A 72,089-nucleotide genomic window follows, 5' to 3' on the forward strand; every position below is an offset into this window, starting at 1 on the left:
GCTAATTAGCATAAAAACACAGAGTATATAACCTTAATTAGGCATGATTATAGGCTCAACGTAATGGGATGTCCTGAAACTGCACACTATGCAAATATTAGATTTTTCATTCTTCCCGTCACATCTGAAACCATCAAGCAAAGGATGTTTTGCAGTATGTACCACAGTCAATGCCAGGTGCAAATCTTTCAATAAAAGATTAGTTTTTCTGGGGGGGGTTGTACCAGCTGGGGAGAGGATAATAGAAGGAGGTTTAGAAAAAACCCAAATCTTTTAGAAGTTCAGTTAAACTCAGGATGAGCTTTACACATCCAGAGGAGTATTACAATTAAGTAAGACAACCCAGTTACCCTACTTAACCCATATTGCACGTGGAATTCTGAAGACACTTCACCCTAGGCATCACTGTGAATTATGCAAATCTCGAGAGAGCTTTCAAATCCAGTAACCACTAAGAATACTACAAAACCAGTGTGGGGTTTAGTCACACTAGTAGGATATAGGAAGATGGTGAGGAAATGAAATCACAGTGAATCCCCAAACCCTCATTTTAGCCAATTATTTTTATTTCCTACACCACCAATTTTTTTGAGTGATAAAAGTAAATAACAAAATTGACTTTCCCCTTCCTATTCTGAAATGAAAATATCCAAGGACGTGGTACCTTCAGACATTTGAACATTCAACTACTGAATAATTGCCAGCTCACAATCCAGAAGTCTTAGATTATATTTAGAGTTGTGATTATATTTAGAGTTGTGAGTTTTCAGACTCAATCAGTTAGCAGACAATGAGCTATTTGGTTCCAAATACTGATGGAGACACAGACAGCAACAGAAATTCAATAAATGTGTGAGTGTTGGGAGAATAAGTGTCTGGTTTTAGTCTAATGTACCATCCACTCATTAGAGATGATAATGAAAGAAGGGTTTATATAATAGCTGAAGTTTGAAATCTAGTTTTCTCTGTATTTAATAGAGAAGTTAACATTTCCTGGGCATGTGTTATATTCTAGGCACTGTTTTTCAACACTTCATTGCCGTTGTCTCACTGAATCATTGCAATAACACTATAAGATGGTTACTATAATTAGCCATATTTTACAGATGAGCACGTTAAGGATCAGAGAAGTTCAAAAACCTCGCCAAAGATACATCTAGTTAGCAGTGAAGTCAGGATTTGAACTCATGTCTCTATCTGACTCCAGCCATGCTCTTAACAACTGTGCTGGGCTTATTAGTACCTATCAGTCCTCTAATGGAATCCTTCCTTATTAGCACTTTCCCCAGAGCTGGAAATGAGAAGCAAGAGAAATAAGAAGTGTTGAAAATTAAATCAAAATGCAGAAATTCTCCGTCATCTGCTACATTCACAGAGGAGGTCCTAGTTAGATGCTATGTGTGGGGTGAGGGCGCAAGACAGAAATAGAATTTGAAATGGGGGGACACAGTTGCACATGCCTGGCTGTAATAAATACAGACCTGTATTCTATGACATGTTATTATTTGCGTATGAGATAATAGGAGGGGAAATACTGGAATGGGAATGAGATTGGGATTTAAATCCAGTTTTTGCCACATCCTAGCTGTAGGACTGGGTCATTCGGGGACTCTACAGGAAATAGGTGGTTCAGATAAGAGACTCCATAAAAGGAGCACAGTTGATGCTTGAACAATGTGGGAGTTGGAGAAATTCTGCATATAATTTAGAGTCAGCTCTTGGTATCCAGAGTTCCTCCATATCCGTGGCTCTACTTCAGTGGATTCTACCAACCGAGCATGGTGCGGAACTATAGCATTTACTACTGAAAAACATCCCTATATAAATGGACCCATGCAGTTCAAACCTATATTGTTCAAGGGTCAACTGTATTTTAGAGGTATTAAGGAGGGTAAGCAGTAGAGAATGTTAATGCCCTTGAATGCTAGCAACAGTGGAACCTGATTCCACTCCCAGGACTGGAAGGACTAGGGGAAGAAATAGTGAGAACTGGGATTATAGAAGCGGGGGTGTGGGTTACAAGAGCTATAGTTGTTCAGAGCTACTTACTGCCAGAGACAGGGCCTAAATTTGGGAGAGAGCAGGGGAGAAATACCCTGACCTCCATCCTTGTACCCTTTGATCTTTTGCTGGTGCCTCCCATCAGCCGATCCCTCCCAGAAGTCAACCCACCTGAGAACCTGGCCCTCTATAGGAAGGTGTCCCCCAGGTGGAGAATGGATGTGATGAAGGGGTTTGGAGAATAATCTTGAACAACACTTTCTCAGTTTATTTACCTGTGGTATAGTGCCTATCATATAGTGGTGTTATAATTTGTACTTTCAACTTTCTATTTTGAAAAATTTCAATTTTACAAAGAATTCACAAGACTAATGCCATGAACACATGGATACAGCCTTCACTTAAGTTCTCCAATTGTTAACATTTTGTCACTGTTGTATTCTCCTCTCTCTCTCCTAACATAAACATACACACATTTTTTTTTTTTTTTTTTTTTTACTGAACTATTTGAAAGTAATTTGCCAACATCCTTGAGATTTTTTTTTTTCAGTTTATTTTTTGGGGACTCACCCATGGCATATGGAGCTTCCAAGGCTAGGGGTCAAATCAGAACTGTAGCTGCTGGCCTATGCCACAGCCACAACAATGCTGGATCTGAGTGGTGGTCTGCAATCTACACCACAGCTTGCAGCAAGGCCAGATCCTTAACCACTGAGTGAGGCCAGGGATTAAACCCACATCCTCATGGATACTAGTTGGGTTCGTTATTGCTGAGCTGTAAAGAGAATTCCAACATCCTGAGACTTTACCCCTCAATATGTACTTAAGCAAATATCACCCCAATTAATATTTCCTTATATAACCCCAAGACAATGATAACACTTAGTAAATTTAACATTAATGCAATGCTCTTATCAAATACAGCCTATATTCAAATTTGCCCAAGTGTCTCAATAATGTGCTTTACAGTTTTTTTTCAATCAAGAATCACACATTGGATTTTGTTGTCCTATCTTCTAATCTCTTTTAATCTACAACAGTTTTTCAGTTTTTAAAATTTTTTGAATCTTTTGTTATATTAGCATGTTTAAGGAATCAAAGATCAATTTTGAAAGCCAGTCGTTCTGCAGGATATTCCCAATATGGATTTTTCTAGCTGTTTTTTTTAATAATTAGGTTCAGTTTAAGCAATTTTGGCAATAATTCTACAGAGGCGTTGTGTTCTTCTCGGTGTACAGCATCTGGGTGTGATGTCAGAAAGGCCCATTATGGGTGATTTTCAGTGTGATCCCTTGGTTAGGGCAGTATCTGCTGGATTTGTCCGTTTTCTCTCCCCTTTGTAACTGCCAAATCATCTATGGGATGATATATATGGATGTATCTTTTCACCAACATTCTTTCACCCAGTTGTTTCTACAACTCTTGTTTGGCAGAAATAGTTTCCTAAAAGTATGAAACTGGTAGGACTTCTTTACATGTTTCTTTTATGAACCTCATCTCTTTTTATGTTGAACGGTATTCATTCATTTATCTAGTTGACGGTGTGCTCATCATGTGCCTTGGCCCTGTGAAATTTTTGCCTTTGGCTTCATAGTTGCCTAAGCTAATATCTTTAGCTCAGATCTTTCTCCAGATCCACCTTGGCAACTGCTTTTGAATCTCTCTACCTTACCATTGATAGATGTCTTAAACTCAACCTGCCCAAATGGAACTCACCATCTTCACTTCCTGATCTGCTCTTCTTATAGTTTCTATTCCAGTTACAAAAAGGACTTCTCTTTGCTGAGTAGCCAGCCATTGTAACAGGTCTTTTATATACATTACATGCGCTATCTCATTTAATCCTTGCAATAGCACTGAGGCTATTTTCTGGAGGTCATAAGGCTCTTAGCCTCAGATTAACAGCTAGCAAGTCTTCGTGCCTAGGATTCAAATCCAGCTCTCTTTGACCTCAAATCCTTTGCTTTAGTATAGTAATAACAGTATCATTGGCTTCGAATCTAGGCTCTCCTACCGAATATGTGGGATTGGATAAGTCTCCTTAACTCTCAGTGCTTTGGTTTTCTCCTTTATAAATTTGGAAAAACAGTAATCCCTGCTTTGGATTGTTTTGAGACTTGAATCAGATAAAACTTGACAAACATTTGAATAATTACTAGCAACATCACAGTACCTCCCAAGCCATAAATCTGGTGTCATCCTAAACTTCTCCATCCATGCACTGCTTGTGGATTAGTTCCCTTAGGGACCTTGTCACCAATGCTGTCATTGCCTTAGTTTAGACCAGGGGTTGAGAAACCATGGCCCACAGGCCAAATCCAGCCTCCACCTGTTTTTGTAAATAATATACATTTTTAATTGAGATATGTATGACATTATAGATAAAGTTTTATTGGAACACAGCCCATGTCCATTCATTTATGTATTTTGTGGTTGCTTTCACCCTGTAAGAGTAGAGTTGAGTAGTGGCAACAGAGACCACTCTCTATGGTCTCCAAAGGTCTGACCCTTTACAAAAAAAGTTTGCCAATTCCGGGTTACCAAGGGTATTGCAATAGTCTCCCTCTTGGTTTTCCTGGTTAAATCTTATTCCTCCTTGTACTCATCCTCCCTACCCCTTCTCCTGTGTGAGGGGGGATTTCCCTAAAATGGTTCCAAATCATGCCTCTTTGCTTCCTTTGATGCACTGACCTTCATAGCTAAGAACCTCAGCTTCTAGCTACTGGCAATCCCCATTCTAGGCTTGCTCTCTGGCTGCAATGAATGCTTTATGCCCTTTCCAGCCTTGGCACATGCTGTTCTTTTTGCCTGACTACCAACCTCTTGCCCTTGTCCTTAATAATAAGTTCAGGCTTTACTTCCTCTGAGAAGCCCTTTCTGACTTCCACAGGCTGAACCAATGACTTGTGCTCCTCTATGGCTTGGGCGATACTTCATTTCCAGCATTTATCCACAACATCATGATCCTGAGGTTAGCTGTCTGCCCTGTGACTGCTGTGGGTTACTCTCCAGGGTAGGAGAATACATTTTTCACTTTTGTATCTACAGTGCTCAGACTGGTATCTTCCCCTTAGTAAGTGTCCATTAAGTTGCTGGCATTTCGGCTGGGCTTTGACAGCTTATGTAAGGAGCTTGAGGAGTATAGAAAAGAGGCAGGTCAGGCTTCCTGGAAGAGCTGACACCTCAGCTAACTCCTGGAGGGTGAGAAGGAGGATAAGACAAGATAAGGGGAGGAAGAAGGCAGCAGGAACAGTATTCTTGATGATAGATGATGAAACCTGAAAGAGGTGTGTTGGAGAAATGACAAGCAGAGGAAGGGGAGTCATTGAGGGAATGTTGGAAGATAGGCTAAGAAGAGAGGCATTAGGTCCATATTCTACAGAGCCTCCTCTGCTACTCTGAGGAGGCTGGACGTGGAAAGCATGACAGGTTGCAGTAGGCAAACACCATACTGTCTGTCTTCAGGTCAGTCTTCTAGAAATCCTTGAAGGCATTGGCTGTTTTTGTCTTGTCATTCACTCCTATGTGCACACAATTTCTGGAATATTATAGGCTCTCAATAATTGTTTCTTTCATTATTGAAATACATGAAAACTCCCCACTTTTAAGTAGGGGAGTCCCCAATGCTTAGTATTTTCTTTTAGGATGAATATTTATTCAATCTACAACTTTCATAAATTTAAGAACTTCAGTCATATGTAACCTTGGTTCTTGAGGTTTTTTTGCTTGAAAAGTTTCCATTGGAAAAAAAAGTCTATCCTCTTACAGAAGGTTTGAATCTCTTGGATCATTCTGGTTGACTTTTTCTGGTTTGAGTCCTCCAAATCTATTTTGTCCTTGTTGAATTAAGGCTTTCAAGAAACACCAGCATTCTTTCATAATCTGCAAAACCAGAGGTAGATTAATTTATTTCTTGTGATTTTGGTGTTTTCTCTTAACAAAATGCTAAATGGAGCTAGGAGAATAAACTCTTATTTGCAAAGCATGTGAGGGATGGTGTCTCACATGTGAAATGTAGAGTTTTAATTAATGATATCCAGATTAATTGTGTCTTTAGCCCAAGGACTCAGAGAGCCAGGAGCTTTGGGGGTGTCAATGAAATAAATTGAGTCGTAAAAGCTGTCTAAACAATTGGATAAGACCAGGACTTAGGTGGACTACTGCACTCCAGGAAATTCTCCAAGTCTCCACTTATCCTCAAAGTGAACAAGAAGCTTCAGTTTCAAGTTGAGTGCATTTTCCATCCATGGATTGGCTTGTTTTGTTCAGTTTTACTTTGAGTGTTTGAGGTTATCTTTTCGACGTAACAGCTAAACCCACGGCTTCCTTTCTCGTAAAACCAAAACAAAAAGGCTTTCTATTCAGGTGCCTTCTGTGTGTGCACATGTGTAGTACATACCTGGGATCAAAGCCAGCTATATAAAGTCCTTGATTCTGTGTGGGTTCAAACACATTTCAAAGCTTCAGGATCCTGAAAGTTTTCACTCTGCTTCCTGAAGACCTGAACACCGCTCCCATAAAGCCATGGCTTGCTTTGGATTCCGGAGCCATGGGGCTTGGCTGGAGCTTACTTCTAGGACCTGGCCCTGTACAGCTCTGTTTTCTCTTCTCTTCATCCCTGTCTTCTCCAAAGGTGAGTGAGACTTTTGGAGCATGAAGGTGGAGGAGGTGTTTCTCCCACCCGGGTTTCATTTCTTTTAGCAGTCAAGGGCAGTGATTTATAGCAAAGCCAGAAGCTAAAGTTAAGACTCCAGTCTCCTGACTTGGACAGCTCTGTATTCTGAGGCAGGCACGGGACAGCTGGCAGCAGCAAATCAGTAGAAAGGCAGCTCATAGCATTTTGCCAGGCATGGAGCAGGCGCTTATGCTTAACGAATGCATTTGAATTGGTTTGGGAGACATGAGCATTTTCAGACACTTCTATAAGACAGAAAAGAAAGTCCTGTCAAATTAAGTGATTTAAGAGAGAAAAGATACCCAGGGTCCTGAATACATTTGGGCTTGGAATCAGGGTTAGTTTAAGAGTTAATGTTATAAAGAAAATTGCTTTAAGCAAATTGTGGGAAGTTTCTTTCCTACCCAATTCTAGGTTTTAAGGTCCTCTAATTCACTTTTATAAATGAATTAGCCTGCTTTAAAATTCCTTTCTTTACTCAATTCAAGGTTTTAAGTTGCTTTTAATCACCTCTACAAACTAATTAGCTAATTATTTCAAAAAGTGAAAGCAGTTTAAAATTATAAAACAGAAAAAAAAGGAAGGACGAAAGAAAAAAATAATGAAACAAAGAATCATAGATCAGTTTGGCATAAGATGCTTGATTGCTGCCTCCCCATCTTTGGACTTTAGGTACAGATTTCCCAGTTTTCAGATGAAATAAATCTCTTTAGTGGTTGATGCCAGGTTTGTTACATGGTATAAAATGATGAGCATTTCTACTGAATTTTGATCTTCTCTTTCTTCAGACTTTCTTGGTTAAGAAACCATACAATTTGTATAATGTAGGAGCTCAAAATATGTTTGCTGATTTAATTTTTACTGGATAAGAAATATTCCTATACATTTTCTTATTTTACATGTTTTAATGTGTAAAGTTTAAATAGCCTTAGAAATAATTAAATTTCCCTTTAGAAACTTTATCTCAACATGTAACTGGGATTCTCCCATGGTAAGGTAGATATTGGAAAATTCAGTGTGACCAGATTTAGGGGTGATAATTGGGAACTTGTCTAGGGAGACAGTAGGAAACTTGGTCTTGTTTAGGCTTAGAGTCAACAAATGGGCAGGTTATAATGATTAATGTACAGAAAAGTGTTAATACAGGGAAGAACTTGACTAAGTACTGCAATAGCTTTATAATAGTGCAAAGGATGCCCAGAGGGCACCTCTGATAGACAGAGGTAAAGGTTGGGGAAGAAGACAGTTGTCTAGCCAACAGGGGCTGCTGGATTAAGCTTGGCAATGACAGCTGCCATATTGTCCTCTCTTCTGAGGAAATGGGCTATCCAGCACAGGTACTTGGGGGAAATGACTAGTGTCCTCAGTAGAGAGTGATTTATACATAGGAAGAGGTATCCTGGAAACTCAGGTTGGAGTGTTATGTTGGGATTGGATCATGGAGGATGGTTAATGTTATTTATTTTATTTGTTTTCACAATCAGTGTTATGAAAGGCAAGGAAGAGTATGAAAAGGAAGTGACATTCTATTCATTCAATCCAAGTTTGGGGTGTCATTTATATGGTTGATTGACTAAAGAGGGGCCAAGTTAATTACAGGAAGGTGATTTGCTGTGAAGTCACCATTTTTAAGATGATGGGAGCCAGTTTGTATGGAGAGCTGGCCTCCCTACTCCTGTAGAAGCCAGAGGGAAAAGAACAAAGGAACCCAAGGTATTCAGGTGAAGGAGAGAGGGCGGCGGAAGAGGTGATGGCAGAGGCAGGGGAAGCCCATAGAAGTTAACAGCAGGGTTGCCTCAGCCTAGAAAGGAAACGAGCTGGTGCCCTCTGTTCTGTGGCTTCCTTCATCAAGCAGCATTCTTCACTCTGTTACAATAATGTAGGGAAGGGGGTGGCCAGCACCAAGAGCCAAGGCTAGGATTTTCGCGAGTGATCAATGTAGCCAGAGGTCAGAGGCAAGGTCAATGTCAGCAGAGGATTTTGAGGTGTCCTTTGAGGAAGAAGGCAAAATTCTATACCTCAACTTCCAAAATTCCCCCTGCTACTCTTTATAGCTCTTATAGCTCAATTATAACCTTTGAATACCAGAGTTGAAAGGCATCCCGATGTCATCTGATCTAATCCCCTATTTTGCATGTGAGGGAAAGTGAAGGCTACAGAGTAGGCAGTTTCCCCCAAATCACATATTTCATGGTAGAGCCAGCTCTTCTGTTTGTCACTTCAATGTTTTTCCTGCCACATCCAACTGCCATTAAGAAACTGGCTTCCAATAAGGGAGCGTCATTATGGAGAGTAGTTGGAAGACAGCTGAGAGATGGAGAGGGCTCTGGGGTAGGTGGGGAAGGTAAGGGAGAGGGGAGGGTGATGGGTCTGTTGATGGGGGAAAGAAGGGCTGACAGGTGAAGCCGGAGGGTCCATCAAAGATCAACTTTGCCCAGCCCCAAGATTTGCTTGGATCTGGTCATGGGCAAACGTGACTTCACTGAGTTCCTTTGGTTTTCTCATCTTAGGGATGCACGTGGCCCAGCCTGCAGTGGTGCTGGCCAACAGCCGGGGTGTTGCCAGCTTTGTGTGTGAGTATGGGTCTGCAGGCAAAGCTGCCGAGGTCCGGGTGACAGTGCTGCGGCGGGCCGGCAGCCAGATGACTGAAGTCTGTGCCGCGACATATACTGTGGAGGATGAGTTGACCTTCCTTGATGACTCTACATGCACTGGCACCTCCACCGAAAACAAAGTGAACCTCACCATCCAAGGGCTGAGAGCCGTGGACACTGGGCTCTACATCTGCAAGGTGGAGCTCCTGTACCCACCACCCTACTATGTGGGTATGGGCAACGGGACCCAGATTTATGTCATTGGTGAGCAAAGTCATGTCACTGATTGATACCTTTTGCATTGCTGTCTCTTTGATGCATGAAAACGCTTTTGCTCCTTGATGTCAGGCCGTTCATTGTTAGGATTATGGGTATTCTCTGGTGTACCATGTAGTAGTCCTGCTTTATATGGATGGTGAGCAAACAGCATTCTGACTATAAAATAAAATGAGTCGAGGAAAGTGTTTCTTCTCCCAGAAGATTGGGGCACTCCTTCTGGAGTGATAACTGCCAAATTTGGCCTTGGCCTTGGATCTGACACTCCTGGAGAAGAAGCTCCAAGAGCCAGACTTATCTGGGGACCAGTCACTCTGCTTAGGGGTGGACATCAAGGTATGGAAGCTCAAACTTCTTTTTCTCACCAATGGAGCAAGTAGGGGCCTAGAATTTAGAAAGCATCTCATGCGAGCTCTACTTTGTTTTCTGTTTGTTGCAGATCCAGAACCATGCCCAGATTCTGATTTCCTGCTCTGGATCCTGGCAGCAGTTAGTTCAGGGTTGTTTTTTTACAGCTTCCTCATCACAGCTGTTTCTTTGAGCAAAATGGTGAGTGTGATGATGACAAAACACCATCTTTGGTGGGGAAGCCTTCAATGGTAGCAACTGACCAAATGATGCTGTTGAGTTGAGTTTTCTTGAGATGAAGCAATCATGAAGAAGAGGAAGGACAATGGTAAAGAACACACTAGAACCCTTGGCATTGGCCTTTGAAGTTTCGGGATGACTCATATTTTAGTTAAGTGTGTTTGACATTGAATGTTTGTGTGCTTCTGCTCAGGGTTTCAGTTTGAGTAACCATTTGAACAACACGGGGCAGCTGTTTTGCTCTTTATCTTCATGACAATTGTACTTAAGTTAATCACACCGAAACACAAGGTTAGATTGGGCAAAGTGCTCTGGAGAAGACCACCTGGCTGGATTTTATCCTCTTTATTCTCCCCCTTAATGTCCCGCGACTTAGCCTGGAAGCCATCTCTTCGTGCCATCCTGCTAGTGCCTTCCTTGTGCAAGCTGTAGCTGTCCTGTAACACCTGTCCAGGATTCTGTTACCCAGTCTGCTTGACTGGCATGTCTTACTCTCCTCTCCAGCCCTGTAAATGAGAGCCCAGTTTTCCTTTACTATAGTTGTTATAGAAGAGACAGAGGTATGAAAGTATTTCTTTCTGACAGTCATTTTCAACCTTCTTTGCCTAGAGGCTGGCTTTGCCATCACAAATTTCTCCCTCTCCTTTCCTTCTCTCCTTCTCTCACCACTTCTCTTTCTCTCCCTTTCTCCCCCCTCCCTCCAACACACTCTATTCCAAGTCCTCTACTCAATCAGTTCTGTTGATCTAGTTTCTTTCTACCTCATTTGCTACAAACTACCATACAGATTAGTACATGCACTAATTTACTGAGGTGATAAAAACTGGAACTAATGTGGCCAGAGAAATCAGTAATAAAAAGGGTATGAGGACTAGAGATGAGAAACACAGCTCTCAAAGGGAATAACTGGTTTATTATCTTATCAAGCTCATCCCCTTACGGATAAGATCTAGTCAATTATCACAGGCATTTTGGGTGTTCTTTCTAAAGCTTTATCAAAGGTGCTTTCTCCTATTTCCCAGTCAGGGAAAATGATTTCTATTTTATGTCAACAGCGGAGAGGTGTTTACCTAAAATGAGTTTTAATACTGAACCAAGAAAGTCCCCTGGGGCTTATAATTCTGTATGTTGTGAACATCCATTTTTCAGTAAGGTAGGGACTCAATATTTTTTGAGTCCTGTTAGAATTAGAAGTGGCTTCTATATTCCTCAATACTAATTACTGTTTCTTTTTGTTTGGCAGCTAAAGAAAAGAAGTCCTCTTACTACAGGGGTCTATGTGAAAATGCCCCCGACAGAGCCAGAATGTGAAAAGCAATTTCAGCCTTATTTTATTCCCATCAATTGAGAGACCATTATGAAGAAGAAAGACTATTTTCCAATTTGTAAGAGCTGAGGCAATTCTCACTTTTTGCTATCCAGCTATTTTTGTTTGTTTGTGTATTTTGGGGGATTCATCTCTCTTTAATATAAAGCTGGATGCAGAACCCAAATTAAGCGTACTACAATTTAAAGCAAAGGAGCAGGAAAACAGAACTGGGATGGTTCTGTCACATCTGATCCAATTTTAGTAAAAGCATCACTTGGGAGCAATATGGGGATGCAGCATTATGATGTGGGGTCAAGGACATTAGTTAGGGAATGGTACAGTGCAAAGAAAGCAAAGGAAGAAGGAAGACAGAGGATGATACTGTACACATCTTGTATTTGTGAAAAGTATATAGCTGAAATGATGTTTTCAAGTTAAATTTTTATGCTGTGTTATTTTTCTTAGCATGTATATAATTACATGAAGACTTTAAAAATACTCACATGGCTAAATTTTAGCCAGTGATTCCAAAGGTTGTATTGTACCAATATGTATTTTTTTATTTGATCACACTGTGCATGGGGACCACACATGCTTTTGTGTTTTGAATATAAACACTATATGGCAGTGTCTTCCCACCATGGGTTCAGGGGAAGTTTTGTGGAGGGACTCAGGACACTAACATACCAAGTAGAGTACAAGGTCACTTGCTAACTGGGTTGGAAACTGGATAAGGTCATAGCCAATTACTGAAGACATGTTGGGCTGAATTGGTATTGACATGTGTTTTGGGCTTTTACAAGAGCTCCTTTCACTGGTTTGCAAGGAAGCCAAAGGTGGTGGTATCTGAATTAAATAGATAGAACCCTGTTGTCAAGTAAATGGTTTGTTTCAGGAGTCTTGTAGGTATGAACCTCCAGTTCATGGGGCTCCAATTCCTTACATATGGTTAATGCCACAGACAGAAAAAAAGCAGCAGGTGGCAGAACAGGGTGTGAGGATCTTTGCAAAAGAACACTGTTGGTGTTTTTTAACTCAACATTTTCCATGAAAATGCAAAAACATGTATAATATTTTTAATTAAATAAAAATCTATGGCAGTCATTTCCCAGAGTTGTTTTTATCATCCTTATATGTGAGTACTGTGGTTGAGTTTATTTTTGATAGATTTATTCAGCAGTTGGTTGAATCTCCAATATTAGAAATACTGGGAAAAATTAAAAATAAAAAACCCAAAGAGCAAATAATGCTTCATGATTCAGCTGTCTACCAGCCCTTTACCTGCAAGCCATTCTTGGAAGGAATTCATTCTCTGTACTTCGGATTTCATCACTGTTTGGGATCTGAAGCGGGGTACTACAGCTATGGCAACGCTGATAAATCACACAGTATTCTCTTTAGCACAGGTTCATTACATCCCCTTTCTTACTCGGAGCTTTCTCAGCTCAGCTGGAGCACAGATTACAGTTGCCATGGTAACTCCAGTGTTGTCAGCTGTGGCCCTTGCAGCCATTTTAATATGCTTCTGTGGTAAATAGAGCTTTCCCTTGCAGCTTCCAGATGGACCCTTTCACAAGTGTGAGGACAACACCCCCTCTGTAATTCTTGGTTAACCAGTGTAGCCTCAGCCTGCTTGGTTTCCACTCCAGATTTCTGCTTCTTGACCTTCACATCCTGTGATTATTTGTGCAATGATTCTCAGTGTGGCCAGGGACCACTTGTAATTGAATCAACTGGGTCACTTACTAAGAATGCTGATTTAGGTGCTTAACCTCAGATGCACTGAATCAGAACCTTTGGATGATGGGGCCAGGAGTTTGCCCTCCCAGAAGGCTCCCTGGTGCTTCTTAGACCCATCAAATTTTGAGAATCATTGCTCAGACAGCTCTCTCTCTCTTGCATGTCTTTTTTTCCACCAAGCAAGGGCTAACAAATGAGACAACACATAGTGAGCATTCCAGAAAAATATTTTCAATGAAAAGGAATAGGTCTTCGAAATATGGCAATAATATTTATCTAGAACAAGCTCCTCTATGTAGAAGACTGCACCTCCTGCTTTCTTGGCCTTTGGTTGGAAGCCATGAAGAAACACACAGTTTAGGAACCCCAGTGATAATATGATACCATTCCTGCTCCCCCAAATGTCTTAAGAGAGATCATTCTTCCCCTAGTTGATGGAAGATCTAAATGACAGGGAGGGCCCTAGACAAGGGATCTCTTGGGCATCGGGCTTCTCTCAGACACCATTAAAAGTGCACTACTTTACATAACTTTAACATATCCTCTACTGTTATCTGAAATTCTACCATCAGCTATTCATTGAGTTGAGTATTTCTCTCTTCACTCAATCTCAGTATTGAAAAACTAAAATACTCTTTTTTTTTTCTTTTGTAATCATTTTTATTTTTTCCATTATAGCTGGTTTACAGTGTTCTGCCAGTTTTCTACTGCACAGCAAGGTGAGCCAGTCACACACTTTAGCTTAAAGTTTTTTTCTATGGTAGTAGAATTGGGCAAGAAAGACTGTGACTTGGGGCTCCAATGAAAGGGGGAAAAGAAAATATGGGGTAGGGGTATCTGAGGATCAGAAGAAAGCCTTTTCTAACCCCTAATTTGTTTTTGAGGGTAGATTCTTTGCCTGCAATATTCAGAAGAGATGCATTACCCTCAAATCAGAGGACCAACTGCTTATGGCCTTCCAACCTTCATCACTATCTCCATTTCTCTTTGGTAGAGGTCCTTGGGAACCCCAAAGACTCCACGCATCCAAATGAGGCTTGGTCCACCATTGAGGGGAGCCTGGGCACTGCATCTCTCCTCCTGAAACCACTGGTCTCAGGTAGGAATGTGCAGATGAGGAGAGCAGGAGAGAGCTATCAGCAGTTGCCTGGGGAGCCTCACCTCTTCCTGGTTCCCAGCACATGCCTCTGCTCATCTACTTTCTTCCAACATGGTACTCTCATTTCTGCTCCTTCTGTTTCCCTATTTCTTATCCCAAATATCTCTATTCCTCATTTTTTCTTCCATCAAGACTCATCTCAAATTCTGCCTCCTCTGTCAGATTAGCTGACACTCCCAGCCTACATGGATTTTCCCCCTTCTGTTTCACAGCTGTACTTGGTTTCATCTCTAATAATTTCCAATGCCCATGAATTTTCTCCCTAGTGTGAGTGGGAACTTCCCCCAAATTAGCATCATTACAGCTTTAGGCACACAGTAGATGCTCTAATAAATGTACTAGAGCATTGTGGAGCTGGGACATCTGGAATGATGGGGGAGAAATCTGTCTTCTATCTGTGCAGAGCCTGACTCTGTTTCTTAGGCGGCTTCAGCCTTATCTCTTTTCCCTCTGACCAATAGAATCCTGTGTAGGTCAATCTATTTCTTGGATTAAAACTTTAAGATTCTGGAATGTCAGCCTTTGCTGGCTCCTCTACCCCACACATTCTACTTTTATCTCAATCTAATCTTCCAATCTTTTGAGGTGGGAAAGGGAGAAGAATTTTCATTTTTTCTTTCTCTATTTTTTGAACTGTGGGTTGCTGCTAAAACTGATTATATTTTTATACTAAGTCTGAACCTTCTCCTATATCCACAGTTGATATGAATTTAATTTCTTTGGGACCAAAACTTGCAAACTAGTGATGTCACTGTGTAGTTAACTGGGGCAAAGCCAGTTAGTATGGTGAAGAATTTATACATTTAGGTAATTGTTTGGGGATGTTTCAAAAAAAGAGGATCTGGCTTTTCATGTAGACTATTCCTAATGCTTCTCTTATACACCCAGTTAGAACCAAGACTTGGGCACCTTTAAAGGCATTGTTTTGTTTTATACATTTTTCCCCTCACCTCAGGCCAATTTTCTTTATTTAGACCAGAAAGATGACACATCCTGTTGGTGGAGAGGGAGGAAATGTTCTTTCCTTCCTCTTTTATGTGTCCTTGTCTATAGACTGGGGTAGGAGTTAGTAGGTAAGTTTGCCAGATTCAGCCAAAAGTAAAAGAAACAAATAAAAAACCCCAAACCCCAAAACAGGATGCCCTGTGTTTGATCTGACAACCCCATCAGCAGGAAAGTTGGTACCTTAATGGGGTGTGAATAAAAAGTGTTCTAGAGACCCCTCCCCAAGAGTTTCTGGGCAAGAACAGCTCAAGACTGTGGCTGCTGTTTCAGTATTAACATGATCTTCTGTCCCCACTCCCAGGTGTATGTGGGGTTGATGCTCAGTTAGGGGTAATGGGTTCTGCAAAGGGGGCAGTTATTTCTCTTCAAAACTTTTTTTCTTAGCAGTCAACTCACTTTGGTCTGTAGGGCAGAGTCTGACATTTGGACCCTTCTTGGAAGTCTTCACTTCTTGGGTGGACTCTATTACAGCTGTTCTTAGATTACTTGCACACAAAAATTATCCAGAAGATTTGGAAAAAACTGTAGGTGGAGGTGCTTCCAATCCAGAGCTGCTCACTTATAAGATCTGAGGCAGGGCCTGGGGGAATCTTCAGTGAGTCTTTGGGATCTTACTTTCAGAAAACCTGGTCTAACTCAGGATCCTGCCATCACAGACGATCAGGACTGGAGAAGGGACCTTGGAAATATGAGGCTCAGAGACATTAGGAAACTTGTCCAAGGCCACAGAGTCTAAGAAGCCAGCTCTGTAGATTTTCACATCAGGGCTCTGCTGTGGGTGACACTTTAAGCCTTTCTGCCCAGGGACAATCCTTTTGAGCCTGCTTCTTGAATGTCACTGCCACCACTCCAGGCTACCTCCAGAAAATCTGCTTGTCCTCTCACCATCACCCCAGCATCAGTGTGAGCATTACCATCATTTTCTGCCTGATATTGGCTCCATCTTTTCTATTTCTCACTTAATTTTCCAGGGCCCTAGCAAGAGGTGACCCAGCAATCCCACAGAAGACTGCCACAGAGAAGAAGACAAAACAACCCTTTCCAACAGTCTGTCAGCAAAGCCTGTGATGCCCTGAGAAAGCCTCTCAATTCTGCTGGAAGACATGTAACAACCCAGTGAAACGACACATGCTCCTTTTTTTTTTTTAATCACACGCCAACAGTTTACCATAGCAACCGTGTTTTAAAAACATGATATTAGTCACCTAAAGTGACATTACCTATGTGAACAAAAAGAGGAGGCTCTCTCTTGGAGAAATTGTAGGAAATATGTTTCAGGAAGTGATTTCAAATTTTAGAAAGCACTGCAAATGATGGCCCATAAAACACACTTTTCTGAGGACATTGCTACATTGCCTTTTTCCTCTAGCTTCTCTTTGAAGCATTTTAGTCCATGCTATAGTTATCCCACTATTAGGTTATCTTCTTCAACTGGCTGAAAAAAATGAGCCTTGCTTTCCTTCCATGTAGTTAATTTGCAAGTCAGGCACAGGCTTTAGTCTCCTGTGAGCATCTTTTTGGCCCTGGCACATCAAGGTTTTCTTTTGCCATGACTTTAAGGACAAGAAGCTTGGATTTGTGAATGAAGACTAGCCATCTCTAGTGTTGCTTTCCTGTTGAGAAAGCCGCCATACTGGATACTGTTTGTGAGCTCCTTATTTTGAATGCAGAGGGAAAGGAAACCAACTTGAGAATCAGTTTGTTAAGTAATTTTCACAAAACCCCTGCAGAAGAGATAATAACATCATTCTAATTTTCAAGATGAGGAAACTGAGGTTTGAGGGGGTTTGATGGTTTTCCCAGTGCCACCCAGTTAGTAAGTGGCAGAGTCAGGGTTAGAAGTGAGGTTGCATTCCAAGCCCATGACCTTTTCAAACAACCATATCTGAATTCTGTGGAGGATGGGTACTTGCAAAAGGAAAAGGGCAAAATAGAAAGTGAATGGGGGATTGAAGTGCTAGAGAAGTAAAGTGTGTCTTGTGGGGGTTACATATGGGTTATGAAATAAGCAAATATTCTTATTTTGAATAACTTTCAAAACAAATGTTTTCAAAGCCTTTTTGAAGGTATTTGTCACGAGATTAGCTCCTGCAGACATGTCACCAGGGAGAGGAAAACAGGAAGTTTAAGACATTTGAAAGTGGACCATGGTTGCAATCCACAGTTTTAGCAGTAGCTTCTTTCCCAGTCACTAGTGCTGAAGTAAGGGCAACAATACTGCTGGCTAGCCTTGGGTATTATAGCTTCTCATTCAGAGATGGGGAAGACAGCAACAATTAATACAGCCAGAGGGAAGATCTGATTCTCATATACATTTAGCATGCTCCCTGCAAGTGGGGTCATTCCTCATTCAAAACACGCTGCATGGAAAAGAAAGTAGTGACCAGTGGAGGTCAGCAGGGGTAACCTTGCATATATACCTGTGATCCCTGGACTAGGATGAGGTTTTTTTGGTCTTTTTAGGGCTGCACCCACAGCATATGGAGGTTCCCAAGCTAGGGGTCAGATCAGAGCAGCAGCTGCTGGCCTATGCCATAGCCACAGCAAGGAAGGATCTGAGCCACATCTGTGACCCACACCACAGATCATGGCATCACCGGATCCTTAACCCCTTGAGAGAGGACGGGGATCAAACCTGCATCCTCATGGATACTGGTTGAGTTCATTACCACTGAGCCATGCAGGGAACTCCATAGTTTGTAAAAGGATAATAATCAGCTTAGAATAGGAGGTGGGGGTAAAAAGGAGAATCTCTGAGTTGGAGTTGAGAGATGCTGGAAAATAACAATGATTCCCTCTGAGGGAAAAAAGAGAACAAAGCAAAAGATGGAAACCTGAAATTTCCTGCCAAATGGCAAATGAAGTGGACTGGTATTCCATGAACAGAAGGCTACGTAGAAGACTGAGAGAATCCCAGGTCAGAACCAGGGGACCATCTCAGCTGAGATTGCGATGGAGGGAGCCATGCAGAAGAAATTTCTATCATAAGTCAAAGTGTGGGAGCAACTGGGGGCCAAATCAGAAAAATAAAATCCTTGCCCTGCCAAGAATGGACATAAGCTGAGGAAGACTACATCCTCCTGGAAACCTTGCCAGGAGATACTATCAGAGACTGGCTCTGGGATTAACCACAAGGCCACAGATCCCAGACACAACCTCAAAATTCTCATGACATAGGTCTCTAGGAATCAGAGATAGTTTTCACTGATAGCATTCAAGCTGTCATTGATGACCATGGAATGTAATAACTTTCTTACTTTTCTAACATCCAGCTCAAACGTCCCTTCCTCTGTCAACCCTTCCTAAACTCTGACACATGGTTACTCTTACTGCCCTTGGTCCTTTCTCTTTTAGCTCTCACCCCTCTGCTGGATCAATGTTCCTTGATGGCCAAGTATTTTCTCCAGATGGAGCTCACTGTGAACAACAGGAAAGTCCTTCTCATATGTGCCTCCCTGACCTTGGAAAAATATTATTTCTACTTTTGTTAAAGAGCTTGCCCAGGGTCTCATCATGGTAAGTGGAAGTGATAGATTTGGAGTCGAAAGAGTCTGATTTCAAGCCCTGGCTCCTTCCTTCAACTCTGCATTCGGTGACATGGCCTCCAGCAGGTTGGCCAGGCATAGGTAGGAGGATAATAAGGCTGAATTTGTGAGCACTGTTGGATGTGTAAGGAATTTCATGGCTGTTTTGGAAATGGAATCTCCAACTCCACCCTCAAGAACTTCCCTCTTCTATGGTGTGGTGTATTATACATACTGGGATCAAACTAGTCTGAACGAACCCGATTGTTGACAACCATCCTAACTCTACTGCCTTCCTTCAGTCGCAGCTGAACTATTTTTGTCTAACTTGGCTGCCTAACTTACAATTTTTTTTTTTTTCAAATCAGATGTCTCCATGCCTATTGAAACTGAGAGAATTATTTTATAATCATGCTCTCTGGAAACAAAATCGTCAATGGAAATTTTTAATTAAAAAAGAATGTGGTAGAAACACAAATTTAAATCACGAATTGAAAACACTCGGCAAAATCTTTATCCACTAGACTGTAAAATATTCTGCGACCATCTGTGGAAATTTATAGGTATTAAATTAGACACAGGTTGGTTTTTCTGTTTTCTGATTGGAAAATCACACATCACACAGCAACAATATAAAACCAATTGTGATGTCTAGTCCCGTCAAGGTCAAAACACATGTGCAAATGAGAAGAAAATTATATGTTTTGTCCTTGAACAAAAAGACCTCTACTAATGTTCTTATTAAATATTAAATTTCATGTTTAAAAGGCATGAAAAGACATGTTTCTAAAAGATAAGAAAGCAAATATAACATCCACTCAAGGGTCTGAATTATATTCAAAAGTGATGATGATAGAGACACATGTGTGATGTATGAGGTTAGTCTTGCTTTGTTTATATTCCATTGCTTTCCTGTGAATATATTTTTCAGTCTGTGTTCAGCTCCTTAAAAATACTAGTCACTGGCTATTCCACAGAATCAAGAAAATGAATGCAGGAGAATCATTCCATTTGACCATTTGACAAAAGAGCATATCAATATTTCCTGGCCTGAGGGTAGGAGGCCGGTCAAGGTGACCCCCTGAGGTTCTGCAGGATGAAGAAACCTTGCTTTGGAACCCTGTCCCCAAGAGAACTTTTATAGATCCTTGAAAAGTGAATTGTCAAGGGCAAGGGGACAAGTAGTCCTTGTTCAGAGCTAGGAGACCTGGTTCTGCTCTTGGTGCGACCCCACTGGGTTTGCAGTTGTCTAAGGTCATTTTTGGCAGAGGCACTGTTTAAGAGCCACACCTGATGGCTCCAACCCCAGCTGAACTCCAATCCTTGGATTCATTCCAACCCTGTCTTTTACTGATGTAATTTGTTATCATTTAACTCTCATTGTTAAGTTCCTATGCATTAATATTACTGTCTTCCAAAATACATAATGAATTCCCTAGGAGACTGTGACTTCATGGAGGCACTATGGGGTAATAGCTACAGTGTGACCTGTGCTGCCAGGCTGAGCCTGCTCCATCTCCACCCAACTGGGCTATGCCTCCATTTCCACCTCTGCAGGATGCGGTTGTGATTGAACGAGTTCATGTATATAAAGTGCTTAGCATGGGCCCGGCATGGGCTGAACACTGTATTACATAGTAATGTGTATAGTAAGTATATTACTATAGAACACATGTATTATTTCTTCCTGACCTTGTTATGGTATTTGGCATACTGCCTGGCGCAGCCCAGTTTAGCATTTTTCTTGATTGTCTTCTTTCCTTTCATCCTTCCTTCATTTCCTGTTCAGCAAATATTTGTTAGGCAAATAGAGCCTTTGAAATACGACTGATAGTGATTAAAATGGAGAGGTGCATTAAGGCTGGGTGATTGAATTCACTGTTTCCACTAGTTATCCTCCTCCAAATCTATTCTCTCTGCTCTCCTGCTCTGCCCTGAGTGGGGAAAGCTGGCCTAAATGGACCACAACACCTGTCTTCCTTGCCCTGGCAATCAATGATGGATGGGAAGCACCAGCAGCAGATGGGAGTGAGGAGACCATGCCTGGGGATTTCTTCCAGCCAGCCTTCCATTGATACAGCCTCCAGGGGAGTAGTTGGGTCCTTCCCCGACTTGGGTGGCTTCTTTTCCTCATCTCCTGCCCTCACTGAGCTCTGATCACTATTTTTTTCCCCTTCTCCTTAAGCTCTAGGAAAAGTAAAGAATTTCTACTGTTCTTGGTTGCTGGAAATCTCAGCATTCACCATTTACCCTTAACCCTGTCCACACCTTTGTAAGTAGTCCCTTTACTCAAGTTTCTTCAGTGGAACCATCTGAGATGAACTCTGTTTTGTGCTGAGGTTTTAACTGATAAATCACACATCCTTGCAAAGGTCCTGTGTGCCTCTGGATCCTCACCTGCTTCTCTGTAGCATAAGGCGGATGGTCAGACTTGCTTTCTCCAAGATCCCTTCTAAGTCTGAAAGCCTACAGAGCTATTGTTAGAATTCAGAGTGACCTCAATAAGCTACAAAGCTTTTCAGATTTAGAAATAAAAGCAAAAATAAACCAATGGTACCTAATCAAACTGTCAAGCTTTTGCACAGCAAGGGAAACCATAAAAAACAAAACAAAACAACAACAACACCAAAAAGACAACCTACGGAATGGGAGAAAACAGTTTCAAATGATGCAACTGACAAGGGCTTAATCTCTAAAATTACAAACAACTTATACAACTCAACAGCAAAAAATCCAACAACCCAATTGAAAAATGGGCAAAAGACCTAAATAGACATTTCTCCAAAGAAGATATATAGATGGCTAACAAGCACATGAAAAAATGCTCAACATCAGTGATTATTAGAAAAATGCAAATCAAAACTGTTATGAGGTACCAGCTCATGCCAGTCAGAATGGCCATCATTAACAAGTCAACAAATAACAAATGCTAGAGAAGGCGTGAAGAAAAGAGAACTCTCCTACACTGTTGGTGGGAATGTAAATTGATACAACCACTGTGGAAAACAGTATGCAGGAACCTCAGAAAACTAAATATAGAACTACCATATGACTCAGCAATCCAACTCTTGGGCATATATCCAGACAAAAATTCCTTGAAAAAGACACATACACCTGCATGTTCATTGCAGCACTTTTCACAATAGCCAAGACATGGAAACAACCTAAATGTCCATTGACAGATGACTGGATTAAGAAGATGTGGCATATAGACACAGTGGAATACTACTTGGCCATAAAAAAGAACAAAATAATGCCATTTGCAGCAACATGGATGGAACTAGAGACTGTCATACTAAGTGAAGTAAGTTGGAAAGAGAAAGACAAATACCATATGATATCACTTGCAGCACAAATGAACCTTTCTACAGAAAAGAAAATCATAGACTTGGAGAACAGACTTGTGGTTGCCAAGGGGGAGGGGAAGGGAGTGGGATGAACTGGGAGTTTGGAGTTAATAGATGCAAACTATTGCCTTTGGAATGGATAAGCAATGAGATTCTGCTGTATGGTATAGGGAACTATATATCTAGGTACTTGTGATGGAACGTGATGGAGGATAATGTGAGAAAAACATACATATGAGAGACTTGGTCACTTTGCTGTATAGTAGAAATTGACAGAACACTGTAAATCAACTCTAATGGAAAAAATAAAAGTCATGTAAACAGATAAACAAGATGATTTTCAGTTAAGAACAAGTGTAGTGAGGTGTGCTTGGGGAAGAAAAACCAAAGTTATAGAAATGTCAGGTGAAAAATGCCTGGATGTGTACAAGTGCATCAGCAAGAAATAACTCAGAGGAGCAAGCAGTGCATGATGTTGCTCAGACTGAATAAATCTGGGGGATAGATAGAGAGTGTGAACCGTAGGAAGGACAAGGCTGTCCTCTGTAGTTGCCTGTCATCGCGCACACCAGGTCCAGGTGAGAGGATTTGATTTGGCTCAATAACTTAGAAGAGGGGAAACCCAGCATTAGATCGAAAATGGAAAATGACTTCTACAAAGATCAATTTCTTCTTTCCTTCCTTCCTTTGTTTAAGAGCCTGCAGGTAGAACTGAGGACATCTCAAGCCCCTGTGTCCTGGAAATGGACTATGGTTAAGTACGTTGCGTCTTGGCCAATTATAAGTGAGATTCTGAACATGAATTACAGTAGACAGGGATTTGTTTTTTTAACTTTTTATTTTTTTAGTGGCTGCCTCTGAGGTCATATGGAGGTTCCCGGGATAGGGGTCGAGTTGGAACTGTAGCTGCAGGCCTATATCACAGCCACAACAACACTGGATCTGAGCCGCATCTGCAAACTACGCCTCAGCTTGTGGCCATGCTGGATCTGTAACCTGATGATCGAGGCCTGGGATTGAACCTGCATCTTTATAGAGAAAATGTCTGTTTTTTAACCTGCTGAACCACAACTCCGGGGACTTGTATGTTGTTAATGGGTTTGTCATTGGTGGTGTTAGTGTCTTGAAAATGTATTCTTTTTACTCTGCCCATTTTTCCACTTTAATGGCTTGGACACTGAGCAGTGACTGGCAGAGTAGGTTTTCAGTGAAAATCTATAATAGAAGGAGAGCCTGGTTGAATATAAAAATGGGGCTATGATCACCACTGAATGAAATTAAGAGCAACATAAGGAGAAACCTCAGAGCATTTCAGGGCCTTTACTTAATAGGTATAGACCTGCAACTTTCTTCCCAGGAAATGGTAGAAGAATAAGCTGTAATTGTGAATTCTGCACATTTAAGACCAGCTCTCAAGCACCAGATTCTATGAGTGGAGTCCCTCCAGTGGCTGGAAACAGACTGGCTTGTGGTCAATAGTGGAGGAGGGCAGGAAAGCAGGCAGAAATTCATACGCCTCCTTGGTGAATGGTTTGGGAAGGAGGGTATCACGTACAGAAGGACAAATTAGGACGGTGTCTATGTGTGTTCCAAACATTTGTTTCAAAGCAGAATATTTAGTTATTTTAATTAGAGGAGAAAAGTATGTTCCACATTTTCTTTTTTCTTTTTGGTCTTTTTAGGGCCACACCTGCAGCATATGGAAGTTCCCAGGCTAGGGGTTGAATTGGAACTACAGCTGCCGGCCTATGCCACAGTCACAGCAACTCGGGATCCAAGCCACACCTGTGACCTATGCCAAAGCTCATAGCAATGCTGGGTCCTTAAGCCACTGCATGAGGCCAGGGATGGAACACACATCCTCATGGATACTAGCTGGGTTCATTACCGCTGAGCTACAACACGAACTCCTATTCCACATTTTGATGTTAAGCTCTTTTAGTTCTTTTTGGGTGGGAAGGGCCTGAGTGTGGTGTTTATTTTTAAAGCATGTCTTTCCAAATTTCTATCTTGGTTTCACAATTGCTTCACAAGGTGAAATTGGAAAGATGACAGAGTCTACTGAGGAAATACTGCTGGATCACAAGCAGAGGTGGCTAGCTCTCAGTCTTAGACTCATCTCAAATTCACTGGCCAGTTTCACATAAGCCATTTAATGTTTCTGGGCTTGAATTTTCTCAATACCTTCCATTTGAGAAACATAGTTCTGTTTTTAAAACTTATATGTGAAATCTAAAATATGGCACAAATGAACCTCTCCCCAGAACAGAAATGGACTCACAGACACAGAGGACAGACTTGTGTCGCTAAGGGGGAGAGGGGAGGGAGTGGGATGGATGAGGAGTTTGGGGCTAATAGATGCAAACTATTACATTTAGAATGAATAAGCAATGAGGTCCTAGTGTACAGCACAGGGAACTATAGCCAATCTCTTGGGATAGAACATGATGTAAGATAATATGGCTGGGTTGCTATGCTGTACAGCAGAAACTGACAGACAGAACACTGTAAATCAACTATACTTTAATTTAAAAAAGAAAAAATAATACTTTCTACAAAACCTTCATTATTTTTAACAGTAACTATTGTCTTGTTCTTTATACAAACTCATTTACTGTTAAAGTGACAGATTACACGTGAAAAAAAGAAACAAAAGCATTTTTATGTACTTTGTTGAAATGCAAGTAATCAAAGGAAAGGGTAGTTCCTTTGATCAAAATCACTGTCCTCAGAAGTAGGTAGTTACAAGCGGTCATGACTTAAAAACAGAGAAGGTCAAGGTTTAGGGATGTTAATTAATTTAGTTAAGGATCCGGTTCACATTAGTCCAGATCTTCTTATAGGATGTATTTACTTGTGAATCATTTTCAGCTTCATTTTATTGTGGTACTGCTTCTGTGACATATTTGATAAGGAACTTAAATGTTAATATAGCTAGTATCCTGTAAGTTTTAAAATAAGCAAGTAAAATTTATTCAACACGGGCTGTGTTCCTAGTTGCTTCTTGCTAGAACATTAATTTTTTTTTTATTATTGAATTAAAAGAAAGTCAAATGATTTTTGAATAGACGCCCTTCTCTGCTCCTTCCCCCACCAAACCTCAGAACTTTGCACTCTGGAAAGAACTCTGTACATAATCTCCACAACAACTTAGACTCAAGACCGCACACTTGGAACAGTCAGAATTAGTTTGGTGAGAGGTGCTCATCAAGAAAGGAAAGGAGCACAATTCATTTCTGAATTGGTTATCAAATTCTTCTTGTAAGTGACACGACTGAAACTGCCAATTGGCTTTGCAACCTGCTGAGTCCATATTTCTACATCTGTGAAAGCTCAGCAAATGAGCCCTTCTAAGCAAAGCAAGAGGGTTTTGCCGGCAAGAAATGTGATGAGGTGTTGCACCCTGTGGCCAACCATTTCTCAAGAGACCTCTTTCTGTTTCACCTATTGAATTCCTTTATGATTGACAGGCAGCTTCACTCATTACTCAGATCTTCCTTCAAGTTATCTCCTTCACCAATCTGGTAGCCGCAATTCTTTTCAAAAACAGTCACGTTATTATTATGGAATCATTTAACACTAGAGCTTAGAGGGACTCAAGAAGTCATTTAGCTAAATAGTCTCTTCTCCCAAGAGTGATGATTCAGTTTTCATATGTTGACTCCTTATTAGGTGAACGCTGCAATCCTTCTCTTCATCTCTGTTGACATAGTCCATCTGGATGTTCTCGCCAATTTCTTCCCATACTGCCACTCAAAAGCTGAGGCTCCCTGCACTACAAAATGGTGCCTTGATGATATATTTTACTAAAAATTGTAACAGAGATATCCATCTTTTTTGATTGAGAGGATTTGTTTTGCCATTTCTAGCATTACGAGATGAGTGGAAGCATTATTCTGTCTTCTATGAAGGTGGAGGCATCCTGTGAAGGTCCACCAATGTTTCAGCAATACGGAATAAAGCTCATCCACTTAGATCCAGTCTTGGGATAGATAGTCTTCTACTCATTCGGTAACCACATCTTTCCTAAAGACATTCTGAGGAGTATGATGTATTTAACATTGGTGGAGGGGGCAAAGAGTGTTAAGGAGAAAAAATGATGCATGCTTCATTGTTTTCTTCTGGGTGTTCTTCTTCCTTCCAGACATTATAAGTCTGTTTCAAAGACACACTTCTAATAACAGAACAGCTACAGCTACATGAATAAACACATTGTCCATCTGAGAGAATGCCTTTCAGACCACTAAAAGCTGAGCCAAGTAAAACAATAGGTGCATAGAACCAGGAGAGTGGCCTTTTGCCACTTAATGAATTACAAGAAACAGATGTGAATTTTTTAAAAAAGGATGCATAGCCTGAACTTGGCTGAATTATCAAGAATTAGCAAAAGAACTTCAGATTCATGATGTAGAGAAAAGCCACTAACTCATTTGAGTATACATAGGCATTTGATGATCCCATCATATGATCTGATGGCTTTTCTCATTCAAAGACCCACTAATTATTGGACTACTTAATGCTTTTGCTGGGCTGGAGTTGGGAATTTATTTAACATCCATTTACTGTCACTGTATTACTCCACAATATAATTTTCTACACACGTATTACTCCATAATACATTTTCCACACATAGAATTTGCTAACCACTTTCTTAGAACACAGTAGAGTAGGAAGTGCTGTCCTTTAGAGGTGATGAATAATTATAAGCTTCCTGAGGTCAAGCCTATGCCTCACATGTCTGCTGTATCTCCTGTAGTACTTAGTGCAGTGCCACTAGAGCAAGTACACATCAAGCTTAATAAGAATATGTTGCATAAACATATTCTTGGCAGCATCTCTCCCTTAAAAAGCTTGCACAGGAGTTCCCATTGTGGCTCAGCTGTTGACGAATCTGACTAGCATCCACGAGGATGCAGTTTCAATCCCTTGCCTCCCTCAGTGGGTTAAGGATCCGGTGTCGCTCTGAGCTGTGGTGTAGGTCACAGACCCACACCAGATCCTGTGTTGTTGTGACTGTGGTGTAGGCCGACAGCTGTAGCTCTGATTTGACCCCTAGCCTGGGAACCTCTGTATGCCATGGGTGCACCCCTAAAAAGTGAGGAAAAAAAAAAAGAAGAAGCTTGCACAGAATATGATCACTTACCTTAACACAATCATTAAGTTAAGACTGGTTTGGGACTGGGAAGGATGGAAAAAGAGCAAAGGCATGAGATTTTGTGAGATGGAAGAGAAGGACTGAGATATGGGCTGGTAGGCTAAGCAATGTTGAAGAGAGTAAGCAAAAGATCACTTGGTAATTTGTGGCTGCTTAAGAAGTCAGAATTAAGTAAATGTGTACAACCTCAAACTACTGTATCTAGTCCAAATCCAGAGCTATAAGGTGGACTACTGTGACTTTAGGATCAGGAAAGGCTGAGAGATAGGTCACAGAAAAAGAATACCATGGAGTGTTTATCAGAAATGAATTGGGCTGCCTGTTGGCTGAATCCTTGGAAGACTGTGACAAGCTGGACTGGAAACCTAGGGGGTATCCATTGAATGTCTTAGCAGCCATTTTTGAGTAGGAACAAGCTTGATCTTCTAGTCACTCCAGAGCTGTGATATCTGCCCCAACTTTACACATTTTCTGTTTGTCCTAACAACTATTTTCGATTGGGAATTATAGCTCTTTTTGCTATAGAAAGCTACGGCTGAAGCCCTGGTGGTCTGTTTGGCCTCAAGTCCCAATATAACATAAGAGGGCAAGGGCAGAGAGGGAGGACAGGGGATGAGCACTGGTCAGTGCTGATGAGATTTAGCCATGCTCTGAGGTTCCCCAGGGTAGTTCTACCAGAAGAGCTCCTCCTGAAAAATCTTACTCAGCCACCGCTTATTGATTATATATCTAGTTGAAGACCCCCCGTGCTGCCTCTGTCCCTCTGTAGAATAACATTCCCTCTTGTGGCTGGTAGGTTGGCAGAAAGGACTTTCTCAGACTGACAAGGGAGGGATGGCTTCTGGGTCAACGGGGCCAAGCATGGATTCCGTTGTGATGCCTACGGGTGTCTTATTGACTGTGTGACAAAGAAACTATGAGTGAGATGCTACTGGACAGAAAACAAAGGCTGTTCTGTCCAAGGAACTTCAGAAAAAAATGATGGCATCCTTAGCACACTAAGAAAGGACCCTGACAAAGAATATGTAATTTAATCTACAGGGCCTAGAATAATCATGATCTATCTGTTGACAATGGCATCTCTGTAACATTGACAGGTGATAATTTTGTGTTTGTGTGTGTTTAGGAAACACACTTCAGTGACTTCAGGGTAATAATTACAAATATTTAGTGCTGGCCATACACCCAAACTGTTTTAAACCCTTAAAATTGATTGAGTTATCTATCTTCCTAAGATGAGGTGGGAACTATTATTACCTTCTTCTGTAAGATTTGAATTGGGGAGCAGGCCTCACACAGACTGTGTGACTATGTGGGTGTTCAGGGAAAGGGGAGTGTTTCAAGTGACCTAACTAAGCTTATAAAAGTGTATCTAGACTGGTAGTTCTGAGAACATTTCTATCCTTTCCTATAACCTAGCTTCAAGTTTCTGACTTGTTAGAGAATATCAAATCTGTGGCTTTTTCTTTTATAGTTGCTATATTGGAAAACCTAGAGTCAAGAGAGTCTTGTCAGTTATTTAATGTCTGCAGAAACCTTTGCATTCATCTAGGTGTGGATAGTAAAAACTGATTTTTCTCCTTCATTCTTTTTGCTTCGGGTTTAATGTGTCCAATACTTACTAAAGTCTGGGAAGTGAGTTAAATATAGCTATAAGTGAAAATTTCAGTAAGGAATGCATTCTTATTGGGCACAGGATTCACATGAAATAAGACCCAGATCACAACCCTACCTGTTATTTAGTATTAAAATCATATATCCTCCCTGTTTTCTTGCCTAAATGTTTCAATTTCCAAGCCCCATTAATTCTTTTTTTTTTTTTTTAAATAGAGAAAGCAAGCAACAAAATAGGATTCGTGGGTGGTAAGTACTTTTAAGCAGTGACTGTTAAAGCGAAATGTGAAATCATGTCACTTTCAGATGAAAAGAGATGCAGAAGCCGTCTTTTGAAGTGTGTCTTACCCGGCAGGAGAGAGGCCCCTGCAGAGACAGACAGAATCCAATATGGCCGCCCCTCAGAGGGAGCCTGATGGCTTCCTTGGGCTTATCCTGAACTTCCAGTAGGGAGTAGCGGTTTTTTACCTAATTCTTAATATACTACCTCCCCTTCCAAATTATCAAATGGGAGAGGTTTAGGAATTTTTTTTTTAGCAACATGAACTATAATGTTAAAAAGAGTGAAGACCTAGGGCTGTGGAGAGTCTATTTTCAATTTCAGTTAACACCCAGGCAAGTCTGGTTATAGCACAGCTGCCGAGGATGAACTTTGCACTTCGAAATATGGCATCTCAGACTTCACAGTGGTCCTGGAACTTCAAAACCCTTAACGCCTTTACAGTCCTTGTAAAACCATGTATAGCAGCTGTCTGCCTTCCAGGGTCAGCTCTCTGGTGAAAAGGAATGACTTCTTGTAGTCTGGATATTTGGAGTACTCTGCAGAAATGGATCTGGTAAAGGCTATTATTAAGGGCCCACTCTTAGCTCACATTTTACTGATCCAAATAGTCTTCTGTCTTTCTGTATTCAAACTGGCACAATAAAAGAAAGGAAGGGAGTTGATTCCGTGTTTTATTAAATATGCTGGTCATTCAGGCAACCAGCCAGCCAGCAAGCAATATTCATAGAAGCTGCTGTATGTCATGCATGGCTCTAGGTACTTCAAGGATGCTTAGCACTCAAGGAACAGTTAATGAACAGTATCTTAGATTCTCCACTATTTTTAAGTGTTGATTCCTACTGGAGTTGATCATGCAAAACTATGCGCTACAACTCCATGTGGATGGAGCAGATATGAATTTTAGGGAGGGATAATGTATTTCAGTTCATTTTCTTTGTTTTAGTACTTCAATTTCAGATTTTGATTTCTGACTGCAAGCTGCATTCTGCTAGGTTAGTGGAAAGAAAATTTAACCTCAATCCCTTCTGGGGTTTCCCCATCTCTACCCAGGATTGTGTCACATTTCTGGATCTTGTGCAATGTTAAGTTGCTGGGGTAAGCTGTCATTAGGTCTTCCCACACCTGTCCCATTCCAGTTTTTTGGGTCTTCTTCACCCTCCAGGAATAGTGGGTCTCAGGCCCATACATGTTCAGCTTGGGCAGAGGTGTCTTGAATGAAGCTGGCTCTGGTCCCATTGGCTGGTATGTACCCTACAGCCATTCCCTTCCCTCTCTGTGGTCTGGCTATCTTCCAGGTGATGTTACCAGGAATGAGACATAGGTACCCTCTGCTCCCTGACCTCTCTCTTCCTGACCCTTGGGGGAATCTCTTTAGGGGCTGAAGGAAATCCTCAGTTCAGGCTTCTTTGAGAACCTCCCTTATGTGGAGGTCTCCTGTTAAACAAAAGGGAGAAAACCCATGGGAGTAGTTCTGCCTTTTCCTCTGGCACATTCTTTCCCTGCGGCAAAGAAGAGCAAAGGCAAGTTATGAGACCATGGGGGTGCAGAGATTAGAAAGAAGTGAAGGGAATACATCATTATTATTTAAAAATATGATTATTTAAAATTCTTATGATTGTAAATGTACACACTCATCAGAATGGCAGGGAATGTAAGAGAGCAAATAGAGGGAGGAAAGAAGAATCCAATTCAAATGGGATTGAGAGGGTCTCTGTGTTAAGACAGAGCTGCATATGTTCAATGGTTTCTTTTAAAATTGTATTTACATACAAATGGGTAATTCTTAAAAAATGACTGTTTAATATGGGGTGGCTCCACAATATAGCAAGCTATGATCAAATGGCTTGTGGGGCAATCAGAATGTAAGATAGTTTTTTGGGGGGTAAATGGGTAAATAGAGGGAAGAGAGATGAAATTTCTTTAAGATCATTTCTCCTACTAATTTGTGAAGATACAACCCCTGTCTCAAAGAGTATTAGTGCTAAGAAAGATTGTTGAAGAGCCTATAGTTTTATCATTTACTTTTCTAAAGGATAGAAAGCTAATAATATGTGCTCCAAGTTGTCTAGTCCACAGCAGAAATGGAACTAAACCTAAGCCTTTGGGTCCTGGTTCTTTGTGATCACCAGGGCATTCTTACATATTGCCAAGGGAAAGGTATTTAATAATTAGGCTACTTTAAGGGTAAGAATAGACTGAAAAAGAGCATCTTCATCAATGCCAATATAACATTATTTTAATGGATTTCAAGCCATAACCCTTTGTCAATAACTGTTCCTCGGAGTTTATTTCCAGGAACTAAAGATGTCATCTAAGGACTTGGATTGCAGCACTGAATCGCCATTGTGTTCTCAGACTCAGAAACCCAGGCCAGCTGCATGGCCAGATGGCCCTCTGGTCCCAGTGGGCCTATCCTGCTGGCCTGAGAACTGGAAGCAGAGCAGCAGCAGCAGAGAAAGAGATGGGGGGAAGGGAAATTTTAGCCAGTGGCTGCTGCAACTCCAGCTGTTGATCCGATTCCCAGACATGAGCGCAATGATGATTTGGCTGCCAAAAGAATAACATGTATTCTAGAGACAACGGCCAAGGAGCTGAAGGATTTTCTTCAATAAATGTGTGTTGTCTCCTGAGCATCCAGGAGAGGAGTGAAGCTCAGTTTAATTTTTTTTTCCTTCAGTATGATTTGAAGGGACATATGCTGTGATTTTGTTATGACTTTGCTCCTCAAAGTGTGGTTCCTAGTTGCATCGGTGTCAGTGGGAGCAGATTCAAAATGCAGACTCTTAGTCCCCACCCCAAACCTAGTGACTCAGATTCTACATTTGTAACAAGATCCCCAGGTGATTTGAGGCACCTTGGGATTGAGAAGCACTTCAGAAGGCAAAGGAAGTCGGGTGGTATTCTGGGTCAATAGGATTGGGGAGCACACTCAGCTGTGGGCAGCATTGGTGGTGCAAAGAAGATGAGACCTGATTCTAGACTTGATCCTGCCATTTTCCCTTGGTGTGAGCCTAGAGAAATGACTCCCTCCCTTCAAGGCAATGAGCTCCTCCTTTTTAAAAGGAGAGAATAAGAGTTCCCATTGTGGCTCAGTGGTAATGAACCTGACTAGTATCCATGAGGATGTGGGTTTGATCTTTGGCCTTGCTCAGTGGGTTAAGGATCCGGCCTTGCCATGAGCTATGGTGTATTTCGAAGATTCAGCTCGGATCCCACATTGCTGTGGCTGTGGTGTAGACCACCTGCTGTAGCTCCGATTCCATCCCTGGCGTGGGAACTTCCATATGCTGTGGGATGGGTCCTAAAAAGACCAAATAGATAAATACATAAATAAATAAATTTTATAAAGGGGGAGAATAACATCTGACTTGTTTATCTGAGGACTATGCTGAGGATGGAATGAGATTCTGTAAGAAAAAAGGACCTGTAACGTAAAATGCACTTTTCACATGCAAGAGCATAGAGATCGTGAAGTTGTTCAGATCTACTTAAAAGTAGAATTTAGGCTTTCTTTGACTTTTGAAATGAGTCAGAGCACGTCTTAGTCAATTATGAAGAAAATGTACGTGACAGGCAAGAGCAGCTCATGAATCAAGGAAACATCTCCTCTGAGCCACCCTCCTCTGAGTTGAACAAAGAACTTGGACTCATAGAAATGGATCCAGTCCAGCAGTGTTTGTGAAGTTAGCATTGGTTCTTAGTCATAGCTGTTCATCACAACCATCATCTGGGGGAAATCTAAAAACTATTGTTGCCTGGGTTCCAACTCAGACCAATTGAATCAGTACCACTGGGGCTGGGACACTGGCACTACTATTTAAGAGTTCCTCAGGTGATCTCAATGTGTACTGGGGTTGACCCCCACAGATAAAGGGAATTGTCAGAACAGGTTGCTATGTACATTTTTGAACATTTCTTGTTGCGGCCAATCAAGAAATAAAACTAGGACAGGGAAATACTTGTGTGTTTTTTCATGTTTCCAAAATCCCTCTCGGAGGAATTCATTTTCAAACGTGAAGTTGGAAAACCAGGAAAGAAGGTAATCTCATTTTACCGCACCGGAAACTCTGAACACGAGGGAGTCTTTAGGTGGTTTATCGGGATGTGATGGCGTCAGATCGGGGCACCACAGTTTTGATTTATTAGGCTTTGTAAATGGGACCATTCAAAGGAAGGATGCCGATAATTAAGGACTGGATACTTGAACTCGGAGGAAACCCCAGTCCCAAAGAAAACGTGTTGGTCAGAGAAAGGTTGATAACTGTGACAAGAAGACTCCGGAGCTTGAAGATCACTCCGCAAGAATCGGGCACAGTAGGTCATTTTGGAGACAGGCGGACCTTCTGAGGCCCTTTGTGCTGGGTCACTGAGGATGTGGCCTCTCCTACTGGCTGGGTCCTTGTTCCTCTACTTCAGGGACCACTTTTTTCACAGCCAAGACTCCAGCTTAGCTGAGGATGTGACTGACCGTTTTCACACCATTTCCAAGGAATGTGGTCAGAACGCCTCCATCTTTCTGGTATAAGCAAGTCCCTTCAAATGAGAGTGGTCTTCAAGAGGAGGAATAAAGGGTACAGTGATTACACTGTCTCTACCACCTAGAATGCTTTGAGTTCTGAAATGTGAGACATGAGGACGTTGGCTGTGGGAAGTGCGTCCATGTCTCAGGTGGACAGAGGGATTTAGTGCGTTCAATTTCTTTTCCCAAAGAGCCTTTGCCTATCCCTCTAAATACCCAATGACCCCAAGATCCTCTTGGCCACTTTTGTTAATTAGCATAAGTTTGTCTTTCTGGAAGAGGACCCCACCCCCTCGTGTATCATCTGAACCTTGCTGGTCAAGAATCACATACCTTCTCTTGTCTCTTTCAGAACTGGTGCCGACTCAGGAACCAAACAGACTGGACTAGACTGTCCAAAGCAGAAGCAATGTGGAACTCCTTTCCTGGGAGGGGTTATAGACTCAGCCTCTTCTACATATTTTTTTCATCGGACTATCTTTCACTGGTTACCATGGCAACCCATGGGATTGGGGCCAACACTTTTTTCCCAAGTCCTCTTTAATAGAACACATTTATTAGTACAGCAAAAGAGAGCTTTATTTTCTCTGTACCTTTTCTGGAAGAGAGAAAAAAAGAAAACTTGATATATCAGCAACTATTTTAGGGGTTGTTAAAAAAATGTAGGATATCATTAGCACAAGATTGCTTACAAATGTGCATATTATCTATTATTATTTGCAGAATGTCTGGCACTTTCCTAGTGTCCAGGAGACTTAAAAACTTGTAGGAAAAAAAAAAGACATAAGTATATTTTAAAGTTTCCTATATAATTTTTTTTCTCCCTCTACTGTCCCTTTTCTCAATTCTGCAGAAATGGTAACTGGAAGAGACAAATTCTCTGGTGTCAGAAGGGCAGCCATACCTCCCAGCCAGTCCTCTAAATGCCTCTTGACAGTTTGATTCATCTCTTTGGATCCCACTTTCCTTTTCAGAGTTTTCAGCGTTTGGTCTTGTCAGTTGTTTTAAGTATTTTAAGCAGTCCAAATACAAGAGAATTTTTTCCCTCATATATAGTTTATACAATCATTTCTCCAAACCCCACAGCATTTAATTCTTGTTAAACAACAACAACAACAACAACAACAACAAATTAAGTTAAACCCTTCCCCTCTGAGATTAAAAATACATATAGTACATCTATTCTAATAGAATAATCTGGCTTGGGAAACCATCAGCTAAAATTTCTAATCCCCCCTTACCATTCTCTTCCCCTTAGTTAGGGCCTGTGTTTCACTCCTGTCAGTCCCAGGAGGTGTGTGCCCGTTATGACGGTGGCGAGATTGCTCCAGAGGAAAGATTCTTGAGAAGGGAACTCTGCTGAGCTGATAATAACTCAGTTCCTTGACAGTGGCCTGGACAGTAAAGCAGATACTGGGCATTTTGACTTCTCTTTCATTTAATTTACAGCCTGGTTCCAAATATATAGCTTCTGATCTTTGACCCCTTGCCATAGTTCTGGAGGAGGTCAGGCAAACCAGGGGCCATTTTTAGGGCCTGGAAAATCAGATACTCTTTCTCCCCCCCACCTCCACTTTTTTTTTTAATGTGGCTGAAGGTGAAGAGTTGAATTTTAGGATAGGATGAGGGGGTCACATACACCTTTTTGGGGAAGTTTTCGGGTGCATTATTTGGTAGGAAGAAGATTGTCAGCCTCAAAGGGTGTAACCAGATTTGATCTCCAAAGTATGGTGCTTAAGCAACCTCTCTTTAATTTTTTTAAAAACAGGATATTGCTGCTCAGGTGTGTGACACTTGTGGTCTTATTGGGTGTTCTCCCTAGCATGTGCCGGCCTGAGCCGTAGAATCACATCCTCAAACAAAGGCTGAGCCTCCTTCCTGCCTCCTAATGGACTCTCTAGGCCGTGTAATCTGTTTGAAGGCTCCTAAATTCACTAAATATTGGAGCCCAGGCAATGAAATTTCAAAATGTAATTTACCTAAAGTTAACTCATGTTCATCACTCAAAAAGTTTGAAGGAAATTTTATTGAAGGCCGTGAATAGACTCTTCATTTCCATGGGGCCTCTCTAGATTTCTTTAAATAGTAAGTTCCTCCTCTGTCTTTCACTTCCCATTAGAAAGTGCTGACATTGCTTCTGATTTTTTGTAAACTGATTACTCTATGTGGCTTCTATAGAGCTCCTTCTTATTTTTTCTTCCTGTTATTTGACTTTTGAGCATTTACAGGGTGTTAGGTGTCAGTGCTAATTAAGCTGAACCATAGGCCTTTCATCTTTTCATGTGGGACCCTAAGATCTTTATAACTATAAGCAGGGAGGTCTGTAGTTGGCCAAAATTCCAATCAGTAAAGAAGAGCCCCTTCTTCTACTCTGTTTTCTATTTTGGCTTTTCTGCCTCCCTGCTCCACTGTACTCATGAGCACAAGATTTTGGAGGAATAATAAAGGGCTCCTTGTTATCAAAACTTGGGGGCCCTTGCTTTCTAGAAAAACTGCAGAGACATGGTACTGTTCTCATCTGTCTCTCCGCCTTTCCCAAATCCCGTGATTAGAGTAAATTTCTCTAAGCCGTATCATGCATTTTTATTCCTTTTTTCCATTTCATTCTTACATCTCAGGATTGATATTTCAAATTCTACTGTGAATGGGGTTATCTTATCAGTAGTTTATCTACCTTCTTCCCCAAATCCTAAAGACCAGGTTCAGAAAGGAGGTCTTGATACCTTCTTTTCCTGGCACCACAATCCTCCATAGCATCTAAGCCAGGGACAGTGGCCAACAATAGATGTGTTGGGGGTTATATGAGCACCTCTGCCTTGCTTTTACCCAGACTCAGAAATCCAGTGATGACAGATTGTGATGGTTAATTTTGTGTCAACTTGACTGGGCCATGATATTTGGTCAAACATTACTCTGTGTGTGTGTGAGGGTGTTTCTGGATGTAACTAACATTTAAATTGGTAGGCTGAGTAGAGTAGATTCCCCTCTCTAATGTGGGTGGGCCTCACCCAATCAATAGAAGACCTGAATAGAACAAAAAGGCTGACCTTCCTGTGTGGAAGAAGTGACTCCTCCTGCCTGATTGCCTTTGAACTGACAAAGGAAATTTGAACTCCCCCCCGCTTCAGACTCAAAATGAAATATCAGTTTTTTTGGGACCTCAAGCCTGCCTGCATTTGGACTGGAATTAAAAAAAATAGTTCTTCCGGTTTCCAGCTTGCTGATGGCAGATCTAGGGGCTTGTCAGCCTCTACCACGGCATGAGCCAATTTCTTATAATGTCTCTCTCTCTCTCATCCTATTGGTTGTATTTCTCTGGAGAGCACTGACTAATACACAGATGTAGTGCTTATGTCTGGATGTAACGCAATCTCTTGATGTTCAAAGAGAAATCTTGATTTCTAGGTTTTCATGAACCTAGAAATTTATATTCTGAGACTATCATAGTGTAGACTTTAGATCACCTGTTTTGGTATATTGACTTGGATTTAAGACCCAGTTTCTAATCCCATCTCTGCCACCAAGTAGCTGTATAGTTAGGGACGAATTACTTCTCATCCACTGTATGAAGCAATTGTGGCAGGTTGTCCCCAATGTCTCTTTTCCGCTAAAATCCTATGGCTTTAAAAACTAAAATAATTAATACTCATTCAGACGTCTTCATAAGCTGAAGCATTAGCAGTGATTTGTCAAATATAAGCTCAGAAGATACCATTTCTGAGAATCTAGGTTCCCAGAAATCTGAGAGGGAGCTGAGGGGAATCCAGGGAAGGACAGGGTATTTACGGATCTGAGGAAACATCTTCTGCCGTCTTCTCTTTCCAGGTATTCTCATTTTCCTCCTTTCATCTGTCCTGAACTCATTACCATCTGGATCAATTAGAATTTTGGCTTTGGGCTATAGGTAACTGAAGTATTGATTCAGATTTGCTTGGATGGTGACAAAAGTTATTACTCCACATAGCAATAAGTTCAGAGGCAGGCTGAGCTCCAGGCAGGGTGCAATTAAGGGGTCTGGTTCCACTTCCCTGTGGCCCCCTAACTCTGCCTCCTCTTTGTGTTGGTTCATATGGTGGTATAGCTATAGCAGTTTCTTGGGGGCAGGAGAGATGAGGAGAGTTTGTGCAGGAGCCTTCAACAGCTTTTCCCCTTATATCTCATTGACTGAAATGTGATCATATGCCCTGTTCTAAAGCAGTGACTGACAAGGGGAATGAAGCTATTTTTCTGGGCTAGACAAGGAATTGGCAAACAATACCCTATGAGTCACATCCAGCCTGTGGCCTATGTTTGAATGACGCATGACCTAAAAAGTTTTTTACATTTGTAAAGTGTTATAAAAAACAAAACCAAAAAGCAAAGACTCTGTGACAAGGACCGATATAGCTGAAACCCTAAAATATTTACTATCTGGCTCTTATAATACAAGCTTGCAAGTCCCTAGCTTAGATGAGTCATGATCTATCTCTAGAGCTGAGAATGGGGTCAACTTTCTGAGTTACATGGAGGGCAGGGTTGGACATCTGAACAAAAACTAAATTCTATTAGAAAGAAGCAGGTAAATGAATGGTGGTTGTGTAGGGGAGCCAACTGGGCCCATAGCACTACCCTTTCTTAGCTTCTCCACTTCTCTCAGGTGTGGGAGGTAGGTCATCCTGCCAAGCTGAAGCATTAGCAGTGATTTGTCAAATATAAGCTCAGAAGATACCATTTCTGAGAATCTAGGTTCCCAGATGGAAAGTATTTTCTCTCCTGAGTGTTCTGCTTTCTCTGTTTAAAAGCATATTTTCAGGTAAGGGACCAGCTTTTCTTTTTCCTCCAGAGATCTGCACAGAGTATTTTCAGACCACAGACACAGACACACTGTCTTAAACACATGCACACATAGAAAGACATACAGAGAAGCATCCACACTGAGCAGCTCACTCAGAGAACTTACAATAAACATCAAAGAAATTAAATGTGTGCATACTATTATGATGGTTTTTAAAGGGAAAACTAATTGCAGTTCCTGGTTCAGTTTTAGGTAAACAGGTTGTATCAGAACTGAGCCTGCATTTAACTGATAATATTTCTAATTAGACACATGTGCTCTTTTCTGAGTGCCCAAGAATCCCACTGAGGGTCATGGTTGTTAAATATATGCAGAAGCCAAGAAGACCCTGTAGACGCCCTTTGAAAGTGCTGGTTTTTGAGCATTGTTTACGACACTAGAAGAATTTGTGTTGGGATTTAGCCTTCACAGACACGAGGAGCTGAATGCTAATAAGCTCTCATTTTCTTTAAGCCTATTATTGATTTTGTCATATCAGCCCATGTTCTGCAGTGCTATAAATTCTTAAAACTAACTGAGGACATTATCATCACAGCCTCTGCCTTGCTGTCCAAGAACAGTGAGGGTGAAACAGCCTGGCTGTGCCACCAGAAATTCATAGTTTAAATGTCTACATGTATTTTGCGTATGCTCGGCATGCTGACCAAAGGTATGGCTTTCTTAGCCCTCTACTAAGACTTTCAAGGGGAAAGTAAATATTCAATGCTTTAAAGAGATTGTTGATAAAGCAAAGCAGCTTCTAGTTGTTTATTTATTCATTCAGCAAATATGTGGAGTTCTCATTGTGGCTCAGTGGATTAAGAACCTGGCTAGTATCCATGAGGATGTGTGTTTGATCCCTGGCCTTTCTCATTGGGTTAAGGATCAGGCATTGCTGCAAGCTGTGGTGTAGGTTGCAGATGCAGCTCAGATCCAGTGTGGCTGTGGCTATGGCTGTGGCTGTGGCTGTGCCTATGCCTGTGCCTGTGCCTGTGCCTGGCAGCTGCAGTTCCAATTCAGTCTTTAGTCTGGGAACTAACATATGCTGCAGGTACCAACAAAAAAAAAAAAGTATTTGCTGCACTGATATATAGCAGATCCAATTCTAGGCTCTGAAAATGTACCAGGAAAGAAGCAGACAAGGATTCCTGCCCTCATAGGGCTTGTCCTCTAGCAAGCTGGAGATAGAATTTAGGAGTTGCACTGTCTGTATGTTAAATCTATGAGACTGGATAAGATCACCAAGGAAGTGAATATAGATAGAAAAGAGATTTCCAAGGACTGAGGAACAATCCAATAATACATGTTAGGAGGGATGAGGACGAGACTGACACAGAGCAGCTCATGAGGATGGAGGATATCCAGAAGAGTGGGATGGTCTGTAAACTAAGTGTTCCGAAGAGGGCAATATTTATACAAGTGCATCGGATGTTGAGAACTAACCACAGCATTTCGTTACATTGGAGGTCCTTGTTCATCCCAATAAAAGCGATTTTGGCAGAAGGATAGGAGAAAGGACTTGCCTGAATTGTATTCAAGAGTGAGTGAAAAGAGAAAAACAAATGACTTGGGGGAAAAAAAAGCCCTATAATGATACTATTTTGAAAAGGATATTACTTATTTGGTCTTTCTGTTCACTCATTTTGCAATATCAAAAGTGTAACTAAAATTGAAAGCTGCAGCCTGTTAGATAAAAATATGTCTTTAACAATATCTTGAGGTTTTGCGTTTTTTTTAAAACCTGGAATTTTAGACAAAGATTGTATTATGATATGAATGTGGCTGCTTTAACCATGGACAAAATAGCAGTGGGTTGAGATGGAAATTTATTTCTCTCTTCCTTAATGATTGGACTGCAAGGATTCTAGAAGATCGGTGATGATGGAGAGCTGCAGTCCTAGCTCTGCCATTCTCAAAACATGGCTTCCACATTATGATCTATAAAAGCTGCTCTAATTTCTGCCATGACTTCTCCATTCCAGCAAATAGGAATGAGGAAGAGGATATTCCTATAATTTTAAGAGTATGACTTAAAAATTGCACATCACCTCTCACTTCCTATTGGCTAGAACCTGGTCACATGACCACACCTAGGTGTAAGAAGTAGGCTTTGGTTGCATAGTGATGTGTCCAGTTACATTTTCCTATTACAAAAAAGGAAAAGGGGCAAGACAATGGAGGACAGTTAGCAATCTCTGCCACAAAAATTGATTGAAAACAACTGAATTGTGACTATGCAATGAGAACTTTATAAAAACTTTTCCTGTGCAGTTAACTCAAGCAAAATTATGTTCAACAAATAATTTAATATTAAACTTAAGTTTTCTTCCCATTAGGAGTTAGCTATCAGGTTACACTGGTCATTTTCTGTGTCACAGTGGTTATTTCCGTGTGTCTAGCTTGTGTCTTGTATCTACCAGTTGTGTAAGAGTCTTTCTGAAAACACATTTGTTTATATTTTAAGTCTATGAAATTGCCTGCTATTTGTTTAATAAGGCACAGATTCTCTTTATTTTCCTTTTGAGCTCGTTTTGTTGCTTTCTTTCCTTTCTTTTCTTTTCTTTTTTTTTTCTTGTCTTTTTAGGGCTGCACCTTGGCATTTGGAAGTTCCCAGGCTAGCGGTCAAATCAGAGCTGCAGCTGCTGGCCTACACCACAGCCACAGTGATGCCAGATCCTTAACCCACTGAGCGAGGCCAGGGATTGAACCTGTGTCCTCATGGATACTAATTGTGTTCATTACTTCTGAGCCACAATGGGAACTCCTCATTTTGTTGCTTCTGTCCATTATTTCTTGCTCCAGTATCTCCCCAAAGAAGACTTCCTTGCTCATTTTATGAGGTCAGCATTACCCTAACACTAAGGGTAAAAGATAAAGACATCACAAAGAAAAGAAATATACAGACTGATATTACTTATAAATATAAATGCAGACATTCTCAACAAAATAGTAGCAAACTGAATCCACTAGCATACATGAAGGGTTATATACTGGGACCAAATGGAATTAATCCCAGGGATGCAAATTTGGTTCAACATACAAAAACCAATCAGTGTGATGCGCCATATTAATGAAATAAGAGATCATTTCAAAAGATGCAGAAAAAGCATGTGACAAAATCTAGTATTCTTTCATGATAGAAATATTCAAAAAATAGGCATAGGCGGAAGCCTCCTCAACCTGGTAAAGAGTCTTTAAAAAAAATCCTAGCTAACATCACACTTAACAGTTAAAAACTGAAAGCTTTCCCCTTAGAACAGGAACAAGCATCTGCTAATCAATGCTAGAGATTTTAGCTATGGAAATTAAGCAGGGAGTTCCCGTCATGGCGTAGCGGAAACAAATCTGGCTAGGAACCATGAGGTTGCAGGTTCGATCCCTGGCCTCACTTAGTGAGTTAAGGATCTGGTGTTGCTGTGGGGTGTGGTGTAGGTCACAGACATGGCTTGGATCTGATATTGCTGTGGCTATGGTGTAGGCTGGCAGCTGCAATTCCGATTTAACCCCTAGCCTGGGAACTTCCATATGCTGTGGGTTCAGCCCTAAAAGCAAAAAAAAAAAAAAAAAAAAAAAAAAAGTAAGAAAAAGAATTATAAGCACCTAGATTGAAAAGGGAGATATTAATCTCTCACTTACAACACATGAAATGATCATATACATAGAAAAACATGAAGAGTCCACAAAAAAACTATTAGTACTAAAACAAAGGCCAGCAATGTTGCAGGATACAAGATCAACATAGGAAAATCAGTTATATCTAAATTATGCTGAAGGTTAGTCTTTTGCTTCTTTTGGAAAATACAATCATTTTCTGAAGGAGGTTTAAACTAGGAAGGCTTTTCAGAGTTACACATTCCAGATGTTTCCTATGTATGCAGCACTATGCAACCACCCCCTGCTTGCTGCCTCTTGGGCTCTTCTGTTTAATTTCATGCTCACAGTGGAGGAGTCTGGTGGTTTTGAAATGCCAGGCCTAGGAGGAAAAGTGTTTTCTTTGATAAAGTTTCACTTGTCTGTACTAAGATGAGAAAAATGGGATTGATATGGTATAACTTTAATTCCTTTCTCTTAAGACCATATCCTTCCTGGAGTTCCCGTCATGGCTCAGTGGTTAACGAATCCGACTAGGAACCCTGAAGTTGAGGGTTCGATCCCTGGCCTTGCTCAGTGGGTTAAGGCTCTGGCATTGCCATGAGCTGTGGTGTAGGTTGCAGACGCGGCATGGATCTGGTGTTGCTGTGGCTGTGGTGTAGGCTGGCAGCTACAGCTCCGATTAGACCCCTAGCCTGGTTACCTCCATGTGCCAGGGGAGTGGCCCTAGAAAAGGCAAAAAGACCAAAAAAAAAAAAAAAAAGAAAAAAAATGCTTCCTAACTTTTTTTTTTTTTTACTGTTAGATGTATCCTTTCTATGAATTGGTCATGGTGGTTAACACTGGGATCTTTGCTGGTTTTTAAATCTTATTTACTCTATGCCATTACTTGGTAAGGTGAAACGCTAACAAGGTTTTAAATTTATTTTAAATTTATTTTTGAAAGTTTACTTTGTGAAATTTGAGAATCTGGGAATCTCAGTTGGAAGTTACATTGGCTTGTTAGCTGTGTTTACTGTTTTTAGGGTTCTCTCTGGCTTCACCTTAATTGTATCTCTATTCTTTTCTAGTCTCACCTTCCATTTTCTCTTCATCTTTTTAGTTGGTCTAACAGGCTTGTCTCCTTAACTCTTTTGTCTAGAAAAAATGCTGAGGTGGAGAAGAACTAGATAAAGCTTGAAGCATGTGAGATTACTTACCTCCAAGTCTTAATATCATCATTCCTCAGAAATAGAGAAGTTGTAATGTGAAGGGCATGGGCCTTAAATACTTTTAGTGGTTAAAATGGGAAAAACTGGGTTAAATTTGCTGAGCATCTGGTTGAACAACAAGAAGGAAATCACAAAATGGAGCAGTTATTAGCCTTGGAACAGCCTACTGAAATCCCGCTTGGAGTTTTCATCAGGCTCAGTTCACATCTGCCTATTTCAGAGACTGAGGCTGAGCCCAGTAGCCTCTAGAGAACCACTTGAGCTATCTGATTACAAAACATTTTGATGACTTACCCCAGATTCCAGAATGTTTCTTACTGCACTGTGTGTGCTCTTGAACTATCCAAGTTCTTTAAGTAAGGTCTATAAATAGACATTGACCCATGGGCTTAAAAAATGTACTTTGACCAATAAAGAGGCAAAAATGAAGAGTACTCGTAGTTTGAATGTCAATTTTAAAGTTCTATTGATTTCAATTATTTTATGATCATCTTGTTCACGATGATAAAAGCTGGTCAACCTTTTACGAGCAAACCACCAAAAGTTTTGCAGAGACTGAAGTGTTCTTTTTCCTTGTCACCATAGTGAAATAAATATTACTATCTAAAAAGTTATGTATTTTCACAACATTGGACTTTGAATCACAGCAATGGTTTTCTTGTTCTGAATGGCACTCTATTTTGTTTGAGCTAAAAGTGTTCTCCAGCTCTCTATTTATGGTAGGAGTAAAGTCCCACAGAAGTCAATCATCTTGCTTAAGGCGATGTAATTAGGATTAGAAGACAAATTTCCTGATTCCTAGCCTATTGTTCTTTCCACAACATTAGACTGTCTTCCTCAGGATTTCTGCTCTGAAACACTAAACTCTGAAGAGAAAGATTCAAGCACAGTGAGAAAAATCTCTGAAAGCCTTTTTGTTTTTGATGAAGGATGCTATTATTGAGTTTATGAAGTGGAGCTCTGGTGCAGTACAGTTTAGCAAGTGTTCACTGTCAAACTCACTGATCAAACCGCGACACTTGTGGAGTGTTGGCATTGTCCAAAATCTAGGAGCTTCCAAATTATCCAAAGCTGCACTACTCTTTCTTCAAATGAAACCTTCCATAGAAACTCACTCTAAGGAACAGTTCCAAGGGAAGCTTCTCTCATTGAGGTGGGAGCAGAGCTAGGATCTGTCCCACCCCATCTGTCATCCTTCACCCCCCAGGGACCCTGGCATCTCTGTCTGAGCCCTGGGCTCTGTGATGAATAGACTCAAAACCAAAGACATGCGGGAGTTCCCTTTGTGGCACAGTGAAGGAGAATCCAACTAGTACTCATGGGGATGCAGATTCGATCCCTGGCCTAGCTCAATGGGTCAGGGATCTGGTGTTGCCATGAGCTGTGGTATAGGAGACAAGCTCGGATGGTAGGTGCTCAGTAGGCTGGAAGCTATAGCTCTGATTTGACCTCTTGCCTGGGACCTTCCATATGCCTTGGGTGCAGCCCTAAAAAGCAAAAAAACCCAACCCCTCCCCCCCAAAAAAAAGAACCCCAAGCAAGCAGGCAAGCAACCAAACCAAAGAAACAAACAAAGACATGGTTTTTGGCCCTCATTTACCTCTGAAGAAACTAAGGACATGTCTTTGTTTTCTTGAGTTACATCCTCTAGAACATTTTTAAGAAACGATGTGTGGAAGGCAAAAATTTTGTTCCTTGCAAGTCTGAAAAAGTTTTTATATTGCCTCCACATTTGATTAAGGATGTAAGCTGAAGACAGTTTTCTTTCAGAACTTTGAAGGAGTATCTTCATTTGAAGGTGTATCTAGAAGTCCGATGCCATCTAATTTGCTTATTTTATTCCTTTTGCAAAGAATATTTTTTTCTTCTCTCTAGAGCACTAGAATCTAATTTTAACTTTTAAATATCCTTTTGCTACATGTTTGGCCTTTAATATCTGTAATTATTTGTGTTATGTATAAAAGACACACACGCATGTGTGTAGTTGCATGGATATGTATGTTCCTTACCACCATTACCATGTTAATGTTCCATGCAGTCCTTACTTTTTTGGATCTTATTCCACCTATCATATTTCTGCAGAGAAATGATTTGCTTCCACAGCAGTCAGTGTTCTCAACACTTCCCCCCTTTCTAGAGATGAGAGCTCCCTGCTGTTGCTGTTGTTGTTCTAGAACTCACCTTAAAAACCACCTGGAGCTTAGAGAAACATAACAGCCCCAAGACTTGGAGGGGTAGGAACTACCAGGTGATAGGTGGTAAAGGAGTTAAAATGGCACCAACGTTAATTTTTGCCAATTTAAAAGTGGTGTCTAGTGGAGTTCTTGTCGTGGCTCAGTGGTAATGAACCTGACTAGCATCCATGAGGATGTGGGTTTGATCCTTGGCCTCACTCAGTGGGTTAAGGATCTGGTATTGCCGCGAGCTGTGGTGTAGGTCACAGAGGCAGCTTGGATTCCATGTTTCTGTGGCTGTGATGGCTCCGATTGGCCCCTAGCTCTGATTCAACCCCCATATAGGAATTTCAATATGCCCTGCGTGCAGCCCTAAGAAGCAAAATTAAATAAATAAATAATAATGGTATCTAGGATTGGTTCTATGTTGTGTGAAGGCATTTTTGTATTGACAAAAATATGTGTATTTTTTCTTTTATAACAGAATTACTTGCACATGTAATTTTGTGTCTTCCTTTCTAAAGATTTCACCTTCTTAATTCTTTTTTTTTTTGTCCTTATTGCATGAACTAGAACTTCCAGAACAATGTTGAATAATAGAGAATAATAGTTGGATTCCTAGTCTTGTTTCTGACTCTAACTCGAATACACTCAGAGTTTTAAACTTAAATATCATGCTTACTTTTGATTTCTGTTAATAATCCAGGATGAGAAAGACAGATCCATAAAGTGTTTGTTCTAAGAGCTTTAACCAAAAATGGCTACCGACTTTTATCAAATATCTATTAACTTATTTAATTATTTTTATTTGTCATAATTTTTATTTAAATTGTATAACTTTATGTACCTATCCTCACACAGATGCATAGTTTTCACCTATGGAAAAAAATACGTGTTGTATATACTTTTTACATCCTTACCACACCTTCTCCTATAACCTAGATTAACAACCTAAGATGTTTGTTTCTATTTTTTTTCCGTGTTGATGTAATTCTTTATATAAATGCAATGTGTGTGCTTTTTGGGATTTGGCTTTTCTTATTCAACAATACTTCATGAAAATCCTTCCAAGTTAAACAGATGTTACATTTTAGTCTTACTTCTGCTATTTATTAATTGCATATCCTTGGGTAGGTTAAGTAACCTTTCTGGCACAAGTATCCCCATCTAAACATGGAGATACTATTCCTTTCTCCAAGGACTACTGTGAGAACCAAATGATATCATAAATATAAAGCACGAAAAGAGGAACCCAGCAAATACGCTCCAAGCAAGCGTTACTTAATCTAATGGTGTGTACAGGGAGAGAAACCCTTTCCCTTTAGGCAGTCATGGCCTTTGGTCTGAGGATTTGTAACTCAGCCAACATCTGAGTGCCTGCTGAGGGGCCCTGGGTGGCGGTTTGTTTCACAACAACAGTTCTGGAACTTCATGGCCTGGTTTGGAATTCATGGAAGTCACCTTGCAGCTATTTTACATCTTAGCCTCTCTGAGCTTTGGTTGCCTCACCTTTAAAATGTCAATAACAGCATCAGTACCTCTTTGTTAGACCTACTGTGGTTGTAAATGAAATGATGCGTGACGTACTTGGAAGAGTATCTGGTACACGGAAAGCATGCACTAGGTATAGGAGTGGGTTAAGTCAAAGGGCACAGGCTTTGAGTTCATCTGGCTTATCTCTGACTTTGCTGGTTATAGGACTTTGAGGGAGTTTTTATGTCTGATCCCAGTCATCTACAAAATGAGATAATAATACTCACCTTAAACTTGCCTTGAGAGTAAAATAGGGTAAGATATGGGGTGGTGGTATAGGATAAGTGCTCAGTGCAGGCTGCTCCCCTCTCCTCCTGATAAAATCTGCCCTACAGATTGCATAGAATTTGATTGGCAGCCTGAAGACTCTAATCATCTTTCACACTTCTCTCAATTCCAAACATGGGTCTGACAATGAACTTCAGAACGTATGTTCACAGTGAGTTGGGGCAAACCTGCCTCCTGACTGTCTATTCTCTTCAGGTGGTTCAGGTCATATCCCAGCAGGTGCTGGGGTCATGCTCTGTTCTCAGCCTGAGCCTGACAAGATGCATATCAATATCAGCTGGTTTTCTTGCCCTCACTGGGATACTGCAGTCCTCCAAGGAGATCTCAGTTTCCTTCTCAAATCTCTGTGTGGAAGCGTTTTCACTACCCCCCAAAGCAAAGCATGACAAAAAGTGCACAGCTTTTCAGGCAATCATCTCCTTCAATGCAAATACAAAATTCTTCTAAGAGAACAATTCAAGCAAAGGTATCACTACATCAATTTGTCTATCACTTCTTACCGAGATTTACTTGAATCTGTTGGCAGTACAGGAATTCATTGCTTTTGCTGCTTGATGGGCCTGTACTGTGCATTGTTTAAAAAAAAAAAAAAATCCTGCCCCTTTTTATACTGAATTGCACTCATGCGTATGGAAATTTCTTTTTTTTTTCTTTTTCTTTTTTGTTTTGATTGCAGAAACAGGACAAAAGCATTTATTTATTCAGCTGCTGATTTTGTGATTTAAGTATGATTTGGCAGCACCCTCTAGTGGCTATATTTGGGAATTGTGGAAATCTCTAGTACTTGGGACATTAAAAAAGGACGCAGACATATTTTTAATACTTAAAAATATTTATCAGCCACCCCCACAGCTTATATAAGTATGTTTAACTACACAGGACTCTTTTTAATCACCTCATTACCTTTAAAATAAAGGGCAACCCGACTGAACAAACAGAACACCTGCTTTGGGCTCAGGAGTCCTTGGAATATTCCATTTGGGTCACACTCTGCCTGTCTCCACTGGAGCAGCACAGACCCAGGAAGTGGTGCCTAGTTCTACTCTTTTATTAAAGAAGATTCTGTCATTCAGCCACCGGAGTGGGTATTGATGAATCCAATGGATTCTGTATTTGATCACAGGCAGCTCCATTTTGAACATCAGGGTCATTGTCAATTATCATAAAACCCGATGATGGATAGAATCCTTAGAGAACCAACTTGTCAAAATTATTAAAATATTAAAAAGCTGATGAAATGAAGCACTTACACAGCTGAGCCAACTAGAGCATGTGTGAGTATAATGGGAAGATAGTTAAATATGTGACACCCAGCCTCTGCCAGATGCTATTTTCTTGAGCCTCAATTTTCTTATCTGTATAATAGAACTATTGTGAGCATTTAATGAGATAATGCATGTTAAAATCTTAGCACATTGTATGGAAACTTAAACAAATGTCAATTCTCCCACTCTATGTTGTGTAAAAAAAAGTTAAAACTGAGTTTATACTTGGTAAATCTTGAGTGGTGGAATCTGAATGAACTGATGCCATGACTTTTAGAAAGTGTAGTGGTTATAAGTTCAGGCTCTGGAATTCTCCCTGAGTTCAAATTCTGGATCTGAACAAGGAAAGACTGAGGAACCATCATAGAATGAAGGAGACTAAGGGAATATGATAATTAAATTTGTTGTTGTACCTTGGATTGGATCCAGGAACAACAACAAAAAAGGACCTCAGTGGGAAAAAGCTTTGAAATTTGCAGTTTAGTTCATGGTATTCTAGCAACATTAATCTCTTGGTTTTGAAATTGCTTTATGGTTATAAGGAAGCTAGGTGAAGAGCATTTGGGAACCCTATAATTGTGCAAATTTTCTGTAAGTCTAAAACTGGTTCAAAATAAAGTAATTTAAAAATTAAAAAGAAACAAGTGAATTTAATATTAGCAACATATTTTGTTTAACCCAATATATCAAAAATATTATCATTTCAATATCTACTCATTGTTCATTATTTTAATGTTTCTTTTTTGTCACTGTTTTAAAAAAATTTACTGTGTATTTTACACTGACAGTGCATCTCCATTTGGCCTAACAAATTCTCAAGTACTCAGTAGTCACGTGTGTCTGAAGGCTGCCATATTGGTTAGTTCAGGGGAAGATGCAGTGACAGGATATCATCCAGTGGCCCAGAGACTACTTCACAGTATTTCTCTGGGGTGGTGCTTCTCCCAGCTCTGAACTAGACTTCTCTGTAAACTCTAAGAACTCCCAGAGGTGATTAACTCCTAGAAGGGGACTCAGGTCGACTTCAGTCTGATGATACTGGTGGCTATTCTAAGGAAAAAATGTATTAACTTATAAAGAGCAAGGTCTTTTTTAGAAAACAAAATGCTCTCACCCTCAGTGGTTTCCAAAGTGTGGGATGAATACCACTAGTTTTAGGGGGTATAAGAAATAAATGAGTTCAGATTGTAGTTGGACATGGCATGAAATAACATTGTCTCAAAAGTGAGACTAGTTTTTCCCATTTCAACTCTCATTCTCTTTGATTACATTGAAGAACAAGTCTCCTTCAGTGCTGTTATATCTTTACCTCTTTAACATTTGCTAATCTCAAACACACTCTCTCTCTGGCTAGAATTTAATGCATTGTTTCTATTTTATTTATGTCATCTCCTTTTACATATGGCAGGTAATACTGGCTTTCCATTTAATTACTGCTACAAAATTTCTTTAATTTTTGCATACAAATATAAATAAAAGGTCAAATGTAGTAAAAGTAGACATATTAAGGTAATCATAGCCCCAGCAGCACTGGGACATAACAAAAACAGAAGCAAAACCCAGAAACAAAAACAAAACCCCAAGTCATTGGGTGACTAACAAGGAGGTTTGAAATTTGAGGAGCTTGTAGATCAGTTCTCAGTTTCAGAGGTGCCCTCTTATAGAAGACTTTAAAAAAACCAAGTAAGCCTGGGAGGTGGAGTAGGATGTTTTCAACAAATAAGTTCCCGTGCTAAATCTTAGAAAACTGCTTTCCTTCTCACAGTTCTCTCTCTCCTTTCACTTCATCCCTCAATGGTCCTTTCTCTGCTCCCTCTCAGGTTCTCCTGCCACTCTGCTGTCTTACCTCTGGCTTTCCTCACCTGCCAATCACTGCCCGCCTCTGATGGGGCGTGTACCGACATCTGACCAATTAGGATGTTGCTTCAGGCACCATGCTTTTGACTTAAGGCCGGCATACACACAGGGATTTCCGTGGATATTTTGAATCCTTTATGGTTACTTTAACAATTTCTGGGTTCCAGTTCTGGGCAATTGGAGTAGCATTGCCCGTGGGGCTTTCACACTAGATCTCCATGAACTAGACAGGTAGGTTTTGTCTAGTTTGTGCACAGTTGGGACATCAAAAAGAAACTTCTAGAATCCGTCTTGGGTAATTTATGTCCTTGAGGAACTGATAATACTCCCTTAAATTCTGGCGGTATTTAGGGAAACATTGCCACTGTGAAACAAAGTGTATCCAACAGGCCAGTCAACTTGGAAACTATTTGGGGAAAGTGACTGCTCTTTTTTTCTCTTCCTCTATTGCTATGGATGGTGCTTGACAAGAAGGAAAGCTTCAAGGGACTTTTTCCCACCGAGACAATATGAGAAAACTTTCCACCTCAGACATGAAAATAATGTCAAGTTTTGCATTTAGTTTTCTCACAGCTCTCTTCTCTCACATTTCAGGTTAGTTGTCTTGTTTCTATATTCAGCTCGGAGCTCACGTAAAAAGGAATAGCTGTAATTTTTTTGGTAACTCTTATAGCTGGAGCAAGAGAAAGTTTGAAATGATTTTTCTTTTAAAGGTAATTAAACAACATCTGCATCTTCAAAACAAAACCCACCAAGAAAGCTTGTGCCACAAAACCTCACCACCACCACCACCACCACAGGCCTAGCTGGGGAGCCTTAAAAGACAGCTGGAGGTGTCGACCAGCTAACCGCGGGTCACCCTCTGATTCACACAAGCACCCTCGGTCCTTCCGCTGGCTGTTTGGCATAAGAGGCCAATGTGAGCCGTGCAGAGAAGAGGCAAGAAGTCACGTATCTATTTCTCTGTGATCTTAACACCAGCAGCAGCTAATACTTACTAAGCAAATAAAACATATTATCTGCAAATACTTGTGTTAACTTACTTAATTTACATAACAAACTAACAAAGCAGGTATTGTCATTATTTTTTTCATATTACAGGTGAGAAAATTGAACTCAGAAGTTCAGGCACTTGCCCATGAGCCTGCAGCCATTAGGATGGGAAGTTTGGGTTCAAGCCCAGAAGGCCTGGTTCCAGAGCCAAGTTCAATCTTTGCACCAGGCCTTGGTCCCTCTGGTTGAACCTCTGTTGCTCTAACAGACTTTGGGGCCAACAAGAGACTATGAAGGAAACCTTGTTTTTCTGTTGAAATCAAGTTGTATTCCACTGGAAAAATTCCTGGGTTCTGGAGTGTAATAAACATCACATTTAAGAATGGGCAAAATTTCTAATTTTATACATTTGGAGGAAAAAAAATCACTCCTGTAAATCATTGTTAACAGCATGAAGCCTCACTAAATGAAATAAAAATGAACAGCTCTGGAGCTTGAAACTGGCATTAAACAGTATAAAACAAATGACTCCATTATTCAGGCTTCTGTCATGTATGGCATTCCATTTTTGAGGTTGGGCTCTCTAAAACATTAGCAATTTGGTTTTGATTTTCTTTGAGTTTATTTTTTAATTGGTGCCACACCTACCTGATGCTTTTACATTCATTTCTAAGGCAGTAGGTTCCCAAGCACAGATTTCAAAAGAGAATTCTGTTACTTCTTAATAATTGCAATAGAAGCAGGGGGTATCCAGCGCATATTTATTACTATAGAGAGAAAAAAAAAATAAATATGATTGCCTGGGGCTTTTTCTTTGCTTTGCTATTCCTTGCTGTTTAGACTTTTTCCTGTTCATAGAGAGCAATGGCCAAAAGGAAACTAAATAGACTATGAATCCTTAGCAAGCAAATCCTGCAAAGTAATGGGGTTGGGTTAGGTCAGGGTATGGCCTCAAGGAGACCCAGCAGTCTCAGATAAGTCTTTATAAATACCCTTTGTTGGAGTAGCAATACCTAGAGATTGGGTAGAAACTGACCTCTACAATCTGGGGATCTTATTTTATTATTTGATTTCTCACCCTTCATATTAGGTGAATTCCCACTCCTCTTTATCTAGTAATCCTGGTATAGTAACCTTGTGTAAGAAGAGATAACATATTAAGTATTAAAATGCCAAGACCTTGCTTAGAAATGGAGATTTAGGAGTTCCCATTGTGGCTCAGCAGTAATGAACCCAAGTAGCATCCATGAGGATTCGGGTTCTATCCCTGGTTCTGCTCTGGATTAGGAATCTGGCATTGCTGTGGCTGTGGTGTAGGCTGGCAGCTGTAGTTCTGGTTAGATCTCTAGCCTGGGAACTTCCATATACTGCCAGTGCAGCCCTAAAAAGACAAAAAAAAAAAAAAAAAAAAAAAGAAAAGAAAGAAAAAAAGAAATGGGGGTTTATCCCAATATTTGGTAGGCTGGGCGGTAGTCCAACCATAGGCCAATTCCCGCAAATGGCTGGCAAACAAAAACACTGATAATTTTGGTGCTGAAAATGATGGATCTAATGGCCAGATAGGTAACAAAATGGCTAACTGGCCTTAGGGTTTACTTTCATACAGAAGTTGCAGCTTTATCATGCTAAATCAATGGATCAATGTGGTTTTCTCGGTCTGGCAGAGATTTTTTTCCCTCAAGAAGTGAAGTCTTTACTTTAGGAGACTTGGGGGTGGGAATTTTTTTTTTTTTTTTGTCTTTTTTTTGTTGTTGTCGTTGTTGTTGTTGTTGTTGTTGTTGTTGCTATTTCTTGGGCCGCTCCCGCGGCATAAGGAGGTTCCCAGGCTAGGGGTCGAATTGGATCTGTAGCCACCGGCCTACGCCAGAGCCACAGCAACGCGGGATCCGAGCAGCGTCTGCAACCTACACCACAGCTCACGGCAACGCCGGATCGTTAACCCACTGAGCAAGGGCAGGGACCGAACCCGCAACCTCATGGTTCCTAGTCAGATTTGTTAACCACTGCGCCACGACGGGAACTCCTGGGGGTGTGAATATTAATTTGTGAGGGCTGCCATAACAAAAGGGCCGCAGATTGACTGGCTTAAACAATAAGAAATTCCTCACAATTCTGGAGGCTAGAAATCCAAGAGTCAGGTTTTGGCAGGATTGTTCTCTTCTGAGGGAAGAAAGTTCTGTTCCAGGTTTTCCTCTTTGGCTTATAGATGGCTGTTGACTCCCCTATGTTTTTTTTTTTTTTTTTTTTGTTGTTGTTGTTGTTGTTGTTGTTGTTGCTATTTCTTGGGCCGCTCCCGCGGCATATGGAGGTTCCCAGGCTAGGGGTTGAATCGGAGCTGTAGCCACCGGCCTAACGCCAGAGCCACAGCAACGTGGGATCCGAGCCGCGTCTGCAACCTACACCACAGCTCACGGCAACGCGGGATCGTTAACCCACTGAGCAAGGGCAGGGACAGAACCCGCAACCTCATGGTTCCTAGTCGGATTCGTTAACCACTGCGCCACAACGGGAACTCCTCCCCTATGTTTTTACAGGCTCTTTCCTCTGTGCCTGCTGCTGTCCTAATCACCTCTCGTGTAAGGACACTTGTCATGCTGAATTAAGTCTCACCCATCTGACCTGGGTTTACCTGAATTAACTCCTTGGTCCTATCTCCAAACACAGTCATGTTCTGAGGTATTGGGGGTAGTCATTCAACATATGACTTAGGAGGGTGACACTATCAGCCCCTAACTGTGGATGATTTCAGTTATTCTAGGCTGATAGAGAAGAGATGTTTAACTTGAGAGCTAGCCTTCAAAATTACAAGTCGGAAAATTCTATCATTGGTCCACACAGTCTCACCCCCCACCCGCTCTCCATTGTATTGTCACCATCTTCTTTATCTGTATCAGACTCTGCCTTCCTGTTCTATCTCCTTCTGCCATCAACGCTGCGTTATCTCCCAAGAAAGAATCTCATATCGACCTTTTAAATAGTGGAAGGATTTTAACTCAGGGCAATTTTCACATTATGTTCTGCTCCAGAAGAGTGTAATGAAAGGTTTTGTCTCCACTTAAAGGAAATTCACCCATCAGTGAGTACATCACTAGGTGATGGTGGGGGTGGGGGAGGGTGGGGGAGATGAAGGTCTTTTCCCTGCCTTGCCCCTGAAATAACAACAGGTAGCTAGACACCTACTAAATTCCTCTCTTCACAAAGTTGGTTCTTGGATCAATGGGGGCATCACCCCAATTCCCTCAACATACACACAAAGGAAATAGGCAATAAACTCAAGCAGGGGTAACTAGGGAAATTTTAATAAAGGGACCATTTGCAAAGGTGTAAGTAGGGTTAAAGAAAACCTGGAGATGGAAAAACATCCCAGGGCATGCAACAGCAGGAAGCCATTACCACCTCTAGATCTGAAGGTCAAGGGGAAGGAGTGCTTACCAGAACCCAGAAGGAGCTAGGGCTAGCTATAGGTGTGAGTGGGCTCCCACACAGAAGCAATGGTTTTGAAGGGTGGTAGTTTAGGGAACTCAGCTTCACTTTCCCTCCTGCCCTATAATCTCTCTCAGCTGGAAGCAGATGGAAGCCAGAGGATGAGAAGCTGATGTGGTCTGTAGAGTCAGCCTCCCAAAGCACAGAGCAGGGTGGAAAAAGTCCTTCTCACTTCATGTGTTTCATTTCTTGCTGCATACGAGGTAACTATTCAAGGCCTTGGAACAGTCAGACAATGAGTGCTAATTCAAGGCTCCCATCTTCTCCTTCTCTAAAGACGAAAGGAAGAAAAAACTTCTATTAATCACTTTCAGTCATTTAGTCTAAACGTTTTACTACACATCCTACCACAATGAGTTTTCATATCTTGCCTTGGACGTTTATTTTATCCCCAGCATCAAGATGCAGGAAGCAGACTTTGGCTGTTTTTGGCTGACCAACATTGCTTTTCATCTTAACTGATAACAAACAGTACCTCGATTTTCCTTTAGGGGCCACTTTTCCCCAAGTCCCAATTCACATGGTTGGGGAGGGGCTGACCCTACCCCTGGGCTCCAGGGATAGGCACACAACCAGGCCTCACCAATCAGAGGTCTGCAACTCCTTTGTCAGAGGGATTATTTAAGGAACACTCATGTGGAGTTTTTGTTGTGGCTCAGTGGTATTGAACTTGACTCGTATCCATGAGGACGAGGGTTCAATCTCTGGCCCTGCGTTGCTGTGAGCTGTGGTGTAGGTCAAAGACATGGTTCCATAGCTCAGATCTGGTATTGCTGTGGCTGCGGTGTAGGCTGTCTGCTGGAGCTCAGATTCAACCCCTAGCCTAGGAACTTCCCTATGCTGTGGGTGTGGCTTTAAAAAGGAAAAAAAAAAAAAAAAAAGAAATATTCACGTGCCCCATATCAGCCTAGCCCATCAACTGCAGAGCTTCTATTAGTGCTCTATACCCTTTGTAAGCTGTCAGGTTTGCAAAGCTGGGAGAATGTAAGCTCAGACTTCCTTGGAATAACCTGCTTCAGCATGAAGCTGACATAGAAAACAGCAAAAAGGAGATAAAAAATAAAGATTCTTAGATCTAGCTGTACCTAAAGTTCTCTTGAACTTGCTTCCAGTTTCATTATGGCTTCTAATTCTTATATAAGCCATAACTCTTTTTCTTTTCTTAAGCCAATTTGGGTTTCTGTCACTTATAATGGAAATTCCTGGCTAATATATTGCTTTATGTTGTGTTCTACACATCTTGTTTGTCATCACATGGTATGGGTTCAATTCTGTGTGAGTTGCCCTGCAGGGATAGGTAGATTAACATTGTTGAAAATACATTGTTAGCAGAAAAATAAAATACTTTACAGGCTGTCAGCTGGCACTTTTTTCTTGAGAATAGAAGCCACCTATCAATTATAAAGAATACCATTTGTTTTACAAAATAATGCAAAATGAAGACATGAACCATGCAGAGGAATACATAGCAATAATTTTTATTTTTATTCTACTTTTAGATAAAAGCTACAATGCTACCGAAGCGATGAAAGTTACAGCACACTTAGAAATTGCTCTTGTTTCTTATAAATCTTTAAGTTAACGATAGTCCAAGGCCTCTTTCTTTCAGTTTGGGAAGGATATGCAGAATAGTTCCTATTACATTTTCTGTTTGTTTTGCTATTATTCTCTTTCAGGCCATAAATATGTTTCCCAGGCTATTACTTCCAGGGCAACTTTTCTAAGCTAGAATAGGTATGTATTCTGCCGTATTACCCTTCATCCTTTTTCCATTTAACACTAAATAATTAAAAGAATACATTTCATTCAATCATCTGGAAGATTCTAAATGGCTCCGAAAATATAATTTAATTTATAATGTGAATGTATTATCTGTGTATGGGTTTGGGGTCTATTGGAGCTTCAGCGGGGGCCCTGACCTGTTGGGAAATATCTGATAAAATGAAAGGAGGCCTCCTGGGAAGGTGCTGGTTGATCATAGGACGGTGGAATGTACTTAAAAACTTCAGATTTTTATTATCAAGTTGCCCCTCAGAAGGTAGTATCAATGTTCACTCCCTCCAGCTGTGGATAAAGGTAATCCTTTACTCATTTCCTTGTGAAAACTGAACATTAAATTTTATTTAATATCTTTAGATACAATTTAATATCTTTTAAATATTTAACTATCTCTGCAAACTTGGTAGGGCAAAAAAGTATGTCATGCTTTCATGTATCTCATTTCCCTTTGCTTACTAGTCAACTTGAACTTCTTTTTTTCTTAATGTGGAATTTGGACTTTGGCCTTTCTTCTTTTGTGATTTGCCCACTTAAAGCTTTTATCTCCTTTTTTAAAGTTAGAGTGTTCATCTTATTAAGATAACTTGTAAGGCATCATATATACATATTATGTAAGACATTATATATATATAATCACAATGGCTTTATTTTTGCTGTCATCTAAGTTGCAAATATTTTTTCTGCTTTCACCATTTGACTTTTATTTCAGATTTCTGATGTATGAAAATTTGTGAGTTCTTTTTTTTTTTTGTCTTTTTGCTTTTTCTGGGGCCGCTCCCACAGCATATGGAGGTTTCCAGGCTAGGGGTCTAATCAGAGCTGTCGCTGCTGGCCTACGCAGAGCTACAGCAATGCCAGATCTGACCTGCGTCCGCGACCTACACCACAGCTCATGGTAACGCCAGATCCTTAACGCACTGAGCAAGGCCAGGGATCGAACCCGCAACCTCATGGTTCCTAGTCGGATTTGTCAACCACTGAGCCTGTGAGTTCTTATGAATTAAAGTTATTAAAGTTTTTCCTTTATGTTTTATTTTTCCTCTGTTTTTAGGTTTAAAATACTCTCTTTAACCCAAGATCAATCAAATAGTCATTTATATATTTTTTCAAAAATGTCTTTATTATTTTTTCTAACCCTTGATTATTGATTTCAAAAAAATAGGAGGAGAATATCTGAGAAATAATTGTGAAGGAGTTTATTTTTCCAAATAGGGTATACTTTTCTAATCTAAATTTTTTTCAAATTCTTTTATGATTTTATTTTTTACATCTAATTTTGAATCAGGAATTTAATTTACCATATTTTATGAGGGAAGGCTCTAACAAGTTTTGGCTAATTATTCCTAACTTTTTATTTACTGGAAAATGTATATTTCACCCACTGACTTGGAATTCGATGTATCTATCATTTTACTAAAATCCTATGTTATGTGGATTTGCTGTTGAATTTTGTATTCGGTTTAGCTAATTCTCACACCCATTCTTAGGGCTCAACCTCCTTGTCACTTCATATTCCCGTCAATTGTGATCTAATTTTCTTGGTTTTTCTCAAGGATATTTTTCCCCTCAAAATTCTCGGATCATTTGGTAAAATTCCCATATGCGAAAAATCCAGTTTGTATTTTGGTTGGAAAAACATTATATTTATAAGTTAATTTGGAGAGAATTAATATTTTTATCACATTGAGTCTTCACATTCAGAAGGATTGTGTGCCCTTCTATTTATTCAAAAGTTTTGTTATGTGTTTTAGTAAGTTTCATAGCTTTCTTGATTTAGATTGTATATACTTATTATTATTTTCCCCTTACAGTATTCTAACCATTCAGTTCTTTCCCCCTGACATATAGAAAGCTATACATTTTTCTTATGTTTGTTTTGTTCTTGACTGCCTTACTAAACTCCTTCTTAGTCATAGCACATTTTTAGTTTATTCTCTTGGAATTTCTTGGTAATCAGCTACATCAGAACAAATATCTGATGATTGTTTCTTCTCTTTTTAACAATGTGTAATACTTATTTCTTTTAAATGTTTTCCCAAATATTGAAAAACAGTGGGCAAAATGCCTTCCTCCAAACTTTTGTGGATTCCTTCAGTTTTTTTGTAATTAAGATGATAATATCTAGTAATATGAGATAGAAACTTTTCATCAGGTTAAGAAGTATTCTTCTAGTTTTGATAATATAGTAACAGTTTTTTCCTTTTAAAAATTATGCAGGGATGCTGAATTCATTGAAGGTCTTTTCAGCATTTATTGAGATGGTTGTATATTTATTCCCCCTTTAAGTTAAAAAGATATAGATTTCTTAGTATTAATTTATTGCTATTTTTTTTTTTTTTGTCTTTTCTAGGGCTGCACCCATGGCATATGGAGGTTCCCAGGCGAGGGGTCCAATCAGAGTTGCAGCCACTGGCCTATGCCAGAGCCTCAGAAATGCCAGATCCAAGCTGCGTCTGTGACCTACACCACAGCTTGCGGCAATGCTGGATCCTTAACTCACTAAGGAAGGCCAGAGATTGAACCCGAAACCTCATGGTTCCTAGTTGGATTCATTAATCACTGAGCTACGACAGGAATGCCTAGATTTCTTAATATTGAACAATCCCTACATTTAGGGAGTAAATCCCATATGGTGGATTATTCCCTTAATAAGTCATTGGGTTGTATTTTTCAGTATTTGCCTGACAATATTTGTATCTGTATTCATAAGTGAGTTGGTCTCTGAATCTTTTTGGAGTTAACTTTGTTAGATTAGCATTATCTCAGATTCACAAAAATAAACTGAATTTCTTCAATCTTTACCTCTAGTGGTCCAGAGCATGAGAATTATCTATTTTTTGAAGTCATTAAGGAACTAGCTTATAGAATAGTCTGAGTTCACCCTTTCGTGCAGGCTAGTTTTTTGGTTGCATTTTTATTTTCTTCCAAGCTTATAAATCTATTAAATTTTCAATTTGTTTCAATTTTCCAATAAAACTGGCCATTTAATAATACATATTTTAAAAAATACATATATTGGACATTGTATTTTCTTTAAAAAAAATCTCATTAGTATCTGTATTTTTCTTCTTTTCTTCTAACATTGTACATGTATGTATTCTTCTCCTCACACTAAGATAGCCTTGCTCAAGTTAACGCTTTTTTAAAAAAAATAAAAACATAACTTCTCTTATTTATATTTTATTTTTATCTCCCTATTAAAGTATTTTTTCTGCTTTTAAATTTTTATATACACACGCGCCTGATTCTGGATATATCATCTTTTCCATCAAATTGCCTGTCTTGTACCAGTATTAAGAGATCGAATTATAACCTTATAATATGTTTTTTAATATGTGGCAGGTCTAGTACAAACAAACTTTTTTGGATGAACTTTAGTATCATTCTGACAATTTCCTCATAGTTCTCCCCTCCCCCCCCCCCCCGACCCCGGCCCTTGGAGATTTTGATTCAATTTACCATTTGAGGAAACTGCTCATCCTTTTGGCTGGGGGTTCAGGTTGGGCTCACAGTGTCTTGATGAAAAATCTAGTACAGCTGTCGTGACAGTTCTGAGAATTTCATGGCCTTATAACCATACCTGCCAAAGCATTGCTTATATTTTTACACCAAATGACATGAAAGGTAACTTCAAATAGGTCCAGCACTTCAGTGAATCTATAATCTGGCAAATAATCCATGGTTTTGTGAGGAGAGTTTGTGTCCAAGTTTATTTACATCTTTAGGCATAGGACGAAGTAAACTCTGAAAGACTGAAATAGAATTAAGACTCCAAGATAATCTATAAGCATAGTACTTTTATTTCTCTCTTTCTAGATACTTATAAGAGCCCTAACTTAGAATTGAGTATATATGAGTTGAGTTTTGACTCTAGCTTAGCTAATTTGGGCAAAACATTTAACTTTTCTGAGACTCAGGTTTCCATTCTTACAACATGGGAATGATAATAACTATTCTGGACAAATAATTGTTTTTGTTTCTTTGTTTGTTTTGTTTTTGTTTTTGTTTTAAATGGCTGCACCCTCAGCATAAGGAAGTTCCCGGGCCAGGGACTGACTCCAAGCCACAGCTGTGACAACACAGGATCCTTTAACCCACTGCACTGGCTGGAAATCAAACCCTCATCTATGCAGCAACCTGAGCTGCAGCAGTAAGGTTCTTAACCCACTGTACCAGGGTGGGAACTCTTGGATTTTAACATATAATGTGTGTGTAGATATCATGTAAACTGTCCCCACACCATACAAATGTGAAATAATATATTTTCTGTCTCTTATCATCTCTTTTACCTACTTTCATCATCAAGGCATTCTGCTGCCTTCTCCATCAAACTTCCCAGCCATCTCTGATTTTTCTTGACTTTGGATCCTAAATAGCTACTCATTTGCCTGTCTTAGTGATTATTGCTCATTTAATTTTCCCTTGACCCCCACAAGATTTTGTAAGGTCTTCCCCTCTTAAGTAGTTCAGCAGTTAAGAATGGAGAAAACTCTTGTCACATGTCAATTTCTTATAGCTCCCAAGGTCTACTCAAGACATGAAAGAGTGATTAAGAAATAAAGATTGAACATTGATTAAAAAAATACGTGATTAGCTTGATAGGTGTTAAAAAATTTTTTTTGACTTTTAAAACAGAATGGCTTATGAAAACTTTGAATTTCTAGGCTGTAGGATGCTTCCAAGATTAGAAGTAGTAAGATGGAGATCTCAGCACTCAATATTGTATTAAGCCAAGATTCCCATGGAATTTGAGGGGTGGGGAGGTTAAACAGAGAGAATTGTGAAAATTTGTCTGTGACTCTCAGGTTTATTTGGAAAACACTTAGGTGACAATGGATATTAGAACAAAAACAAAAATGTAAACAAATCAGAGGCCTTGCCGGGCCAAAATTTAAAGCTCATTATTAAGCTTTTTAATCACTTTTATCTTCTGTGCCTTAGATATTCTGTTTCCTCATGCATAGGGAAATTTCATGAAACTTTTAGGAAAGAAAAAACAATTACACACACACACACACACACACACACACACACACGTAAAGCACGGTATTTGTTTACTTCTATTATGAGAATAATACATGGTAATAGGAAAAATTTGCAACAGTGCAGAAAAACACAAAGGAAAACTAATCATTTGTAACACAAACAAATTAATATTCTGGTACCTGTACTTTCAATCTTTTATGTATAGTTTCTATATATTTTAAATCTTTATATAAAAATTTAAATGTTAGACTTATAGCTATGTTTTATATATAACTTGCTTTTTAAGCTTACTCTGTCATGACCATTTTCTCATGATTCCATGGAATCTTTAACTTAGACCTCTGGCAATTACATTTTGAAAGTGTTGGACTCTACTGAATGTGGTTTTCTTTTTCTTTTCTTTATTTTGGCTTAAAAGATGAACATTTATTTTTGTTCTTAAAAAGTAAATTTTCAGTTTATGCCAGTAGGTGTCATCCATTCATAAGAAGCACAACCCAAGAAACCTAATGTAATTTGACTTAACCTCTGTAATTTCTATCAAGTTCTAGTGTTGTGTTCTAACTTATTTGAACACTTGGGTTAAATAGAAATGTTTTAAATAGAAATTGGAGAGAAACTACCTTTACATTTAAGGTACTTGCAAAGAAGGAAAGAAGCAAAAAACAGTTTTGAAATAAAATGAATTTCATAGGCTTATAGTTATCATTTTATATCCTAAAAATACATTAATTACTGGGAAGAGGTTATTAACATCTTACTTTGAGTTAGCCATCCAAAGAAAGTTAATTATACTAATGCTATATTTTTCTGAAAAAGGTTCACCAATCCAGATTCTGTGTATAATTATTCAAGATGAGCCAAAATATATTTTTAAAATATAAAAATATATGAAAAGTTATGAAGTTAAAAAATTATAATATCTATATTTTTAGGTATTATGCATCAGGTCTTAAGAACTTTCATATCCATTACCTTTTGGTCCTCACAAGAATTCTCTGAGGTTATAGATGAATGAATTTTTGTTCAGAGAAGTAAGGCATATTGCTCAGGGCCACACAGCTGGTAAATGTTGACTCTAGGTCTAAAAGAAGGGTCTTCTGCCTTTATACGCATATGTATGTAGTGCCAAATGGGTGTCATCCTTTAACACAGAGGTTAAATCATAGTGTGTCTTCGGATATGTTTTGTTTGCCTCCCAAAGTGCTTGCTTATACTGTATTTTAAATTTTTTGAATAAGTTGCAAAATTTTAATATTGGTATATTTCCTACAAAGACTAGACTTTCATATATATTTGGAAGAAAGCAGAAGATACGGCTACACTGGAGTTGTATTCCTTTGTGGTAATGTAAGCTGTATCTGATTGGCTGCTGCTTCCGTATGCTCTCCAGTTTGCCCCAGTTTCTACCACTTCCTATTGCCTTATACCAGCATCATCACTTCATTCACTTTTTTTATCTGCCTGGCCCCTATATGCCTTTGATTTTGCAAGTATTTTCAGTTTCAGTCTTTTGGGAAAGGTTATGGTCATTTTGACAATGCTATTATACATCAAAATATTTTTTGAAAAACAAGGTTCTATTGTATAGCACAGGGAACTATAGTCAACATTTTGTAATAAACCATAATGGAAAAGCATGTGAAAAAGAGTATATATTTATGTATAACTGAATCACTTTGCTATATAGCAGAAACTAACACAATATTATAAATCAACTACACTTCAATAAAATAAATTAAGAAAATATTTTTATAATGATTTTTATCTTTTCCATTATAGCTGGTTTACAGTGTTTTGTCAATTTCTACTGTACAGCAAGCTGACTCGGTTACACATACATATATATTCTTTTTTCTCACATTATCCTGCTCCATCATAAGTGACTAGACATAGTTCCCAGTGCTATACAGCATTATCTCATTGCTTATTCATACCAAAGGCAATAGTTTGCATCTATTAACCACAAATTCCCAATCCATCCAACTCCCTCCCCCTGCCCGTTGGCAACCACAAGTCTGTTCTCCATGTCCATGATTTTCTTTTCTGTGGAAAGGTTCATTTGTGTCATATATTAGATTCCAGATATAAGTGATATCATATGGTAATTGTCTTTCTCCTTCTGACTTACTCGGTATGAGAGTCTCTAGTTCCATCCATGTTGCTGCAAATGGCATTATTTTGCTGTCTTTTTTTTTTTTTTTTTTTGTCTTTCTCTCTTTTTAGGGCCGCACCCATGGTATATGGAGGTTCCCAGGCTAGGGGTCGAATCAGAATTACAGCTGCTGGCCTACACCAGAGCCACAGCAACACCAGATCCGAACAATGTCTGTGGTCTGCCTACACCACAGCTCATGGCAACACCAGATCCTTAACCCACTGAGCGAGGCCAGGGATTGAACCCACAACCTCATGGTTCCTAATTGGATTTGTTTTCACTGTGCCACGACGGGAACTCCTATTTTCTTCTTTTTTGTGGCTGAGTAGTATTCCATTGTGTACACACACACACACACACACACACACACACAACATCTTAATCCAATCATCTTACAATGGACATTTAGGTTGTTTCCATGTCTTGGGTACTGTGAATAGTGCTGCAATGAACATGCAGGTGCATGTGTCTTTTTCAAGGAAAGTTTTGTCCAGATATATGCCCAAGAGTGGGATTGCTGAGTCATATGGTAGTTCTATGTATAGTTTTTTAAGGTAACTTCATACTGTTTTTCATAGTGGTTGTACCAATTTACATTCTCTTTGCTCCACACCCTCTCCAGTATTTGTTATTTGTGGACTTATTAATGATGGCCATTCTGACTGGTCTAAGGTGTTGCCTCATAGTAGTTTTGATTCACATTTCTCTAACAATCAGTGATGCTGAGCATTTTTTTATTTGCTTGTTGGCTGTCTGTATATCTTCTTTGGAGAAATGTCTATTCAGGTCTTTTACCCATTTTTCCATTGGATTTCTGGCTTTTTTGCTGTTGAATTGTATAAGTTGTTTGTATATTTTAGAGATTAACCCCCTTGTCCATTACATCATTTGAAACTATTTTCTCCAATTCTGTAAGTTGTCTTTTTGTTTATTTTATGGTTTCCTTTGCTATGCAAAAGTTTTTCAGTTTGATTAAGTCCCATTGGTTTATTTTTGCTTTTATTTCTGTTGCTTTGGGAGACTGACCTGAGAAAACGTTTGTAAGGTTGATATCAGAGAATGTTTTGCCTATGTTCTCTTCTAGGAGTTTAATGGTGTCTTGTCTTACATTTAAGTCTTTCAGCCATTTTGAATTTATTTTTGTGCATAGTGTGAGGGTGTGTTCCAGTTTCATTGATTAACATCAGTTGTCCAGTTTTCCCAGCGTCACTTGCTGAAAAGACTGTCTTTTTCCCATTTTATATTCTTGCTTTTTTGTTGAAGATTAATTGACTGTAGGTGTCTGGGTTCTCTTTTCTGTTCCATTGGTCTGCATGTCTGTTTTGGTGCCAGTACCACACTGTCTTGATGACTGTAGCTTTGTAATATTGACTGCAGTCTGGGAGAGTTATGCCTCCTGCTTGGTTTTTGTTCCTCAGGATTGCTTTGGCAATTCTGGGTCTTTTGAGGTTCCAAATAAATTTTCAGATTGTTTGTTCTAGTTCTGTGAAAAATGTCATGGGTAATTTGATAGGCATTGCATTGAATCTGTAGATTGCTTTGGGTAGTATGGCCATTTTTATAATATTAATCTTTCCAACCCAGGAGCATGGAATATCTTTCCATTTCTTTGAAACCTCTTTAATTTCCTTGATTAATGCTTTACAGTTTTCAGCATATAGGTCTTTCACCTCCTTGGTCAGGTTTATTCCCAGGTATTTGATTTTTTGGGGTATAATTTTAAAAGGTATTGTATTTTTATATTCCTTTTCTAATATTTCATTGTTAGTATACAGAAATGTGATTGATTTCTGAATGTTAATCTTATATCCTGCTACTTTGCTGAATTTGTTGATCAGTTCAAGTAATTTTTGGGTTGAGTTCTTAGGGTTTTCTATATATAGTATAATGTCATCTGCATACAGTGACAATTTTACCTCTTCTCTTCCAATTTGGATACCTTTTATTTCTTTTGTATGTCTGATTGCTGAGGCTAGGACTTCCAGTATTAAGTTGAATAACAGTAGTGAGAGTGGGCCTCCTTGTCTTGTTCCAGAATTTAGTGGGAAGGCTTTCAGCTTTTCTCCATTGAGTATTGTATTTGCTGTGGGTTTGTCGTAAATGGCTTTTATTATGTTAAGGTATGTTCCCTCTATACACACTTTGCTAAGAGTTGTTATTATGAATGGATGTTTGAAAGAAAATATTCTTTGGATAGCTTTCATAATCAGGCTAAAAGTCACATAAGAATGCACAGTGAGGACAGGGGCAGAGAAAGGAGCAATGTAGCTGCAAACTAAGGAATATCAAGCATTTCAGGTAACTTTCAGAAGCTAGAAAGAGGCAAAGAAGGATTCTACTCAGAGTCTCAGAGGGAGCCTTGCCAACCTCATAATTTTGGACTTCTAGCCTCTGGAACTGTAAGCCAATAAATTTCTATTTTTTAAGCTGATCCAAAAAAATGTCACATATGAGAAAAATGGTGCTGGTATGTCAGCCCATTTAATTGTTTAATAGTGGTGTGATCTGCTTGGTTACTTAGGTGAGCATATATAAAGAAGAAAGCATAGGATTGAAGCTCACATTCTGGGGAATGTCAACATCACCATTTGGGAGGAGAGAGGAATTAGAACTGGCAAGGAAGAAACGGATCTGAGAGACGGAGGTTAAGGAGAGAACGATTCTGGCCAGTCACTGTGATGTAGACCACAGAGGGGCTTTGATGAAATGTTTGAAGTTAGGAGGATAAAGGTTCCCTTCTGAGAGTTAGCCCTTATTCAACACAATAGATCAGAGTAGAGGCAGCGAAGTAACCTAAAGGAGCAGAACAGCTCTTAGTTCCAATAACTCAATCAAGAGTTTCTTCTTAATCTGTTTCCAAGATTAAGTAAGTATATATGCAATGGAAGAATACTCAGAAAAGAATGCAATGGGGAATTCCTGCCAGGACATAGTGGGTTAAGAATCCGACTGTAGAAGTTTGAGTCAATGTGGAGGTGTGGGTTGGATCCCAGGCCCAGCACAGTGGGTTGAAGCTATGGCTTGGATTCAGTCCCTGGCCCCGGAACTTCCATATGTCTTGGATGTGGTCATTAAAAAATAAATAAATAAAATAAACAAGTTGGAAACTGGTGGGAAAAAAATAATGTTAACAATGCCATTTACAGTGACGTGGATGGATCTAGAGGTTATCATACTAAGTGAAGAAAGTCAAACAAAGTCAAATATATGATATTGCTTATAAATGCAATCTAAAAATATGATACAAATGAACCTATTTACAAAACAGAAATAGACTCACAGACATAGAAAACAAATTATGGTTACTAAAGGGGAAAGGTGTGAGGAAGGATAAATTAGGAGTTTGGTATTAACATATATACACTGCTATATATAAAACAGGTAACTAATACTACAAAGACCTGCTGTATAACACTGGGAACTATTCTCAATATCTTGTAATAACCTGTAATGGAGAAGAATCTGAAAAAGAATAGGCATATCTCTACCTATCTATATACCTATATATCTATATAAATAGATATAGATATATCTGAATCACTTTACTGTACACCTGAAACTAACACAGCATTGTAAATTTACTACAAATTAAAGCATATTGAATTTACTTTAATTTACTATTTAAAAAAATAACATAAAGTAATCATAATTCAGAGAGGTCAAGGAAGGGAAGGATGGAGAGTGATGGTTGGAGTTGGCAATGTGCAGGTCATGGGTGGGCTTAGGGATAGCAGTCCCATTGAAATGATAGAGACAGAAACCAATATACAGTGGGTTGAGGAACACCTAGGAAACAGTGAAGGGTAGAGACTGAGTGTGGTCCTCTCTTTACTAAGAAAGGAGAGAAGTTGATGCAGATGGTTACAGGATCTGAAGAGATACGGTGTATGTGTTAATGATTTAGCATGTTTATAACGGAAGGGAAAGAGCTATAGAAAGGCAGTCCAGGAGCAAAAGGTCGGACCGAGGGACCAGAATCCTGGAGATTCTGGAGGGAATGGGATCCAGAGAGAAGCTCTATGATTTTGGCCACACCCACAGCATGTGGAATTTCCCAGCTCAGGGATGGAATCTGCACCTCAGCAGCAACCCATGCCACAGCAGTGACAATGCCAAACCCTTAACCTGTTGAGCCACTGGGGAACTCCCGCTTTATGATGTTTTGAACAATGGAATCATCATCAGAATGAAGACCTTCCTGCCAAAGTTGGGGTATTTTTGTTAAAAATATCAATAATACTACCTTATAGTCACATCTTACACTGTGATTTTTTTCACCATTAATGGAAATGTGCAATTATTTTTTCTGGGCTTTATGGATGAATGAGTAACTTTTAAATGAGGAAATATTATTTGGCTGTTAAAATGGAATGTTCTTTTGATGATTAAGAATGAACAGAGAAATGTTCATTGAAGCACTATTCACAATAGCCAGGACATGGAAACAACCCAAACGTCCATCGACAGATGATTGGATTCGGAAGATGTGGTATATATACACAATGGAATACTACTCAGCCATAAAAAAGAATGACATAATGCCATTTGCAGCAACATGGATGGAACTAGAGAATCTCATCCTGAGTGAAATGAGCCAGAAAGACAAAGACAAACACCATATGATATCACTTATAACTGGAATCTAATATCCAGCACAAATGAACATCTCCTCAGAAAAGAAAATCCTGGACTTGGAGAAGAGACTTGTGGCTGCCTGATGGGAGGGGGAGGGAGTGGGAGGGATCGGGAGCTTGGGCTTATCAGACACAACTTAGAATAGATTTACAAGGAGATTCTGCTGAATAGCATTGAGAACTTTGTCTAGATACTCATGCTGTAACAGAAGAAAGGGTGGGGGAAAAATGTAATTGTAATGTATACATGTAAGGATAACCTGACCCCCTTGCTATACAGTGGGAAAATAAAAAAAAAATATTAAAAAAAAGAAAAAAGAATGAGCAGAGAAGAGATAAATCAGGATGATTATTATATGACTGAATTAATTCAATGTGAAATACAAATATTTTTTAAATGATTTTTATTTTTTTCCTATAGCTGGTTTACAGTGTTCTGTCAATTTTCTACTGTATAGCAAAGAGGTCCAGTCACACATACATATATCCTTTCTTTTTTTCACATTATCCTCCATCATGCTCCACCATAAGTGACTAGATATAGTTCCCAGTGCTATACAGCAGGATCTCATTGCTTATCCATTCAAATGTGGCTCACAAAAAATACATTTTGATAATTTTCTGCTCTCAGATTATCATTCAAAGAGCAAGGTGTTAATTGGTGAGTGTTCCTGAGGTAATGTGGTTCTTTCAAAAGTCAAAGATTCTTCACACTCTCATTCATTCAAGAAATAGTTATGGAAGACTCTACTATGCCCAAGGCTCTGTGTGGGGTATGGAAGACATGGCTGCAGAGAAGCCATCTTCATTCTTGTCCTGACTCTGCTCACAATCCACTAGGGAAACCAAATAGGCATTGCAATAGTGTGATGAGTTTTAGGATGAAGGATACAGAGTGACTTTAGAAAGATGAAGAAAAACCACTTAATGGACTCTGGCTCTGGGGTAAATGGATCAGGAAAGTTTTCTTTGATGATTTGATGGGTGTGTAAGCAAAGCTGTAAAGAATGGTAGGATTTCTGCAGAGGAAGGGAGGCTGAGGTGGTGGGGAAGGCAGCAGGGGACAAGGGGGCTCCTGGTGGTTAGAGGAAGAGTTGGCTCTGGGTCTTTGGAGAATGATATGTTATACGATGTGGCTGAAGCACTGGGTGCAGGAATAAGAAAGAACAGGTGGGGTTAGAGATGGGATTGCACTGGAAAGCTGTTGTAGAGGGTCTTGTAAGAAGTTTGGGCCTTATCCAAGGCTAGTGGGAAGCTAGGGGAGGGTGCTAAGCAGGGGAGCAGATATATCAGATTTACATTTTACAAAGATGATTTACCTGGTTGTAGTGTGGAGCCAGATGGAAAGCAGGCAAGAGTGAGGACAGAAAGATCAGGAGAGAGATGCTGGAGGCAAGAGAGAAAGAAAAATGACCTGGCAGTCAGCTAGGAAGAATACTAGGGCTTATTGGTGAAGTAGTCGAAAGCAGAGAGGGCTGATGTGCAGGTTACTGGCTGGCTGGGCAATGGTATCTATCACTGAACAACAGGGGACAGAGGAAGAGAAAAATTTTGATTAGGAAGAACGCTTCTCTTCCAATGCTTTTCTATTTCAGATGGGCAAGCCAAGTTCAGGCGAAACAGAGATGCCCTGGGGTCCCTTTTGGCCTTTTTGTTTGTACTCAAAGGTGGCCATGGTGTGTGGTCTTCCCCACACATGTAACTGTTGCTTTTAATAAGTTTCAAGCAAAGCAAAAGAAAGATACTCACCTGTGGAACTTCAGAAAAGCAAGCACACCCTCTCCCCAGCCTCCCCACAAGGCAAGTAATAATAAACACAGCACCTTTAATGTAACAGACTTTCCATTTCCACCCTCACCCCAGGCATCTGCACATACAAATCAAAACTCTCTTAAGTCATGGAATGAAAAATTGAAAAAAAATTAAAGCAAACAAAAAGTGCTTCCTGTGGGGTGAATGGAAATTTCTGCCCAGTTCCAGGCACATGAAAAGTAGTTCTGAATAATGAAAACCACAGTAATTGTATTCTGAAGTAAGATTTTTGAGAAGAGGAGGCACAGGAAGAATCCCTTAGAAGGGTCTTTGACATAAGGCTCCATCTCCAGAGAGGCAGGGCCTGCTCCGCTTTTAGATCCGTTTCTACCAAGTGTCTTACACAGAGAAGTCGGTTGGGAAAAGTAAACAGATTCCAATCAAATAGAAACATGCATTGCCAATAGAACTAAAGTGAAACCCTGCCATTATTTGTGTAACTTTTCTCCTCTTGGGATAGAAACCTTGCACCTACATTTTCTTAGGAAGTCTCTTTTGCATTCAAATCCTTTGGAGCTTCATCTAGGACCTAAGTGTCTCCCACCAAAATCTGAGGCAAACTCCCCCATATATTACCAGTAATTTCTGGCTAGATCATTGAAGACTATCGTGTGAGTATATTGTGGTGACTAAGAGTATGGAACTCAGAGCTTCATTGCCTGTGTTGGACCTGGCTCCATCACTCGTCGGCCATGCCATCCTGGGCTAAGTACTTCATCTCTCTAAATCTCAGTTTCCTCATCTGGGAAATGGGGATGATGATAAGATTTACCTCATAGAGCAGTTGTGAGAACTGGATGAGATGATGCTTGTGAGGCACGGTGTCTGGCACACAGTATATACTCGAAAAACAGTCGCTGTTAGACTCCTCCCAGTTTTCCTCAGCATAACTGCACCTGGGCTCTAGAATTTGTAGCCGCTTCTATCAAACAAAGTAAAATCTCACCACACTTAGTTCCAGAGTGAGGCCACAACTGGGTTAGAAAAATTCAGTTATTCTCTCCTTCCTGTCTCTTCTGAGAAAGGACTTCAGTCCAGTGACAGTGGGTCTGGAAGCATTTCTTCTTGATGCTGGGGGTCAGGGAGCACAGAGGAAGGAAAGGAAGGAAGTAGGGGTAGCAGGTCTATATTGCTCAGGTTCCAAACTTCAAATACCTTATTTTATACCCACTTTAGAGGCCCAGGAACCCTAAAAAAGTACCTAGGAAGCCTCAGCATTTTAGAAATTACTGCAGGATCAGACTCCTACCTTTGGAACCTTTTGGCTCTGGTCCAGAATCTTTAATTGCTCCCTTATAGCCCCAACCCTGAATTCTGCTTTGGAGACTGGACATTTTAGGCTGAACCCTTGGTTGCCCTGCCCTGCTGATTTCAGCTTCTCACCTGAATATAAGTACTGCAAGCTGAGAGTTGACCTTGCCCTGTTATGTCCCAGAAACCAGCCTAGGTCCATCATCCTAGAAGCTGGTTCTGACCTCTGGTTAGTAGGCTCCGCAGGCCTTGGCATGAATTGTTCTGCCTGCTTGGTTCAGAGTAAGGATTCTGGAGCCCCACTCTCCAAATCCTAGCACTGCTACTTACTAAGTGGCTTGGGTCAGGCACTTTACCTCTCTGTGCCTCAGTTTTCCTCATCTGTACAATGGAGATACTAGTAGTCCCATCATAGGATGCTTAAGAGGATTCAATGAATTAATACAGGAGTTCCCCTGTGGCTCAGTGGGTT

At 40.0% G+C, this 72,089-nt stretch overlaps 1 protein-coding gene across 1 annotated transcript; it reads left to right on the forward strand.

Annotated features, from left to right (window-relative positions):
- Positions 1 to 6,523: 6,523 nt before the first annotated feature.
- CTLA4 (cytotoxic T-lymphocyte associated protein 4) lies at positions 6,524 to 11,484 on the forward strand (the record flags this gene model as incomplete). Its single annotated transcript, NM_214149.1, is given in 4 exon segments — positions 6,524 to 6,634; positions 9,187 to 9,534; positions 9,986 to 10,095; positions 11,378 to 11,484. Coding segments are annotated over 4 exon segments (672 nt in total). The 3' UTR covers positions 11,483 to 11,484.
- Positions 11,485 to 72,089: the final 60,605 nt, after the last annotated feature.

This window comes from Sus scrofa, chromosome 15, assembly GCF_054392235.1.
Source record: "Sus scrofa isolate SSC_HxYL_T2T_F1_AM1 chromosome 15, Sscrofa_HxYL_maternal_Yorkshire_Landrace_v2.0, whole genome shotgun sequence".
In the NCBI taxonomy this organism is placed as follows: domain Eukaryota; kingdom Metazoa; phylum Chordata; class Mammalia; order Artiodactyla; family Suidae; genus Sus; species Sus scrofa.